Consider the following 65754-nt stretch of genomic DNA (forward strand, 5'->3'; position numbering starts at 1 on the left):
TCTAGCATATTAATCTATTGTGATAAAAATTCATAATATCTAATAAAATTTGTAGATTTAGCTAACAAGGTCCTTATATTTGTATAAAGTAACATTTGTTTATAGTGGAAAGTTGTCTTAACGTTAAATATGCTAAAATTAAAAATTGCTTGCTGGTCCTTCTCTGTGATTACCTTTAGATAAATCTGGTTTATTTCCCAATCAATCTATCATGAAGGGAAGATATATAATACAAAATTCAATCATAGTCTTTTTCAAAAATGATGAACGGTTCTTTATATTCAATTTGGTATGTAATCTTTTTAAACGTTTCAAATTTATGAAATTATATTCGTACATCAATGTTTTTGATACACCAATAACAAAAACTGAAATATATTGAATTGATACATTTTGTTACTATTCAAATTTATATCAGAAACCTAAACTTAATTATAAAATAATGAACATGTTAAAGGGAGACAATACTCGCATAACTTTTTCGAATTGGCACATAAGGGAACGGTCAAAATTTATCGTCACATAGGACCGGTGCAAAAAATAAAAACATTTAATAAAAGTTACAACCCTATCGCTTTCTGACTGAAAAAAAATGATGTCCTATGCCAACTTAGTAATAAAAAAGTTGGTGTCCTATCCTACTTTTCCAATGTATTGTAAATAAAAGTATACTTAATAGAGACATTTAACATATGTTGTCTTTATAATATGATCAAAAGCAACAGTTTCATGTTTTATTTTGTTGATTCACATACAATTACAGGCATGGCATTATCATAAATTATACTATGAATATAGCATTGAAAAAAAACAAAGACATTGCATAATGCAATCAAACCACAAATAGGTGTTTGTTAAACTGAAAAATTAATGAAGCTGCATGTATCTTATATAGAATTTTATCAATACCTTTAAACATTAATTATAAAAACAAGCTCCAGGAGAAACATGAAACTCAATAGCATTTGGTTGAATTCTCTATATATATTTTAACCTGAAGACCCATAGGTTGCCTTGGAATGTGTTTTTTTTTATTAGGAATGGTAATAATTGCTTTAACATTTTCCCACTTACAGAAAATGTACCTGATGTGACCCCCGAATTTTTGCTACTTTGTTGGATGATGTAATGTACATGATGTACATGATGTATGTTTGTTGCACTTCACCATATAAGTGAAATTAAATTTTACAGCAAAACAACAAAAAACTAAATGACATCATAAGCTTGATATATATCAAAGATAGCTGCATAGTTTGATGAAAATCCAAGTTGAATTTAAAAAGTTATAAAAAAAATTAAAGTGTACTTTCTCTAATTTTTGCGCTATTTTCACATTTCCTGACCGGTGTGAGAAAAATATTTCTCTAATTTTTGCGCTATTTTCACATTTCCTGACCGGTGTGAGAAAAATATTTCTCCTCACTAGTGAAAAATCCGTTCTCGGCAAATGATTAGTCGAAATTTGATTATGACGTCAAAATGTTTTGTTTTCTTCTCAATTTTCCTATTGTGACGTCATAAAAAAAAGGCGACCTTGCCTGATGACGTCGCATATAAAGAGCACAATTTTCTGAAAATCTTTGAAAAAGAACGATAAAAAGCATTAGAGAAACAGATTCCGACACTATAACTCGTGTATTACGATATTTCTCCACTCTCGACAGTTAAATTTTATTATTTAAAGGGCTCGGCAAGCCTCGCGCTTTAAATAATAAAATTTAACTGTCTCGAGTGGAGAAATATAGATTCTTACACTGCAACAAGTGTATTACGATATTTCTCCACTCGAGACATGTGTTCCGTTCCCAATGCAGATGAAGCTGTCATGGATTCCTGAGATAAACAACCGATAAAGTTTAAAGTGAGAAATGTTAACTTGAAAGTGAGCAATGACAACTTCTAACTGAAAAATATCCAGGTGAAAGTAAGAAATATCACAAAGGAAATTAGAAATGTAAAAAAAGATTGTTCTTACAAATATTTCGTATAAATTTAAAAACAAATCTTGTGCATACATGTGCATGTGTGTACTTCAAATCCAGAAAGAAACACATTTTCGCATTTTAGCCTTTTAAACAACAGTCAATGACTGATTGAAAGTTAATCTCGGAAAATGCAAGAATTAAGGATTTGAGAATTAAATTTATGATGCTGACCGTTACATTTTATACATACAAGTAAAAGTTTGGTGAAAGTTATAAGACAGCAACCAAACAATCAAACAAATTCAGACATCTAGAGGTCAACGTACGATCTTCATCACTGCTCCTGAAACTAACGAACATCTGCCGAAAATCAAATATGTTTATCACTTCTATTATAATGTTCATATAGTTTGCCATGATTTATTACATACATCCTGACATCCTCCCCAAGATCTAGTTTGTCCTTGGATAAGAAAAATATCGAAACCTTCCAAACCTAAATAACAAAGCTCTATCCAATGTTTACAAATTTTTTTTCCACATAGGGTTGACCTAAAATCCCAGATGATCGCTATTTCAATTACTTTTTTCGTGTGTCATCGGCCTTATATCCAAAATGTTTACTTTTCTCGAACATAATCTTTACATACTAGATGTACCAATACTTAAGACGTTTCTGCACTTTGAAACATAAATATTTTAACAAGTTCAATTTTGCAATGAATTTTCTTAAAATCCAAGATGGTTAACCACTGATCTGCAACCCATATGATGAAGACTTAATCTGTCGATCCGTTTTATTGACGTTTAGAGATGGCATGTCAGTAACTGCCATTAGTCTTTGTCGTGGGTTTGAACCCACCCCAGTGAAAAATGGTAATTTTCCGTCTATTTTCCGATTTCAAAACGACCTTGACAGGTGAACACTGACAAGACTGTGTTTTTTTTTGTCATTCAGGTACAACCCTATAGTTACAGTAGTCCATTCATGCTAGCTGGGAGTATATTGGACTTCAGTGTCTTGCTTGGGAATTATTATTGTCAAGTCAGGTCTGCCTAAATGTCCGTTTTTATGGATTTTTGACAAAACGGTGACCTAGATTTTACAGACTAGATTCCTATTGGCCATATTATACCTCGTTGTGTTCCTATACCACCTATGCATGCATATATGATAATAGTTTTTACCAACTGTCACTTCCAGTTACGTAGTGGCCATCAAAAGATGCCCACCCCCACCTGATTTTGGCTACTTTTCATGTTTTTCCGATTTTGAACTCTTAAACGGCTTTCAAAGTGCCAAATTTTCATGAACAGACATCTGAGAAGAGTTGATGGACCATGAACTGCTTGGTTGAAGTCCCTGCTATCATGACAGTTTAGTTGGGGCATACGGGCCATCAAGTAATGGTTGTCGCCATCACGCCTACAGGCGGGATTGGGGGTTAAAGGGTTAATAAAGGGTTAATACATGTTGATCATTGTAATTTTATAAAAAAAAGAAAAAAAAAGAAGATGTGGTGTGATTGCCAATGAGACAGCTGTCCACAAGAGACAAAAATGACACAGACATTAACAACTATAGGTCACCGTACGGCCTTCAACAATGAGCAAAGCCCATACCACATAGTCAACTATAAAAAGCCCCGATAAGACAATGTAAAACAATTCAAACAAGAAAACTAAGGGCCTTATTTATATAAAAAAAAAATGAACGAAAAACAAATATGTAACACATTAACAAACGACAACCACTGAATTACAGGCTGACTTGGGACAGGCACATACAAAAATAATGTGGCAGGGGTTAAACATGTAAGCGGGATCCCAACCCTCCCCTAACCTGGGACAGTGGTATAACAGTACAAAATAAGAACCAACTATAAAAATTTGTTGAAAAAGGTTTAACTCATCAGATGGACAAAAATACAAGTGGACGTGGCCGGGTACTTATACATCCCGACACAAAAAGACACAATGAACAGATCTGAGAGTACTCGCAGTTATCTGACCGCTACTTCAAAGCCACTAACAACTATTAAAAAATCATGCATCCAAGACTAAACAATCATTCCGTACACATCCAACATCCAATGGATTTAGTGTAAAGACGTCATAAACAGCCAGAGAAAAACATGACCTTGTGCAATGCCAAGTTACAGGTGTCGACAGATTGTAGATCCATGAATATGAATATGTATATAACATACTAGTAATATTTAGTTAGCTTTTAATTAAAGCTAGGTTCACACTGCCGATCAGATCAACTCGATCAAGCCCGATCAAGACAAATCACATGATCGGGAGACTGGTCTGACTCAATCGACAAGAATGTCCGGGATAGTCTACCTTGCTCGTCATTGATCTGACTTTCTACCTAAGAGTTTTTGACATGTCAAAAACATTCGAGTAAGGATCGAGAAGCAAGTCACTCGAGAGGAGTTCGAGAACTCGTCGAGTAGCGGTCTAATTGATCGGGAAAGGATCGTGTAGAGATAGAGCTTGGTCGGAACACAACATTTTTACAAATCAGTACTCGATCATTTCGACCTTTGCTCGACTAATGTCCGATCATTTCCAAATTAACTCGACCAATGCCCGAACGCTTCCAGATCAGTGCGACTTGTATATTTATATTATCCCAGACTAACTCGACCAATACCCGATACATTAGCGACCACATTCGACCACTCTTCGATCTCTACTCGGCCATACACGAGAACAAATGACTGCTACACGATTCTCTAAAAGTGTGTGCAGATCTGATTAACTCTCATAGATATGATTCCGCAAAAATATATTGGCAACATTATTTTTACTTTTGCAAGGAGAGGTAACATTTTAAAAGAGAGACAAAAGATACCAAAGGAACAATCAAACTCACAGGTCAAAAACAATCCGACACAGCCATAGCGAAAAGCGGTAACCGACGAGAAGACAAACAGAAGTCCAAATAACATAGAAAACTAAAAACTTAGCAACACCCAACAAAACCTGGGATGATCTCAGATGTTCCGGAATGGAGGAAAATCCTGCAATTTTGGCACCAGCGTATTTTTCAAATATTAAAGTAATTGTGCAATAATATTCGATTCGTTGTTAGACTGCTGATGACTAATTTATCTTTCAAAGTTGGTTTATAAGAACATCAATATTATATTTTATCTGTTTTATGGGTTATTTTTTGTTATGTCTGTCCGTATTTTCCGTTGTCCAGAAATGTTTGTAGCATAAAAAAAAAGATGTGGTACAATTGCCAATGAGACAGCTCTTAACAGAACACCGAATGACACAGAAATTATCAATAACTACTAAAGGTCACCTTACAGTCATTTTTTTTTCATTCGAACTTTTTGACGTAACTTCACACAAAAATGAGACGAAAGACAAATATTTTTTATTTGGTGCGAATTCTTTCTTACAGTAACGATACAAACTGTTTAGCGTTTGTTAGTTCAAACGATGCATTTTTTCTAACTTTAACATTAAATAAATTAACTAAACGTTTTCTTGCTTGTCATAACTCAAAACATTGTCTAAAGTTACTCAAAATTTCAATCCCCTCTAACCAAACGATGTATTAATTTCTAATCCTGTTACATTTAACAAACTATAACAAACGGCACACAATGTTTACCAAACTTTGGTTAGAAAGAAATGCACTCTTGATCTCTTGATAGATTTATGCAAAAGGTATTACTCCAGGGGATTGAAATTCTACTTTGAATCAAATTTTGGAGAAATTTGTGACATCTTTGCCCTCTTTTTGCAATATTTTTTTGGCAAATACTTACAGGTTGTTGCCATACAGCCAAAAAATATATCATTAACCATTCAACTGCTGGATAACAAATCTATGAAAATATTGCTTACATACTTATGCACATGTATTTGACAAACAGTACGCTTTTATTGGTAAAGTTTATGTATATTGCTGTCTAACATAAGTACTAATCATTTTGTGTTGTCATTTCCAAAAAAAAAAGAGCAATAAAACATATCAGTGTCCACTATGAGGAAGTTTTATAAACATTGGGTTCCTCTTTATTGAGTCAGTGCAAGTCTCTCTAACTGCCCACACAGTTGTCGTCGTGTCAGCCACTGCCTCACCTGGATTTCTCGGCACCCGTTGATGTCTACACCGACTTCTTCGTCTTCTATGCACTCTACAAGCTCCGTCACAGATATTAACCTGTCTCTCTGAACTCTTACCACCTTGCCCACAAATCCAACTGCTTTATTTCTTTGTAGATATTTTAAATGTATGAGTTTATTCGGACCTTCTACTGAATATAACCAAATAAACGGAGAATATGTCCATGGGACACCAATAATGCCCCAGCTAGTATACATAACATTATAAAGGGTCATGTTGGGACGAACGTGCGTACGGACGGACAAGGGTAACACTTAATGCCCACTACCAAGCGACAGGGAATAAAAAATCGGACGTTTTTATACTAAAAATGTGCATACCCGACAAATTCGCGACTATCACTACGACCCATATACGATCAGGTCGATCTGGTCTGGTCGAGATCAGGCTGAGATCATGAATATTTGATTTGGTCTAGCTTGTCGAGTACAGATCATGTACATTGATAGGAATTATCGAATAAGTATTCATTTTGTTGTCGGGACGGAGTCGTGGTGGAGTCATTAAGGAGTCGTGAATGGTCGAGTTAAGGTCGTGTACAGTCGGATGGCGGTCGGGTAGAAGTCGTAAACAGGCCCGATCAAGAATTTGGTTGAGCTTGGTCGTTGAAATTTGGACAATCGGGATCATCGAGTTGATCTGATCGGCAGTGTTAACCTCGCTTTACTGATAACAAAATCAATATTATTACCAATAAAAACAATATCCAATGATCTTATTACAGACGTGTAGAATATGTAAACTTTTAGAATAATTTAAGTTTATTTAAAGGAGCGACAAGTTTACATGGATCATTTCTATATTTCCGGGCACGGTTAACAACATTTCCGTAAAAATAAGGATGTGCTATCCCGTTTGAAATAAGTTTTCTACAGGTACAACCAAACTTCAAAACCAAATCTTTATATTTATGGTAAAATTTAGTAAAGGTTTTAAGTAACTTTTGGTTACGATATCCCTGGTTTAATAATTTACCAGTAATACATAGATTGCGTTCGTTAAAATCAAAAACGTCACAACAGACACGGGAAGAGCGAACGAGCTGTGAAAGAAAACAACGTAAGATGGTGCCAAAGGAACATCACCATCTAACAATGGAAAATTAACAATAGGGAACGAAAAATCGTCTCTTTTGTCGTAAATTTTAGTGTGGAGTTTCCCGTTTAAAACCGAAATATCTAAATACATGAAAGGACAGTTATTACCGAATAAATTTGATTTATTTAAAGTAAGTTCCTTGATTATTTAACGAAAAAATATCATCAAGATAACGGTAAGTGTTGTTGAATTTATCAATTAAATGCAATTTTGACGGGTCTGTACTGAGTTTAGTCATAAACTGCGATTCGTAACAGTACAAAAACAAGTCTGCTATTAAAGGGGCACAATTAGTGCCCATGGGAATACCTACAACCTGTTGATGAACTTTGTTGCCGAAACGTACATAAATAATATGAGGAAGGCGCTACCTTTAATGCCTGCTTTATACCAAGACAATGTCCTATATATATTGATTGGTTGTTAGTTGCTTAACGTCCGGTGGCAAATATTTCATGCATGTTTAGGACGAATGTCCTAGGCTACATTAACATATATTTTTTGTCTAAAATAAAATAAAAAGTTCAGATGGAAAATGTTTAGGGAAATGATTAATGTTTCAATGTTTCAATGAACTTCAAAAGGCAGTAGGGGGTATGGTATTTTTTTTAACAAAAAAAATATTCAATTTCCAAATTGATGAAAAAAATATCTGTTCAAGCAGAGGACAAACAAAACATGCAAAATATTTTGAATCCAGATCTTCACCAAAAACGATTTTATCTTTCAGATATGCAAAATGAATTTAACTTTTATATATCTAAAAACATTTAAAACTTCCCAAACTACACAGGTAAGTCTGTACACAGTATTGTTTTAGTTGAAAATTCGGTCGTATTTGCCAATTTGTCATGATAAACCTAAATACTAGTGTTAAATTTTGACTAAATGATTTATATCTATAGCGCTGTCAGAAGGGCTTTGGTGAAAAAAATCTAGTTTACTTTACAAGTTTTCATTACATATGACAGCAAAATAAAATTGAGCATGGAAATGGGAAATACAAGCATGTCAAAAATTTGTTTTTCGAGTAATGCTTTATAATATCATAGTTGTTTTCAACAGACAAATAATACAATCATATGTCTCTGTTTTCAAGAAGACACATTTGGTTTCCAGATACTTTAGTTTAAGTGGATGGATTTCTATGAAATTGTGCTAGAAGGTTCAGTACTCAAAAGGAAGATTAGAATTGATTTTTGGGTTATGGTACAACATTTTTTGGGGTGTTTTTTTACCAAAACTTTGGGTTTTTCTTCAAAAATTTACCAAATATTTACATTGATTGTTACTCATTTAGTATATATAGATGCAACTAATACTGGTTTTGCAGGAGATTCACACAAAATAGTGTGGTTTAATTATTTTATCTGTAATTTGCACATTTTTTCCTACGATGTGTAATCCTTGATAGTATCATGATAAAGAAAATATATTTGGTAAGTATCTTCACAATTGACATGCGCCAGTGTGCGTCAAAAGGATTTTTTTCACTTTAATTCCAAAAATTGCACTTGATTTTTTTTTCTCACAGAAACACATGAGTTATTTGGTAAATAAAACACTTGTCATTGTTTGAAACTTTCAGTAATCAAAATTTAGTTTAAAGCCTTTTTGAATGTTTCACTGATTGTGTGAAAAACACTTGATATAAAAATTGCATTATCTGCTGAATTATTGATGACTTTCCTTACTATTCACAAGGACATATATATCTAACATATTGTCCATGCTATTCTGATCTGAGTTTTTATTCATACATATACTGGCATGGCTAGTGCTGTTCCAAGTTGTCTTCTTTTTCTGCTTCTTGAGAAGTATTTGTTTAACCTGTTCAGTCACTATAAAGTGTTACAATTCTTATTTAGACGCAACACATAAATAGTGACCAAAAAGGTACTGCTTTCACATGAGAGAAGCTAGAAAGAAAAAAATCTACACATTTTAAATATTTTTTGTAGGACTATCATATAAAATTAATGAGATATGTAGTTAGAGACTGCTGCTGAATAGAAATGTTTGGGTTCACCTAATACCTGTTTTCAAATTAGTCCATATTGAAGTTTGAAGGGTCCAAAATTAAAATATGCTTGATTTCAACTGACATAAAAAAAAAATGGTGTTTTTTATATGCTAAATATACATCTGTACCGTGGTTGTATCAGGCTGTGCATGGCGAAGCATTTTATTGCCTTTAGGTTTGTTATTTTTTTTTTTTTGTTCCTAAAAATAAATTTGTTGTTGTGAAGTTGCTAACATGAGAGTACACAAATTGCACCTATATTGTCAGTTTTTTCACCAACTTTTTTTTATGAACCATTCTGTGCATATTTTGTAGACTATCCTTGTTTACAATATAGTTACACTAATTTAATTTTGAGTCCATGTATGTCATAGAGAAATGGGTTCGAACTGACCTCTAAACAATCCATGATTCTGTAATGAAGTCAGTACCAAAATTCCTTACATCATTACATGTTTAATTTCAAATCCTTAAAACTGGAATATAAACAGATGTTTTGTTTTATTTCTTCAAATATTTGAACAATTTGACATTATTCCATGCTTCAAATATTATTTTTTGAAGAAAAGGATGCTGGTAAATAAAGGCAACAGTAGTATACCGCTGTTCAAAACTCATAAATCCATGAACAAAAAACAAAATCGGGGTAACAAACTAAAACCGAGGGAAACGCATTAAATATAAGAGGAGAACAACGACATAACACAGAGTTAATTTTTGTTTTACATTGTCATATCAGGGTCTTTTATAGCTGACTACTTCTTTATCTCAGTCGGTTAGCGCGCTGCCTTGTAACAGCAGAGGTCCCGGGTTCGAGTCCCGGTGGAGACAAGCAATTTTGTAATGAAATTCGTGCTCTCCGGTTACATTGGCGCCCAACAATAATAACCCACGGTTAGAAGAATTACCTAGCCAGGTTAAAATATAAATATAAAAAAGATGAAGATATCATCATTATAGAGTATAATGACTCTTGAGGTGGGGGAAGTGTGACGGGATTGCTTCCCTTAGAAAACTTAGTAGATACTTAGTCAGCCGTAAGAGGTTGAGCTAGGGAAGTACTTTTTTAGCTCAGTCGGTTAGCGCGCTGCCTTGTAACACAGAGGTCCCGGGTTCTAGTCCCGGTGGAGACAAGCAATTTTATAATGAAATTCGTGCTCTCCGGTTACAAAACGTTAAATTCGGCCGCCATTAAAAAAAATAATCGTACGAGATTTCACGAGAGTGACGAAACTTTTCAGATGGGTCGTGTAGAGAGAGTTATCGTTCTTTATTCCAAAACGATGCCTCTACCATAAGTGCCAGCTAAAGCTGGCATATTATCAAGGAGAAAATTAACAGCTTCAATCATCTCATCACATCTCCAGTAGGTATATCTAGCATATTTACCTTTTTCGTTAGAGAAGAAGGCTTTAAATGAGTTGCAGCAAATATATGTGCATTCAGCTTTACCAAACGACCATTCAATTAAATAGGAAAACTTTTGTTTAACAAGATAGTGTGGAAGTGTAGTGTAAAGAGTAGAAAAATCAAAACTGTCAACAGAATCAAAAGGACCATTAAAAGCTTAGTTTCTTCAGTTACCTTTTTTAACATCGGACTCGAACTTCTTTAGAAATGAGTTTGCTGTGCATTTGTTATTTCCACATTGGATAGAAGTATAGAGAATGGTTAAGATCTCACAAACATGTTTAAAACCGCCACATATTTTCGCCTGTCCTAAGTCAGGAACCTGTAGACTTTGTTAGTCCCAAGTCAGGAACCTGTAGACTTTGTCAGTCCCAAGTCAGGAACCTGCAGACTTTGTCAGTCCCAAGTCAGGAACCTGTAGACTTTGTCAGTCCCAAGTCAGGAACCTGTAGACTTTGTTTAGTCCCAAGTCAGGAACCTGTAGACTTTGTTAGTCCCAAGTCAGGAACCTGTAGACTTTGTAAGTCCCAAGTCAGGAACCTGTAGACTTTGTCAGTCCCAAGTCAGGAACCTGTAGACTTTGTTAGTCCCAAGTCAGGAACCTGTAGACTTTGTCAGTCCCAAGTCAGGAACCTGTAGACTTTGTCAGTCCCAAGTCAGGAACCTGTAGACTTTGTCAGTCCCAAGTCAGGAACCTGTAGACTTTGTAAGTCTTGTGTGTTTTTATTTTGGTTTATTTGTATGTTTCGAAATTTAGTATAAATTAAGGAATGTATCTCCCTCATGCAAAGCTCTGATTCCTTTCACGGATTTGGCTATACTTTTTGGTCCTTTTGGATTATAGCTCTTCATCTTTCATATATGCTTTGGATTTCAAATATTTTGGCCACGAGCATCACCGAAGAGACATGTATTGTCGAAATGCGCATCTGGTGCAAGAAAATTGGTACCGTTAATTTTATTAGTGTGCATAGTGTCCATTTTGCTGAACTAGTATACATTATTATTTAGGGGCCAACTGAAGCCCGCCTCTGGGTGCAAGATTTTCTCGCTGTGTTAAAGAACCATTGTTTGCCTTGGGCTATTTTTGCTCTTTGGTCTGGTTGTTGTCTTTTTTTACATATTCCCCGTTTCAATTCTCAATTCTACACCTAGCTCACACATGATAATCTAGAGATCAAAATACGGACTTAAAACAGTAGACACAACTACATAGAAATTAAATCAATCTAGAGATCAAAATACGGACTTAAAACAGTAGAAACAACTACATAGAAATTAAAATCAATCTAGAGATCAAAATACGGACTTAAAACAGTAGACACAACTACATAGAAATTAAATCAATCTAGAGATCAAAATACGGACTTATAACAGTAGACACAACTACATAGAAATTAAATCAATCTAGAGATCAAAATACGGACTTAAAACAGTAGAAACAACTACATAGAAATTAAAATCAATCTAGAGATCAAAATACGGACTTAAAACAGTAGACACAACTATATAGAAATTAAACCAATCTAGAGATCAAAATACGGACTTAAAACATTAGACCTAACTACACAGAAATGAAATCAATCTAGAGATCAAAATACGGACTTAAAACATTAGACACAACTATATAGAAATTAAACCAATCTAGAGATCAAAATACGGACATAAAACATTAGCCACAACTTCACATAACACTACTGGACGAAAAAACGTCTGTCCATACCAGTAACAGTCGTTCTAAGACTGATAAGGCCTGTTAAAGTTGTAACAGTTGTTAAATTTCACTGCTTCAGTTATTTTGGAACTGTCCCAACTTTAAAAGTGTTTGTCTACAACATAAATCGACTGCAACAACGCCAGAAATAACTGCCACAGACATTAAAGGACTGATACAACTATTTCAAAGTTGTAACAGTTGATTTACAACTGTCCCAACTCGAAAAACGTTGCAACAGTCATAAATAAACTGATTAAACGCCTAAAGAGTTGTCACAGTCGTAATAAAACTGATGCAACTATTTGAAAGTTGTAACAGTTATTTTATTACTGTCCCAACACGGAAAACGTTGAAACAGTCATAAATAAACTGTTTAAACGCAGAAAAAGTTGTAACAGTTAAAATATAATAGCTTCAACCATTGTATAGCCTAGCTAATTTATAAGCGTAGCAACTTCAAAACATTGATATTCGTGTACACTTAAAAGTCACGGATACAAATTGTCTGACAGCCAGGCCCGGGATAAAGGTTAAATTATTTGTAAAACAATTTTACCGTGTAAAATATAAGGTTGTGACAAAGAGAAACAACTTTCATTCCCATTTAAAACATTAATTTTAGATGTATATTGTTTTAAAAAAATAGTTTTTTTGAAATATTTGCCGCTGAACACATTTTTGTATTCCTCGGTTATTTAGTGAATGTGCTGAATTTATATATTTTTTTAACACTTCCTCGCCATTATCTCTTCGAACAAATAAAATCGGAACCAGCCATAGATACCTGCAATTTCACTAGATAAAATATAACTGCCAACAGAAAAAGCGAAAAACGTTACCCAATGTATTTGTAAACCAAACGTATCTTTATAACTGAATTTTAAACAGTTGACAATTTTTAATATTATTTTTTTTTTATTATTAAATTAGTTAGGTGTGAAATCATTCATGCATACACAATTGTTTTCAATACCCGTAGTTTTACTAATCACATTACTTCATAATAACGCTAATATACATGATATACTCTAAACCTAACCGGGAACTCCTTATACACACACTTGTCAAACTTATCCCCATATAAAACTGCTTTATATTTTTTTTAGGGCTTATTTCAGACACTTATTCTGAGCTTTTATTCGGGGCTACATTTTTTTCTTTTAAAATTATAAATATCGCCGTATTAACCATATTGATTTCTATACATGTAAAACATATCTATATATAATCAAAGCTATTACGGACATTTAACACATCTTTAGCGGCTATGGAAAACAAATTTTAAATCTATCCAAATTTAATTTATTTTATTTTATCGTTTTTTATTTTAGAATAGTTCAATATTAACTCGACTTTGTACTGTATATTCTTCATATTGTACGGAATGGTCAATGAGTTCAATTGTAATTGATACACATGATACATAATAAATAGCACGTCAGCATTCACGATTGAGGTGAACAAATATTATCACTCGCGAGAAAAAAATCATATTTTCACCGGATTTTTCGCAAACAATTTACCATACATATTTGTAAATACTAGTAGATGGACATACTGTTCATACAAGACCCGACAAAATAACTAGCGCAAGTGAAAGTTCAAATGTTCAAAACAAGAAAACTCGCATTGTTTCAGACAGGAAAATCAAATCTTCTTTTATATTTTTTCACATCATGGTTTAGAACTTGATGTATTTGGTCAATTCTAAAGACTGACATCGGATTCTCTTACGTGGTTTCAGTTGATCAGATGTCGTACTTATTACGTTTATCCAAAATATTTTCCCATTTCAATTGTTCAACTTCAAATTATTTAATCTTGTAAATGCTTGTACAATAATGACATACTATTTAATTAGTAAAGAAAACTAACAATGTTACTAGATGTAGACAATATTCTGGGTCCCTTAATATGTTTTTTGTTCGGTGTGAGCCGAGGCTCCGTGTTGAAGGCCTTACATTGACTATATTGGTTTACTATTATAAACACCCCGTATAACCCCGATACAAATGAATCCGGACGTTGACGCGTTCGAAGCGATAAGCAGGACAACATTTGGGATGACAATAACTTTGAATGCCTCTCTAGAACTTATTTGAGTATATATAGATATGTCAATGAGCATGTTAGTATCTTTATTCAATTATACAGTTGTTGTAAGTTTTAGATATTGTATAAAACGTTTGATTAAACTGCTAGATGCAAAACGCACAGACATGGTGCAATTTCATACGGTTTACGATGTAAACAATGCTGAATATCTTTTCGTGCATACACCTTTGAGTATTAATACCTTAAACAATACTAAATAACTATACATTGAATTACTACGTGCCTTCAAATGTGCCCTAGAACTTGGAATAAACGCAATATCATACAAAATAAATTTTCTCTGACTGTATTGTTCGTTCCACCAAATGTGTCGCGTTCGTTGTGCGTTTTGAAATAATCACTGTACAGTTCGTTGACAAAAACCGTGACAAACAATTTCTTGTCAAGGTTGTCGAGATGGTGTCGGCGACCCTTTTTCTGTATTTTATTGTAAATGTTTATCTGTTAACTTAGTCAAAGTAGTTGAACTTAAAAAATCTGTCATACAAAGCCAAAATTGAAATATGTAACTCGCGTACATCTGCATGGAATGTTTCTATTGAAAATTGAGACTTTCAATGTTTTTCCAGATGAAATGAACAGTTAATAAATATATTCCAGAGGAAATAAAGTTTCAAAAAGTATAGTACAGTCATTAAAACTTTAATGACTTTCTTTTCACAATTTGAGGCTCTTCCAAATGCCGATGTTGGTCCAAATTCGCCTAGACGAAAGCAGACATACATGAAGGAGCTCGTTGAACTTAATTTGCCGAATGCCATAGATGGCATTCCAACTGCTTTAATTTTTTTATTACTTTTATTTACATGCGGAGCTTTGTAGATGTGGTGTGATGGCCAGTGAGACAACTGTCCATCAAAGTTTAAATGAAGTTGGCGTATAAACTATTATAGTCCAATGTACAACATTTAACAATGAGGAAAATCTATACCATACAGTCGCCTAAAAAAGGCCCCGATATGAAAAAAAAAATATGAAAAAAACGATTAAACTAACGGTTAATAATTTATAATTTATGAAATGACAGATCTATATAACCAATGCACTGCAAGATTCTGACGTTGGACCGACAAAACAAAGTGCGGCAGGTTTAAGCATGTGAGCCCCCAACCCTCTCCTTAACATGGAACACTGGTGTAACAGCACAACATGATAAAAAAGTTCAGTTGCAATTGGCTAAACTCAAAATGTCGGTACAAGGCACAAAAACCATATACATAAAATATCGACAAAGGAGTAATTGTAGTAACTGATAGTTATTTCAAAGCGAATTACAACTAAGAAGTAAATCGTGTGTCCAAATTGTTTTAATCAGTATATCCTACGCTTTTAGGTAAAGACGTAATAAAACGCACGAACTTGTGCAATGCCAAATATGAGCAGTATCGAAAGGATGTACGGTATATAAGTTCTCATAAGTGTGCGTAAATTATGATAATGTTAAGTGATGTTTTGATTTAACAGGTAGAGCAAAACTTTCTATATTGTGGCCAATTGTTTTTTTTATTTATGAAAGAATTTGGTGAAGGGTGACTGGGAGATATACTATAAATTATGATCACTTTGGTCTTTTTCCGATCGGCAGTAAAAACTGACTGAAGTTGGCCACCCATTTAGTTGTGTGGGATGTAACAGTACACAGTCACGTCCTGTCCGAATGGGAATATAAAATCCAAAGTCTCGTGTAAAGAGAGTACCTCGCTAACTACACAGTACTAACCCCTGCAAAAACTTCAAGAGAGGTCTATAAATAGCCTGTTGAAAGGCACCATTTGTGTCTTTATGAAATATACATCATTTTATCCAGTGGCAATCCAAAAGTCCCTGACGTAATTCCGGAGGGTCTCCTCACAGGACTTACATGTATGTGTTGCTTCTTTGTGCTTATCCTGAACATGCATGGCATATTTGCAAGTGATCGTTAAGCAACCAACAATCAGCCATTACGTACGCGTGTCATAAACAAATAAAAGGGTCTATTGTTAAGTACCAACAGTAAAGAAGAAACACATCAAATGTCTAAGGTTAGGTTGGTGATTGATGCTTTGCTAACCCATAATTTACCAATGACGCCAAGGGTAACTGGGGATTATAAATATGGTCCCTGTGGTCTTCTGTGAAATTAATCAAAATTTGAATGAAATGCATATGGGTGAGTATAGACTTTAAAGGTGTTTATAATAACCAGAATGACCTGACCAATCATTTAGATTTTTGCACCACAGTAGAAAGACTGTAATGTTCGAGGAATTTAAGCATTATCTTTATACCATAAAAATTAAACAAACACAAAAACATAATTAAAGAAAGCAAACCAGTTAATATTGAGTGTTGTCTCTTAATCTTTATATCTTCACATTGAAGTAACTGTATTACTATTGATGGCTATCAGTTACATGTTCCTTGCATACACCTATTCTTGAGCCTTAATGTAACTCTATGGTAATCTATGACCACCTTGGACCCGCCTCTGAGATTCAGGCCAAAAAGGCTTAACCTATAATCCATTGAATATATTTGATTACTTTCTATATCAAATAGAAGATGCGGTATTGAAACAGCTCTTCGCAAGAGACCAAACGAAACAAAAATGAACAACTATAGGTCACCGTACGCCTTTTAAGGTTCATGTGGACCCTATGGCTAAAATGGCCGTATTTTTATCTCAAAATTTTCTCTGAGTACAGGCACCCCTGTGTATCTGGAAAAGTTTTAAGGCATAGCATGCCCTAGATAAATAGAATTCAAATGCATTGTATGATTTAGAAAATTCATAACTTAAATGGATTTTGCCGTACACTTTTTTTCGTATCTGCAGAAGATGATAAAATTAACAAACAGTTGAGTTTACCTTGATATTGTCCACTCAGGTACACAGTTTAAATAACCAATTATTGTCAGGTATCTATTGTCCATCTAATGTCCATGTCAATTAAAAATGTTCACTTTAATTTTTACCTATGGGGAAGTTCTCAAACCTGTTTCCCAACTTAGTTTATTTTGGCACCTTCTGGAGGAATGAAAAAAAGTGCACGGCAAAATCCTGGTAAGTTTTTATTTTTCTAAAACATACTTAGAGTTCATTTATCTAGGGCATGCTATGCCTGAATTTTTTTACAGATGTGCAGGTTTGTCTGTACTCAGAGAAAATTTTGAGGTGAAAACACGACCATTTTAGCCATAGGGTCCACATGAACCTTAACAATGAAAGAGCCCACACCACTATTAAGCACACCGAAATAACAAATGTAGTCAGTGCATACGAGAAAACTAATGGCTCAATTTTTGCACAAAAGTCACACCGGTGAACAAAAAAATATATACAACCACTGAATTACAGGCTCCTGGCTTTGGACAGGCACATACAGAATATGGCAGGATTAAACATGTTAGCGGGCACCCAACCCACCACCTAACCGTTCATTGACTGTTGTATGGTTAACACTTTCAAATATGCTATGAAATTAGAAATCGGACGTGTATATCTGTATGCTTTGTCATAGTTGCATCTGTCGAGTTATTGTATTTTCCTACCAATTCAAACTTTTGTATACATGAGGATTTTTTTAAATGTAAAAATTTCCTCCAAGTGTTTTTCGACAATACAACTGACATTATGGGTTGCTGTCTGCATGTTATGATGGTAAATTATTATTTTCAAACATGCATATTGGTTATAATCATATCAAAGCATAATCTAATACATGCAAAATTCATTGACAAACGCAATATTTTGTCAACGAAGCGTACAGTATAAAAAGGTGTAATGACAACGAAGCGTACACAACATGAAAATAGAGACATTTTAAAACGTGTATTTTTTTGTTTCTAGATACAACATAAACAAACGATCTTTATAAGTTTGTTAATTTATACTATGAAGTTTTCAAAAATGTAAGTTTTAAAAACTATGAGGTACGAGAAACATTAAGTTTTGAATGTTTAAAAATACCAAGCACGTTTTATCATTGATATCGTCGTGCGTTTTTTTATTTTTGTATAAAAAAATGTCACATTTTTGAAAAACCTTTTAGTAACTCATAAGTATTATTGCAAATAATATATTGGCGCAAAATATACGAAGAATAGATATTGGATTGTCTTTAAAAGTATGAATTCCTTACTGTCTGAACTCAGTGCTATACGGTGTGCTCAACTCGAACGCGTCAACGTCCGGTTTCATCTGTATCGGGGTTATACAGGGTGATAAATTGTTATTTGAATGGAGAGTTGTCTCATTGGCACACACACCCAATCTTCCTTTATCTATGACAGTACAGTAATGGAAATTTTAAAAATGGTCACATTTATAAATTACGAAAATGGGTCCCATATTCTGAATTCATATATACACCTTAGAAAAAACAAGTGAAACTGCGAGCTACAGTTACTGCTCACTGATGATACCCCGCCGCAAGTGGATAATATAAATAGTGTAAAAATATGCAAGTGTTCGGTAAACAGGAAATTGTCGAGTGATGAATCTGAAAACGCATCGCACGGTATAGCTGACTTAAATAAATCCTGAAACCAAATTTCAGAAATCCTTATATTGTAGTTCTTGAGAAAAGTGTGACGAAAATTTTCAACCTGGCTTTCATGTGTAAAATCATACAAGTGTTCAGTTAACAGAAAGTTGTCAAGTGATCAATCTGAAAACGCATCACAAGATATACCCGACTTAGATAAACCCTGAAACCAAACTTCAGAAATCCTTGTATTGTAGTTCCTGAGAAAAATGCAACAAAAATATTCATGGAAGGGACTGACTGACGGACGGACTGATGGACAGACAGAGGTAAAACTGTCAACCCCCCTTTTTTTAAAGTGGGGGTATACAAATACACAGATTCAGTGACTTGTGACTCGTTTCATCCCGGATGGCAACTATTAAAGAACCTACCAAGTGTATTCATTGTAAATTGTTTTTGTCCTGAACATGCATGTAATATTTGCTACTGGACAATAGCAAATTAAAACCCCAAAAATATGCTTCCAAACATAAATATTATAATTAAATTACAACAAACAGCTCACTATTAGAGCATTAGGACGGTACGCACAGTATTGGTGAACCCTACTAGTTCCGCGTTTTTTCTTCCTATTTTTAGCATGCCTTATTAGAATAAATGAAAACTGGTATGATATGTTATGTCTAAACATAGACTATAGTTTTATAGTAATATCTTTAAAATAATAAAATTATAACATAAAATTAAATCAAATAACACTCAAGGGAACAAAACGTCAAAAAATATGAGCGTAACTTGTAACATGGAAATCGAGTTTTTTTAGTAATTTGAATCAGAAAATCTTATTTTTGCACGCAAATTAGCAAGAAATGCTATGCGAAATTTTAGCACAATTCGCTTCGACGTCGCATCCGACGTTTTGGGCATTTTTTCAAATATTCGAGTTAGAAGATGCATTGGAATGTTCAAAAGATGATGTAACAAGTCATATGAAATAGGGGGAAAATTACAATTGATTCTACGGTAAGAAATTTTATGGAATGCAATAATATGTAAACGAAAAAAACAACATATATTCTTAATGTGCTTTTAATACCGTTTACAAATAGTACAAAAATATGGTTTGGAAGTGGAATTTTCTAATCGAATTTTAACTTTATGCTTGTCTAGTCCATTTTGTTACCGTGTGCTAAATGCACAAATAATGTACGTTTTTGTAAAGATGTTGTACATTCGAACGTAAATATAAATCAATTGTGTATCTTATTATTGAGTTTATGTATTGTTTTTGTAATGTGTTTTTAAAAGTCTTTCTCATATAAAAGGAATTTTGAATAAATAATGAAAGACAAAAAAATAATAAGAAAATCGAAATGTCTAGTCTGATTTGTTACCGTGCAATCTTGTAACGTTTTTCCGTGATTTTCAACGTAACGTTTATTTTACGGTGTTTATTTTGTCATTTTAATTTTTTATGCATAAACTACGTTCTTGTAGGCCAAAACAAATTTAACCACCACTGAAAGAATAAGATTAAATAAAGAAAGAAAGGAAAAAAGAAGAAGAGAACAAAAAGCGGGATGCTAAGATTTAGATGCAAACGTCAACACAGGCTTCAATAACGTTTTCTCAACGTTCCGTCGATGAAGTTTTCTGACGTTACAAACGTATCACCAATACTGTGCGTAACGTCTATACATGTATGACTTTGTAATGCTTATTGTGTTTATGGAAAACAATGGGAAAATGTTGCTTAACATCTTGGGTCATATATTTAGAAGGCATTTATTCAAAAGCAGATAGAATGGATTTGTAGAAAAAAACATGAATAAGGGCAGAAAATCACCTATTTAAAGTACAAGTCTTTGGTTAAACACAATATATTTGTCATCATTGGTGTATCAATGTTGCTTTTGTGTACATGGTATAAAAATCAAACTTGGGTTTCTCATCTAAACTTGTTTACATTGTGTTACATCATCCAATATGGCTAGGCCTGTTATAGGTATTTCATTATCACACTTATGCGTAACTGATTTTGCTCATTGTTGAAGGATGTACAGTTACTAACAATTACATCACTTGGCTTACGATTGATGGTCGTCTTATTGAAATTCATACCACATCTCCTTATTCTGGTTATCATACAGTATTCATGTTATACAATACCTAGTATTATCAAATGAATTATAACAATTGTTAATAATGTAGTTGTCAGACTTTTGTTATCAAAAAGCAGCTACATGTGTATAATCTTGCTTTTCCTACATGTATGAAGGTTTTAGTACATTGTACATGTACAGGTATCACACAAACTTTCCATTATAAATAACCTTTGAAAAAGAATTTAAGTCACAGTAAAATTAACCATGCCAGACAGATGATGTACACCCTACAAACTGACATTCCATACACAAAATTTAGTGATTTATACTGTCTGTGGAATAGACTTAACATTCTTAACATCCAAACCATGAAAATTAAACATTGCCCAATGAAACATGAAATGAGGTCATGGTCAGATGTAAAGCCTGCCAATCAAACTTGTACACCTTATGAATATATATCCAATAATATGCCAAAAATAGTGATCCTATACATGTCATGCATGTACATGTAGTTTATACTGTAGCATCTGAGAAACATTTGGAAATAGATCAAACAACAAAAACTAAGCATTGTTCAATGAACCATGATATTTTCATTGAGGTCAAAGTCCGATGTAAGTCTTGCAATTAAGACATTTTTTCACCGCACTCATTTCATACACCAAATATATATAATTGACCTACTTTTCCTACTGCTTGTAGTATTTAACATGTGTGAGAAACAAACTTGACAAATTACATGTAACTGAAGTAACCTTAATCACTGATCCATGAAATGAAGTCAGGATCAGGCCAACCTTGCCTGACAGACAATGAGACATACAATGTAAACCTTTCAAGATACCTACATGTATATATATATAAATGGGTTTACCTAAAATTAATCCATGTTATACATGTAAGACTTAGAGTGTATTCCACTGTCATGACTGTGACTGTTCAAACAGTAATATTTTTTTCCAAACAGTTACATGTTCATGTAGCATGATGTACATGTAGTATACCATGCAAACTAGGTTACGTGCAAGGGACAAGTCACTAACAGAAATGTCATAACATAAGGAAGTACCCAGGCCTTTCAGCTTCTAAAATGTATCTGCTGAAGCTCAAATACAAAACGGTACGTTGTAGTCAGATTGTAATACCAATTTCTTGCATGCATGTACTTCAACTTTTGTTGCAGGTGGAATAATAAAATTATACTTTAAAGTACATGCATGGTTTATTTGTTTCAAATACTTGGCCACTAACAATGACTAATCATGCTAATTAAGATCTTTATTTAATTCTAATTCAGACTTTAATAATTTAAGTACAGCAAGCAGTCATTTGACACTAAACAATTGACACAGACTGCACGAGACCCTCATAGTTGGTTAAGATCTTTTTACACACCCTGGACACGCTGGTGGTAGTTAACAATTGCAATGCCAACATAAACTTCAGATGTGATATACATGTACTGTTTTGTAAATTTCACTGAAGCTAGAAATTGACATTATCCATATTCATGATATTGTTATTATAATAAATCCACTAATTAAAAGTATTCATGAATTCAGATATGATGCACTATTATTAGTAGTATTCACTGAAACTATGAATTTTCATTATTCCAAATTGCTATTTCAAATGAATAATTATCCTGGGTATTCATGGAACTCAGAAACAATGTACATGTATGATTGCAGTATTAATATGCACTACAACTATGGAATTTTGTTATTCCAAATTCACAATTGATCATGATTGATGATAATCCCAGGTATTTAGTCCTCCAGTAATGTGGTCCTCCTTTTTATACAATATATTAAGTTTCCTATTTGTACAAGGCACAATTTTCTTCTTGTTCAATTTAATCAGAACATCACATCATCATCATCGAATAATGCTTTTATTTCAAAAACAATAGATAACTAGTATAAAATAATGAATTAATCCATTGTTTCACAATTTGCAGCTATGAGAGCGACTCAGTGACGTCTACATTTCCTATGCATCAAAGTGCACATGTTTCCTATGCATCAAAGTGCACATGTACTAGCAGGCATCATATTCTAAGTGGGAATCATGGTCAAACCAATACATTTTCAGTATGATTCTACAAAATAAAATATACACTAAGACTCAAGTACAGTAAATGTTTAACTAATAATAAATATATATAATACTACATGTACATGTATATACATTGTGCAATAATAAGAAAGTTAATTACAACTAGTATCTCAATTGTTTGTAAAACAATTGAAAGGTCTTTCCTGTAAAAGTAATGTTTTCGTTATGTTCTTTGTACGACCTTTCGTTTGATATACGACAAGCATACCTTCTGAAACTTTTCGCTTTTTACACTTAATGACCTCATCCGCTTGATTTTTGAGATCGGAAGTATGATATATGTAACAAATGGTAGATGAGCTTTCATTTGATATGCGACAACGCCATGTTCTAAAAAGTTTAAATTTTGCACTTAATAACCCCCATCCAACCATTTTTTGGAGGTTGGGAATTTGATATTTCAAATGTACACATCATGACCTTTCATTTGATATACAACAACCCTATTGTAAAAGAAATTATTTTTTTTGGACTCAATGACCCCATCCAACCAATTTTTGGGGGACGTCAATTTGAAATTTGAAATGTACGCTTTATGTTCTTTCATTTGATATGCGACAACCTTACCATCTGAGAAATTTGAATTTTTGCACTAAATGACCCCACCCTTCCACCTGGGATGAAAAAGAGGTTTAAAATTTTCATTTTTAAGTAGAGTTTATTGAGACCTTCAATTTGATATATCAGATGACCCCATTTGACAAAGTGCAAAAAATGATGCAATATCAACTATATAAATAGAAGTTATGAAACTCACAAAGTCAATGCAAAACATGAAAATTTCAAATTTATTTTTGGGTGTTTTTTTTCCATGGAATGTTTTTGGTATTTGGTTAAACATATAACTATATCAATCTCTTCAATTTCTTTAACATTTTAAGTGGTTAGCTGTTGTTGTTTCAGAAATACTTGCCGCCGCTCGAAAAATTTCAAACTGCATTATCTCTAAAACGACAATAGATATCTCAAATCTGTTAAATGGTAAATGATCTGCAGTTAAAGGACACCATTGTAGAAAAAGAATTGGGATGATTTCAAAGTTCACCAAGGTCACAATTAATCATCAAATATATGATGCAATACCAAACTTAAGAACCGGAAGCCATGGAGACATGGGACTACCACCATTCAACTCAGGACCACTTGACCTTTCAAATATCACAAGGTCAAGGTCATAGTATACTGTGAAGGTCAAGGTGAAATTTCATCATGACCTGACATTGACCTCAAATTGAAGGTCTTGAATTACTGATCATTTTTGCTGTTTATAGTAGGTTGATATATGTTACCTTCAAAAAGATATACACAAAATACTATACTTTTAAGAATCATCCCGTTGTAACTTTTGAACAGACAGTCAGACATTTTTGGACTGATCATATAAAATGTAGAGCTTGTCGAGAGGAACAATTTATACGCTGTATGTATGCAGCAAAGTCTTATCGTTTTCCTAATATGTAAGCTTGAAATTGCAGCGTAATTTTTTTTTGCACTCGGTGACCTTTGACCTTGATTGTATATTAAAGGTCACATGAATTAAAGATTATTGGTGAAGGTCCCCAGTCTCTACGACTTCTGGTTCTCGAATACAATTTTTCTAAAATTATGTACAATTTTTCAAGGGGAATAACTCCTTATAAGGATTAATAACAAAATGATTGTACATGTTCATTAACATTGCCATCTGTTCTTGTACATGTTGCTGTTTTCAAATCGATTCTAGCTTGAATACTTTTTGAGAAAAATGTAAAAGAAAGAAATTGATTCAAGGGGACATAACTCTCATAAGGGATGATGAAATCCTTAGCAGCCTCATATGGTAACACATCATGATAAGATCTAGCTATTGTCCAAATAAGGTCATGATATCTTTTAAAACATTTAAGGGGGGCCATGTTGAAAAAAATCAATAAAAGGGAGATAACTTCTAAAGGGGATGATGAAATCCTACAAAAGTTCATCTTGTAAAAGTTCATGATGAGGTCTATCGATGGTCCATATTTGGTCTTGATAACTTCAACAGAAAGGGGAGGAGGCCTTGTCAAACAAATGTTGGAAGAAAAAAAAGAAAAAGAAAAAAAAACGTTAGAAAAACAATAAGGTCTTTCCTCACGTAGGGGAAAGACGAAAAAAAAACGTTAGAAAAACAATAAGGTCTTTCCTCACGTAGGGGAAAGACCTTAATAACTGTATTTACCTAAAACTAAGGCACTTATTGACTGAAAAATTCTAGCACTAATACAATTCTTAATTTTCAAGTCACTATTAACAAGAAAAATAAATCTGTTAAGGGGGTCTACATTCTTTATAACTAGTGTTGTCTTTTTTTCCTGCATTAATGAATTTTTAAGTGTGATTGTGTACTTTCATTGAAGGGTTACTGTCTTATTGAGGCTCACACCATACTTTAATTCATCAATTCTTTAAAACACAACAGGTTATTTCTTTTGTTCATTTTAATTATGTTTATAATTTAATATGAAATATATTGATACTACAAACATGAAAAAGAAAAGTTTCAGGAATGAAAAAATAAAATAAATAAACAACTTTGCACTGTTACTATATACATGCACTAGATAATATTGACTTTACCTTTGTCCAGTGCATATAATGAATAAACCTTTGTGATGTAAATATATTGTTCCAAGACTTAACCATCCCAGTTAATGTTTTAAATCCTTGAGTTTAATATTTTTTACATCTTTTGTGTTACCCTGAATACTTTTTACTTATTCATTTCTTATTACAGCTTGCATTAAATAATGCTTTGCAGCTCAGACAACACTTTTTGTTTATTTAATTTAGTGATTTACCCAATTTTATTTTAATAAATCAATATTGAAATTACTTTTAAATTTGAATTTTTATATCCAAAATAATAGTATATCCTGCTGTTTCATATTATTTAAAATTATAATTTGTTTTGAAAAAGTTATCAAAATTTTAATCATGATAATTTGTGAAGATTATCATAAAATTATATCATTATACCAATGACAGATTAAATATCATCCCCAGTATGGAAAGCCAACGGGGTCAAAATTCTTAATTCGTGACTTGTCAATTCGTAACTTGTAGTTATGTAATTTCTAAATTGTTAATTCGTAAATTGTTAATTTGTAACTTGTTACTGTGAAATTCATAATGCTTAATTCGTAAATTGTCAATTTGTAACTTGCACCTTTGTAGTTTCAACATTCTTAATCAGTAAATTGTCAGTTTGTTACTTGTAACTGTGCAATTTCATAATGCTTCATTCGTAAATTGTCAATTTGTAACTTGTATCTTTGTAAATTCAACATTCTTCATTCGTTAATTGTCAATTTGTAACTTGAAGATTTCAAAATTCTTTATCGGTAAATTGTCTTTTTGTATATTGATGTTTTGTAACTTGTAACATGTCGATTCGTGAATTGTCGATGTGTGAAATGTCGAAGTGTTAAATGTCATCGTTATGCTAACGATCATTATGACGACAGGTGGCGCTCGGTTTTCTTGTTTCTACAGACTCATATCTTTGTTTCTACAGACGACTGCAGGTGGCGCTGTGTTCTAGAACGGAAACGGTTGCTTGAAAGAAAAGTCTGCAGGTGAACAAAACTACTGTTAAACGTCTAGTGCCTGTGATTAAGACCTCCCGTTCCAAAAATATAAGCATTTGTAACGTATTTGTTACTAATAGGTCCGAGACCACAAATATTTTGTAGTGCATTTCTTTTATATATATAGACAATAAATCCAAAAAAAATCCCACCTGCGCTTTCTCAAAATATCAAATTTTATAAATGTAATACAGTAAACAGTGTGTTGTACTTCTATTAGGACAAATTAAATCAAAATTATAGAAAACTTCATCGGCTCTTACTCAATATATGGACAATTTTATGTTAAGGGGGTCTAGATTTCAAGACCCCCTTAACCTAAAATTGTAAATTATAAACCTTTTTCAACTGGACCAAATCATTATATATATATAGCTACTTTACAATTCATTATCCAAATTTTTTGACAGTTTCATTTCATCCCTTGACTTACTATTAGAAGCGTAAAACATAGAGAAATACATACGGAAGGGGTATAAAAAAAATTGGCAAGTAACACACTGTCCACACTAGGGACGGGGCAGCCCCGAAGTTCCGACACCCCGTTAGTCCGACACCCCATTGGTCCGACACCTCACTAGTCCGACACCCCTCTAGTCCGACACCCAATTGGTCCGACACCTCACTAGTCCGACACCCCTCTAGTCCGACACCCCATTGGTCCGACACCCCATTGGTCCGACACCCCATTAGTCCGACGCCCCATTGGTCCGACACACCAACAGTCCGACAATACAATTAATTCCTACCAATAGTAGTAAGCTGATACTCAGAAACTTACTAATTTGTGAACCTAGTGTTAGACCAGTTTTTAGAGAGCAACCAGGGACACATCGATAGTACTATTATGTAAAGAGTTTATCTTTACGAGGAACAACATAATCTAACTTGCATACCGAAACTGTGAACACACACTTTCCACATCAATTAACATGTCAATTAACCCGCTATCCGAACGGAATTGCTTACCCCTCCATTGCGGGAGATGCAAACAACAATCTTCATCTTCAACTCATTTATTGGTAAATGAATTGTTTTAATATTGTTGATTAAAAATATACATTCATTGGTTAGTTCAACCGAAACCAAAAACTGTGAGTTCTTTCTTTCTGTATTTATTTGATTGTTTATAATTGTTTGTCCAATTATATAGATCTATTTTATTGTATTTGAAATAAAAAAGAACACAAATTCAGGAATTTTGCGACTTAGATCAAGCAAGGTATACCCCTAGAGTGTCCATGGTGTCTGTATCAAAGGCAACAAAAAAAATCGACCTGTAAGTATACAAGAAAAAAGGACAATACAAATGTTCAAGTAAAACAATCCCTATACATTTAGGGGCCAGCTGAAACACGCCTCCAGGTGCGGGGGTTTCTCGCTGCATTGAAGACCCATAAGTGTCCCTTGGCTGTTGTCTGTTCTTTGGTCGGATTGTTGTCTTTTTGACACATTCTCCATTTTCATGTTCAATTTGACTATTAACAGTCAGGGGACTTACTTAAATAAGTGATTTTCTAAATCACTGATTCAAGTAACATTATTTCCATAAAGGTTGGAAGTTACAGTTGTCTTTCTTTAATAATCACCTATTTAAGTAGTACAAATTAATCACTAGAAGAAGTGATTTAATCTTATTGTAGCTTTAAATATAGAATACTAATGATCCAGGGACTAATTATGTTTCTAAACTTATCAGAACCAACATCTGTGTTGTCTAGGATGACCAGGTCATTTCAGGTGATGACCTTGTACTGAATCTAGGATAATGACATAAAAATCACTTGTTTAAGTATCAGACCTCAATTTCCTTCTCAAAAATCACTTCTTTAAGTATCATTCTTTTAATAACCCCCACTAATTTCAACACCCCCGAACAGTGGAATTTTTATCGCGAACAGTAGAATTTTATTACATAATCTGAAAGATGAAACCTTGAACTTCACAGGAAAAATACTCCCACTGCTGGGAAAAATCTTTTAAGAAAGTATCAGTTCATTATGTAAAGCCATTATTATAGCATTTTTTCAACTAAAATAGAATTTTCAGTTAAATGATAGCATCAAAGGCATAAACCTTGCTACTTAAAAGAAGCAAAAAGTTCATTTTTTTTTAAATTTTACTAATTAAAAAATATTATTTAAACCTATGTGTTTAAAATTTTGAAAAAACTACAGAATCCCAATTTGTGACAAAACCTCGAATTTGCTACTCAAATAAGTGATTTAAAAATCACTTATTTCAGTAAGTCCCCTGACTGATTAAAAAAAATAAAAGTTGTTTCCATTTTGTGTGTCGCTTCCCTTCCTTCCACGATAAATTAATCATCATGCCTCTGTGTTCTATAGGTAACATGCATAGTCGCATTTGTCATCCATTCTTATGATTATTCAGATTGAGTTATTTTAGGAGAAAAACGACAAAAAAATAGTCCGGATATTGATTCCGTCATCAGACTGACTTTTAAATATATATAACACTTCCGGTTAGAAACATACAAAAATACAACTAATCGTATGATAGATAACAAATATGAAAAATAAATAAGCCAATCAGAGCGTTTTCGTATCATGGTGTTTAGATCGCAAGAACCACAATTGATCACAATTATTATACTTCCTTAGAGAGGACAGTTATTTTTCGCGTTTATCTACATATAAACTACGATTATACTACTTTGATATATAGAGACTCTCTGTATTCTGTCTACTATTTTCTTTGACATGTTTACTATTTAAGGGGTCATACCAGTTGCATATATAAATACATTAAAATCCGTAAAACATTGGGAAACAAGAATGTGTCCATCATGTCCATAGTACATGGATGCCACATCAACACTATATTTACGAAAGGAGGGACGAAAGATACCAAAGGGACAGTCAAACTCATTAAATCTAAAATAAACTGACAACGCAATGGCTAAAAATGAAAAAGACAAACAGACAAACAATTATAGTACACATGACACAACATAGAAAACTAAAGAATAAACAATACAAACCCCACCAAAAACTAAGGGTGATCTCAGGTGCTCCGGAAGGATAAGCAGATCCTGCTCCACATGTGGCACCCGTCGTGTTGCTTATGTGATAACAAATCCGGTAAATAGTCAAATTCGGTAGGTCACATTCATGAAAGGGAAGGGGATTGTAGTTACGTAAGGAACATATATACTAAGTTTCGAGTTGATTGGACTTCAACTTCATCAAACACTACCTCGAACAAAAACTTTAACCTGAAGCCAGACGGACGGACGGACGGACGAACGAGCGAAAGCACGGATGCACAGACTAGAAAACATAATGCCCATAAATGGGACATACTTTATTGTTGAAAGTGAAAGTAGTAATTGTCAAAAATGAAAGTAGGGTAGAGATTAGAGGGAGGCAGGACCTTTTTCGGGATGTCGTGATCGGGTGTTTTTAAGCTCGGGATTTGGGGATTGATCCTTACAGGATCCGGGAATATAGTTTCAATTTCGGCTTACGAATTTCTGTAAATTCTGCATCTCGGGATTTCATATTTTTATGCCTGGGATTTCGGGATCAGGACCCCTCCGACCACACCTAAAAAAAAGCCTGAGTTGGTCTTTGTCATTTATACAAAATTCATATCCTACCATTGGCATGTCAATAAGGCTCTCAAAAGAAAAGGCACTGATGGATTGTCCTAGAAGCATATTTTATTAGACTAATAATGGTCTATATATAAGCAGTTGCATTTATTTCATGTTTGAAGCGGTGCAAATTTTTGATTTTAATTTGACTTTTACCAAAAGATGCATTGCAGCAAAGGAGAAGAATAATTGTGGTCTAAGGCCAGAAACACGAAAATAATTGAAACAGAAAGGAAACAAATATCGGACTTTGGAAAAAGGGAGAGGGCTTTTGATACCTTTTATGATATTCTCCATACATAATATCTTTTACAAAAAATATCCTACAACAATTCACAAGCTGTATATATGCCCGCAATTTCGCGGGTGTGTTCTAGTAGATATATATATATATATATATATAAAGTTGTAGTATGATTGCCAATGAAACAACTCTGCACAAGAGACCAAAATGACACAGATATTTACAACTACATTGTATAGGTCACTGTACGGCCTCCATCAATGAGCAAAGCCCATACCGCATAGTCAGCTATAAAAGGCCCTGAAATGACAATGTAAAACAATTCAAACTAGAAAACTAACAGCCTTATCTATAAAAAAAATGATCAAAAAACAAATATGTAACACATAAACAAACAACACCCACTGAATTACAGGCTCCTGACTTGGGACAGGCACATCCATACATAATGTGGCGTGATTAAACATGTTAGTGGGATCCTAACCCCCTTACCTGGGACAGTGGTATAACAGTTCAACATAAGAACGAACTATACAAATCAGTTGAAAACGGCTTAACTCATCAGATGGAAAAAAATACAAGTGGACGTGACCGGCTACTTGTACATCCCAACAACAAATAGACACTAGGAACAGATCTGTAAGCACGTTTTTGAGTGTTTGAATTTTATATATCTTTTAATGTACGAATACAGTTTTCAATTATTTTTTCGTCCGTTCAGTATTTCAAGCATTTGCATAGTTACATATAATGTCATAATCTATGTGAAAAGTGTCGGACTAACGAGGTGTCCGACTAACAGGGTGTCGGACTAGTGGGGTGTCGGACTAGTGGGGTGTCGGACTAGTGGGGTGTCGGACTATTGGGGTGTCGGACCAATGGGGTGTCGGACTAACGGGGTGTCGGACTAACGGGGTGTCGGAATAGCGGGGCGACCCCACTAGGGACTAAATTCATGGACAACGAAAATCAAGGGACCACAATGGTGGCACTATATTGTGTTTAATATGAGGCAGGCATTACCTGTGAATGGGGACGAAGTTTGTTTAAATTATTTTTTTTGTATTTTAGATATTTGTTAAAAAAAAAAGATACGGAAATACCGTAACGTTTCCGATTTTGGTTCTGTTGTTAGGGATTTTACTTGTGACGTTATTTAAGTTATGACGTCATGTTCAATGTAAACAAAGAAACGCAATGCATCAGGGAGGCCTAACGTTTATTCATACCAAAGACAAAGAATGATTAAAAATGAAGTATTGATATTGTGTTCCTTGAGTTCCTATATTTTACTAGACTAATCAAAGTCTCACGACAACAAGACCGGAAGAAGGAAGTAGAGTTATGTGTTCTGCGCAGATCCGGAAATTAAAAAACACGACAAAAAAAAAAATTGAACGATTTTGAGTTCATTAGTACAATGAAAAACAGGGCTAATATATGATACCTATTTTAAAACTTTGAATAAGTCTTAAATCTATCATTCAAACCTATGGATGTGTTGAATAAGAACCACAGTTTTATATCTTTCTTTTATAGTAAGAGTAGTGACATTTAAAAATTTAAACAACACATATGATAACTCAAATAATTTTACTTCAATTTAAGCACTTTCGTACATGTAAAATATTTTATAATCAACACATATACATGGTCGGACAGGAAATGAGGGACAAAACAATTTTTTTGATAAAGGGGTCTAAATACAACATTTTTAAAACAAAGACTTACTGATAAATTCTGTTTTGTACAGACTACATTCATACAACAAAAAAGAAGATGTGGTATGATTGCCAATGAAACAACTCTCCACAAGAGACCATAATGCCAATGACACATAAATTAACAACTATGGGTCACCATATGGCCTTTAACAATGAGCAAAGCCCATACAGCATAGTCATTTAAAGGCCTTGAAATGGCAAAGTAAAACAATTCAAACGAGAAAACAAAAGGCCTTAGTACATGTAAATGTATAAAGTTTATATAAAAATTTATATGAACATGATGAACGAAAAACAAATATGTAACACATCAACAAACGACAACCACTGAAACACAGGCTCCTGACATTATATGTATATTATTTTGGCTATATACATGTACATGATATTTATATATTATATATACTGGTATATATCATGTATATATATATATATAGCACTCAGAGCTCAGACATAAATAAGTCTGAATCTGTTTTTGACTCATTGAGGTCTAAATTTGTAAGTTTTAGGATTTGTCTCCCTGTAATGCAAGACAAAATACGAATTTAATAAGTCAAATATTAGCCACCAAGTGAAATTAAGTTTTTTCATCAACATGAATAGACCTAAACAAGTCTGTCATTTTCTGACTTAGATAAGTCTAAAATTGAAAACACATTTTTATGATAAATACATGTTTTGACTTCTTTAAGTCAAAAACAAAAATCGACTTGTTTATGTCTGAGCTCTGACTAAAGCCAAATTAAACATAATACATAGTTACAAAAAGCATGTAAAGATCATATTTTAGTTTATCTTGTTTTTTTAATCAACAGATGGGGGATAAAACTACACAGGAAATTATCAAGTGTCTTGACACTGCTGCCAAGCTTTTGAGAGGTATGTTTTTTTTATATCCTTAGTGCTAATTCACATCTCTGATATGTCAAAAATGAGTCATTTGAAACCCAATGGTAAACATTTCAACCTCATACATTGAACTGAGGGTGAGATTACTAGTTTTCAACAAGGTTGGCCCTGTTGGAATACACAAATAAATCTTAGGTCAAATAAGTGATAATTTTATGCTTGTTTCCTGCTACCCTACCTGCCCATTAAATTTATTCTACCTAAACCATACAGTTTTATCATTGTTTATGAGCATAATAATTTTTTTTTACAACACTTAACATGCTTAAGAAAAAATGCTGTATAAGAAATTGATTTCAGATACAAATATGTATAAATGCATCTGAAACCCAATACATACATGACATAATTAAAGATCATATTAAAAACTCGAAACATATTATAGAAGTGTGTCAAAAACATAATCTTCAACATGTTTAAGTTAAACATGTTAAAGAATTAAACATTATAAAAAAATAATTTCCTGCACATCTCCCCTTTTATTTTGGCTGGTGACATGGAATAAAGGTATTATTTCTTGTGACCCTATGCAAGAGTTTTCTTTGTAATGTTTATCCAACTCTTGAACCAATGCATGTAAGAGACACAAGGAGGACAACTGAGTTGACGTACGTGGGTTCGATTCCCACCCTAGGCTTTCCAACGGTGTACGTACGGCTGGTGCAAAGCGGGCAGATAAGCTTAGTGGCCCCGCGTCAACTCTGTTGTCTGTCCCAAGTGTTGAACGACGACAAGAAGCGAGAGAGAGCCGTGGCTACCTAACCGGAGAGCGAGCGAACCCCTGCCTTCTCTCTCCTCGCTTGCCCTTGCTCAAATTTTCCATTGAGGAGTAGCCCATAAGACGCAGGCAAGCTCCACCTGGTCTCTCGACGATCGAGGGCAGCAAATCTTACCCTTGGTAAATAATTTTTACGTGGGAGAATTTTTCATCGAGGCGTCACAGGTTAGACATGGTCGGGCTACTGCAGGTCTCTCAGTCATCAAAGCAGGCAAAATATACACTTGTTAAAAAAAATTTACGTGGGTGATTTTTCATCTATGAGTCGAACGTTAGACGCGGGCGAGCCACCACGGGTCTCTCGACCATTGAGGCTGGCAAACTATACCCTTGGTAAAAAAATTTATGTAAAAAATCATATAATTTTTTTTCTCTCTGTCTGTTATGAAGTGAAAATAAAGCAGCTCATTAATTGCCGTGATTTGAAGCCATGGTTTATCAATTGTCACCTTATAGTAAACAATCAACAAAGAAGTGTGGATATCAAGCACGTGTATAACATGTACAATTAGATAATAGTTTATTCTAATGACAGATCCATGCATGCGTATTGCGATTACCGGATTTTTACAAGAAGGGTCTAGCGAAGGTCACTTTGCATACAAAAAATATGTCGGCAAATTGCTTCCTTGAAGCAAGCAATTAAAATAAAGTAAATTCTTCTAAATGTGGACAAACTCTTCAGAAAAAAGTATATCATGTATATGTGCATAAGTTTTATAATGATAACTATTCATTTAGTAATAAAAACATATGCATCATTTCTTTTTAATTTTAGGTTTCATACATTCATGTATGACTTTAAATATGCCAATTTATAAATATTTGTACATACATCATGTACATGTATATAAATATACTTGAAAAATATGGGATTATGAATGATGATAGTTTTATTATTGTAGGTGAGGCTGTGTCCCCAAATGATAATGTTGGCAGTAGTAGTCATGGTAGTAGAACTTCAGAAAATACTACTCACTCTGCAGAATTGGCTATACCCATAACAACTGTACATGTACCATCACCATCACCATCATTTCAATACTCTAGAGTTACCAGTAACTTGAGGAATCTCTTCAAGCCTTATGGAACAAGTAAAGGAAGGGGAAGAGGTGTAAACCTGCCACAGCCATCTGCTTCGCTGAGCACGTGGACCCACAAATTTATATGCCTTTCAAGCAAGGACTCTGTACGTTCAAGTTTATATACAGTCCATTGTATCAGTTAGAAGATGTCTCTGGCAGAAAAATTATACCCCATACATTATGTACAACCAATTTACATAGAGAAATATGGTTCTGAATGGTTCCGTCTTTTTGCAATTGAGTCTGTCACACATGTTGGTTCCCTTGTGTAGGAATTTCATTTGATAAAGTAAAATATTGGTTTCCTCAGGATAACTTAAGTTTTCATTGACCAAATGTTTTCAAATTTGAACATACATGTAGCATCAATTACCACCTAACACATTTATCAAATATTTTGCATTAGTGAAAATAATATACTTTACATTACTTTTAGGAAATCATTCCCAGCAAAGATGAGAAACGGACCTTATTTGAGGCTGGACTGGGAGAGAGGAAGTTAACGTTAGTTAAAACGTCCGATTCTCCTGATTTCCTCCAACAGTTAGAGGAAAAATTTCCCAAACTAAAGGGATGTGGGGGAATAGAACTTCTTCGGACATCATCCACCTCAAGATCTACACTCCAGCTGATAAATCCTGGACAGCATGGGTACACTGTGGAGTACCTCTCCAATTGTTATTTGGGACAAGCCACCTGCTTCATAAGACCCATACAGAAGGATCTGGACGCAACACCAATTGATGAAGGGGAAAAAGTAATTTATCTTATTGCATTTATTTTTATGCTCCTTTAACTTTTTGAGCAAGTTGATTTATACTTATCAGTCCTTCCACCAGTCTGTCTTATCGTCCAACTCTTGGTTAAGTTTTTGTGTTAAGATCCATTTCTCAGATATTAGACTTTATATAGCCTTGCTAAGTCACATATATTAAGTATTACAACAGAGTTCACTATTAATACGTTCACTTTGATCTTAACATTCTACTTGAGCAACTCTCTTGAGATTTTTCATTAAGGTAAATTTGTCATTACTAGACCTGGTATAGCATTGTTATTTCATTTGTGAATTGGTCTTGGGTTGTACAGCAAGGTTCACTATTAATTATGTTTTCCATTGAAGGCACTCAATCAAAATTTTTGAGAAATCTATTTTTCTTTGGAAAGTCTACATCAACAATCTACGTATCCTGGTTAACAGGAAGGGGAAATCCTACAACACTGTACAGTCCACCCTTTTCCTAAATTTCAACAAAAGCAGGTTTACGATTTGGTTCACTGTGTCCATTCTTTTGTTTGCATTGCCCAATTGATCACTTCTTGTTTTATAATCACTTGGTTTTTTTATTAACAGACAATGCAGACAGAGAAGTGCATGACATGTGGTAGGGACATTTTATTGACACAGTTGCGATCACATGTGAGAGAGGTTTGTACTCAACTATATTGGTTACATTATTGAGTGTTATTAACAAAAGTTCAAGAGCTTTCTTAATAGAAAAACAAGATAGTGTAGATTTGTTCCTTGGTAGGCTAAAATAGATGTTCATGTATCCATATGAAACATGGACATGTTTATACTAAAAAAGTTAAGGACACAATTTGTTCGAAATTGTGCTTTTCTATTTCCAGCAGCTACTTTGGATGATTTTTTTTTTTTTAATTTGAATACCTATTATTTGAATAATCTGAACCATTTTCAATAAAAAAAACAAAAAAAAATTAAAAGATTGCAACCAAAACAAATAATTCTTCATATTAGAACTTTTAATAAACTCTTTACGTCTGACTCTGAGTACACATGAATTCAACAAACAATGTGAAAAAAGGCGAAAGTACATATGTATCAAACATTTCACCTAGGTAACAATTTTTCATGAATAGCTTATTGTATACATTTCGAAGCTTCAAATACCCTTTTTATTTATGTGAGGGTTCATAAGAGCCTTTCTTTTAAAGAATAAACTCAAGCTTGTAATTCAGTGGTTGTTGTTTGTTTATGTGTTACATATTTGTTGTTCGATCATTTTTTGTCCTGCAACTTTTGTTTCAGAAAGCTCAACATAGGGATATTGATCCCGGCGGCAGCGTTAGCTTACTTCTTAAAAGCTTTATATTTATGAAGGCGGAAGACCTGGATGCTTCATATTTTGTTTATGGATGCCTCATGTTTCTGTCAGTCACATGTCCAATTTCCTTGACCTCATTTTCATGGTTCATAGACTACTTGAAAAAAAGTTAAGATCTCTCTTATTATAAGTAACAAGATAAATATATTTGGTATGTGCATACCTTGCAAGATCCTTATGCCCGTCAGACAGTTTTCACTTGACCTCTATCTCATTTCATGGATCAGTGAACAAGGTTAAGTTTTGGTGGTCAAGTCCAGATACTATAAGAAATAGGTCTAGTATATTCGGTGTACGGAAGGACTGTAAGGTGTACATGTCTAGCTGACAGGTGTCATCTGACCTTGATCTTATATTTATGGTTCAGTGGTTAAAGTTAAGTTTTTGAGTGTTGGTCTTTTTTTTTCTAATACTAATTGCAATAGGTCAACTATATTGGTGTATGGAAATATTTTATGATCTGTTTGTCAATCACTCAGGTTATATTTGACCTTGACCTCATTTTCATGGTTCATTGCACAGTGTTAAGTTTTGTGTTTTAGTCTGGTTTTCTTAAAACTATAAGCAATAGGTCATATATATTTGTGGCATGGTTCATCTGACCTTGACCTCATTTTCATGGTTTATTGGTAAATGTTTAGTTTTCTTGGTTAAGTAGTTTATGTGACAGTTGCAATACAGCTTTATGTTTAGGACTATCAACATAATATCAATTATTAGTAAAGAAGGCGAAACATTTCAGCGTGTGCACTCTTGTTTATATAAATAAGGGTGTGAGTTTTCTTGTTTGAATTGTTTTACATGGTCATTTTGGGGCCTTCTATAGCTGACTATGTGGTATGGACTTTGTTCATTGTTGAAGGCCGTACGGTTACCTATAATTGTAAATTTCTGTGTCATTTTCGTTTCGTTTGAATTAGATCTGGCTAGAAATTGCTTGAAAACTTGCAAAGTGAATCTATTTAACAAAAAATATTTTAATTAACTTTTAGTGTGGAAATGCAGATTCTGATAATGAATTACCAATACAACACATTAGTAACCCAGAAGAAACAGCTGAACAGGTAAACCATTTAGATTTTTACAACTTGCTTCGGGTGTTGCCATGGGCCCCAAAAAGATGTGGCATTTTTATATTTCCCAAATAGTACTCCAAGCTACACCAAGGTTTCATTTAGTTTTACAACATACACTTCATTTAAAAAGAACACAACGATTCCAAGCAACAGCAAAGCAGCAGGTTGCATTCTGTATATCTAGTTTTAAGACTCTAAATTTTTATCACACAAGGATCAATGTGCAATTGTACCATTATTATGCTGTGCTCTGTCATTGATTAAAAGATATTCATTTCAGAATTTTTAAAATAGAAAATAACATGGATATATAATTTAATTTTGGATGAACGCGTCTTCTCATTGGCTTACATTATTTTGTTATGAGCCCATAGACATAATTTAGTCATGTGAACGTGATGTCATCAATGTTTTTTCATGGTTTTCTACGGTTCTAACAATGGAATTTAGAATTAAATTATAAGAAATGACTGTAATATTTTTTCTGTCTATTCGAAATAACATAAAAAATGTGGTGCACACTGTTAAATAACCCGCTACGCACGTTATTCAGTGTGCACCAAATTTTTTATGTTATTTCTTCATAGACAGAAAAAATATTACAGTCATTCCTTAAATGGTATCCATCCATGGCACAAAATAAGTGCATTCATAGCAAAAAAAAACAAAAAGCACTTTTGCTGTTCTTCATCTCAAAGTCACAGTGAAGCCTTTAACATGAAAAAAAGAAATCTCACATCATTGCAAGTTTTACTTCATGTTTGTTCCAATTATTGTACATAAAGAACTCTTTTGCTTTACGATCATTCTGCATGTTGCTTATAGATTTACATAGTTTTGTTTAAATGAAGACTTATATTCCTCCCATGTTTTAACATATTCAAGAATAACATATACAAAATACATTTGAATAAATTTACCAAGTTGGAACAATGATTTTTGTTAATTATGCTATTTCCAGCCATGGCTTGATTTGAAATTGATATTCAAAGCTTGAAATGTTTCTTTTGTCAAAAACCATCTTTCTGGAATACTTTTTTAATTAAATGTTTTATAATAATTCTCTTTAACAGGAACTAGAAAATGCTTCAGTAATATTTATATAAGTTTTTATTTGTATAATAAATGTATACAATTATCATGTTATTGAAGACTATAATTATTTTTCAGTGCCTTGCACATGTTGTTGATCCTGTCAGTCCAACATACCTGTCTGAAGACCAGCCAAAAAAGTCGAGGAAAATATCCCAGGTTTCTCAGCTACCAGTATGCAAATTTACCTGTGTATGTCAACATCATTAATTTATTATTTTCTAAAGGTTTTCCCTCCATCTTTATAAATGAATTTTGTAATACCAGATAACAATTGGTGTAACATGACGGACCCAAACTGCACCTTTTTGAATAATTTCAAATCATATAAATATCAAGTGTTTAGTCTCGAAGAAAAATTGTTAGATTTCCACAGCTATTTTTATTGAAGAGGTGCAATTGGGTACTGTGACATTAGATTTTCATTGAAATGTGCAAACATGGGTAACTGCTCCTAAATTAGTAATTTTAAGAAAATATTGCAGTTTTTGGCTATTATCTTGAATATTGATATAGGTAGAAATAAGTTGTAAGCAGTAATAATACCATGTAAGATCTACCAGCAAGTAAAACATGAACAAAATTGTCAATTTATGCCCTATAAGGAGTTATTGCCCTTTACAGTCATATTTTATCAATTTTTCGTATAAAATTATTGTCATTTTTCATAAAAGTCTTCTCCTCTGAAACTGCAGAGACAAACTTAATCAAACCCATGAGTTTCATTGGGGTATCTTGTTTAAAACATGTGTCCCATGACCAGCCTTGTAACTAACAAAGCGACTTGACTGAAAATAGAACATAGCAGTCATATGCAAGTTTTGACTATTATTCTTTGAACAGTTATAAATAGAAAAAATCTGAAAGGAGCCAAAATGTTCAGAATAATAACATCTACCAATTTATCTCCATGTATGTCAAAACTGTTAGACAAATTTTTAATTGAGTTATTGCCCCTAATTATCCAATTTTACCGTTTTATCATTATTGACAATAGTCATGACTATAACATTTAAGAGAGAAACATTTTTTTTTCAGTTATGTCTTTTATGAATTTAGTTATAACAAATCTAGATAAATAAAGTTTTTTTATCATATAAATGACCAGCAAAGCATCTATTTAAAAGTAAAATTTTACTGATATAGTCATGAAAGTTAGTAAAGTGTCAATCTTCATATGAGTACTTGCCTTTAAATGCTCTTAAATTTATTTGTTAATTAAGATTTACATTCAAGACATTTATCTTAGTTTGATTTTTTAATGACAGGTTATTTTTTTGCAATGTTTTTTTTCATATATTCTGTAATACTTTTAAACAGCATCAACAAGACAATAACCATGATGAAGTGCAAATATATAAGTACGCATTAAATTGTGTTGTGTTAGGTTAAATAATGTTGCTGATGTGAGCCATAGGTATAGCCATCACTTGTCTTTCAAAGTCTTTCATTTGCAGAATTCTTAAAAAAAAAAAAGAGGCATTTAGGATCATTTTAGTACGTATATATATTTATATACTGTATTAGACTGGGTTTTTTTGGCAGGTGTACTATTTGGGGGCAACAAAATATTCGAAAAATTTAGGTGGTTTTTCTTTGGGAGGATTCTTAAAACAGAATATTTTAAAATTTATTCCTGATTTTCAAATATCCCCTACAATGAAGTGAAAATATCACCCTGCTAAAATAACCTGCTTTATGGTACCTCATTATACTTAAAAAGGACAAGTGAGGCACACCTGTGTTCACATTATTTATTTTAGTTTTTCAACTTTTTATCTTGTTATTTCATATTTAAGACAGGCCAAGAGTACATCTGTTTCAATCCTTTTACATAGTTCATGGGTATTAGGAAAGGCATGGTAACTACACACCCCCTTAAAAAATTACTAATGTTTTTTTACCTGCTAAGAGTCTAAGCTCCTGTCTGGTCTTAGATCAATGTTATGCGAAGAAAATATGTAACACAATATTAAATTTCAAGGCATAATTTTTTGAATGTTTGTGGTATTTTAGCTTATTTATTTTACATTTTATTACATATTTTTTCAATTTGGAAAGGGGGATTTTACAGACAGAAATGCAAGAGTGAATTATTTATTTCTAATACCTATTGAAAATTTAATACCAAAAAGAACTTTTCTTTCTATTTCTGATATTTGGAATATTTGATTGAACGAAACATAAGTATTTTGATTTGCCTGGCTTTGATTATAAATCAGAAAATTGATGGCATGCAATTTTTTTCTACAATTGATTGTATTATCAAATAGAATTGGTCTGTCTTTAAACAGGGAACTGTAAAATTGTATTTTAACCTTCAACAGCATCAATTGGTGATTGAATGCTAGCAAAGAAAGTTCACTGTGGATGCATTAGCATTAAACTGACATAAAAAATATATACATATACATATAGAACCTGTCATATGTTGTCTGATGAAAATAGAGGGAAGCAATCAAGTTTCTTTTGGTAATAGAATAGATATTACAGAAATAAAATAACATAATATTTATTGAAATAAAATTAAGTGGAAATGGGGAATGTTTCAAAGAGACATCAACCTGACCATAGAGCAGACAACAGCAGAAGGTCACCAATGTATGGTCAGAAGATATGTCAGACAAGCTATAACATTGGGTAAATGACAACATCCATGATGCTTTGATTAATGGAGTTATGGCACTTGGAGATAAATTAATCACATGTGTATTTATCAAATTTTCACCCTTTTTTACATGCTTTAATATATTGATTTGATAATGTTTGACCATGACAAGTTACAGGTCTGTGAGTTCCTTTTATTGCGATTTCAACCCTTTAAATATTTTGCATGAATAGATCATCTAATAATTTTATAATTTACATTATATAACAAGTTAAAATGTTAATTGAAAAATCATTAATAAATATATTTACAGGGGCTATAGTTATTGTCCAATATGCTTGCAAATGTTCCCTGATGCATACATTGAGACACATGCTAGTGTTTGTGGTGAAAGTACAGATAAGAAAGCTGCTAAGTCTGATGTAGCAGATGTTGATTTGATAACCAGGTACCGGTATATAAAAAAATATGTCCAAATTAGAGCTTGCTGTTTTGTGTGAGTTAAGGCTCCTTGTTGAAGGATGTATTTTGATGTATAATTGTTGACTTTGGAAAAATGTGACTTGCATAGAGAGTTGTCTTATTGATACTCATATCACATCTTCTTATTGAAATATATTAAATGATGTATTAACACGGATAAATCAGCATGTGCAATACTGAAAATGTTCCACTGTCGATATAAATCAATATTTAATATTGCTCTTCCAACAGGTCCAATACGAAAAAAACAGGGCCAATATAGAAAAAAGCAGTATTGGCCCATGGGATAATACAGGACATTCACTACCAGTTTTCATTTCATAAGTAGAAGACCCTGGGCATTTGATATGTACAGTTAATCATAAGGACAAATACTTTTATTTTTGTCCATCTGATGAATTTTTAAGCCTTTTTCAACTGATTTTCCATAGTTTGTTCTTATGTTGTACTGTTATACCACTGTCCCAGGTTAGGGGGAGAGTAGAGATCCCACTAAAATGGTTAACCCAACCACATTATATATGTATGTGCCTGTCCCAAGTTAGGAGCTCGTAATTAAGTAAATAAGTTTGTTTATGTGTTACATATTTGTATTTAGTTCATTTTTTATATAAATAAGCCTGTTAGCTTTCTCGATTGAATTGTTTTACATTGTCATTTTGGGGTTTTTATATCTGAAAATGGTATGGGCTACACTCATTGTTGAAGGCTGTACAGTTACCTACTTATGGAGAGTTGTCTCATTAGCAATCATACTACATCTTTTTAACTCAACTGACCTTTTCTAATCACTTTACAAAAATCTTCTCCTCTGAAACTACTGGACCAAATTTACCCAAAGGAGTTTAAAAAGTGTGTCAGATGACCCAGCCAAACAACCAAGATGGCTACCATGGCTAAAAATAGTACATAGGGGTAAAATATAGATTTTGGCTTATATCTTTGAAACCATAACATTTACAGCAAATCTGACGGGGTTAAATTGTTTATCAGGTCAAGGTCTATCTGCTCTGAAATTTTCAGACAGATCGAACAACCTGTTGTTGGGTTGCTGCCCCTGAATTAGTAATTTTAAGGAAATTTTGCAGATATTGGTTATTATCTTGAATATTATTATAGATAGAGACAAACTGTAATCATCAATAATGTTCAGCAAAGTAAAATCTACAAATAAGTCAACATGACCAAAATTATCAGTTGACCCCTTAAGGAGTTATTGCTCTTTATAGTAAATTTTTAACAATTTTCATAATTTTTTGTAAATTTTCATAAATTTTCCCAAAATATTTTCCACTGTAATTACTGGGCCAAGTTCATTATACATAGATGTATAGAGATAATTGTAGCAACAAGAATGGTTCAGTGAAGTGAGATCTTCAAACACATCACCATCACCAAATTTGTCATGAATTTATCTAGATTTGTTTTATATGCACATAGACCAAGGTGATCGACACAGGCTCTTAAGAGCCTCTAGTTTATATTTAAAATATATATTTAAGAAAACAATCAACTTTATCAAATAACACTTTACCCTTTTCCACCTAAATATTATATAAAGATTAATGTAGATTTATAAGGTGTAATAACTGTAAATTGTAACATCCTTTAAAGCATACATCTATGACTCTTCCTTCCATTTAAGAAAATTTAAAAAGGTACAAAATTCAGGGTTAGGAAACATCAATAAAATACAAAAATTACAAAAATTACACCTTTATTTCAATCATTTAGATCATTTCAAGATGAAGTCATGAGAATCAGGAAGGATGCTGTAGATGTGTGGGAAATTCCAGTGATAAGAAGACTTTTCATAAAGACAGCCATGGCAGAAATGGAATCTGCAAATAAAGATGAGTGGCTAAGGCAACTAAAGATAGATTTCATTGGTGAAGAAGGAGTTGATGCTGGAGGACCATGTCGTGAATTTTTTTCTCTTCTTTTTAGAAACACTCCAGTTTTTGAAAATGGAGGATTCTCACTTAATTCAGAACTGTTGGAAAAAAAACATTACATGTATGTAGGCAGAATGTCTTCCTTAGCTATTATAAATGGACATCCAGGTCCAAAATGCATTAACAATTACCTGGTTAACTACATATTAGAAGGCATACAGCCTGAATGCACACTAACTCAACTTGAGATGATTAGTAGAGATGATGTTATTGAAGCTATCAAAGAGGTAAGACAAAAAAATCAGTTTCTGATATGACTTTTTACATTTACTGAATGCAAAAGATCTTTATAGATTATCATGTACCAGTTGGAATTCAAATCAAAGGTTAAATTGAGAACATCAAAATGACTTGACCTTGACTTTAATTTGAATACTGTTACATATAAGAAGGACCCTGGGCTTATCAATTTTGATTATAGTTGAATGGCAGACAAGGAAAAAACAACCTGAGCTTCTGCGAAAGGCAAAAGCAGGATTCGTAACATCTGGCCTCTGATGGTCATTCCTTCCATCCTGTCCAATCAAAAGATTTCCCTATTTATCAAGGATTTCTTAGCTTTTAGGAAAAGGATTTTATATTTAGTCTAGAGCTTGATCATGTTGAGTTGTAAAGTGTAGACTATTTTTATACCCTTATCATAGTGAAGGGGCCATTAAGTTTTACCATTTTCCATCTGCAAGTTTTCCCCTTCATATGTCTGTCCTCAAGTCACAAAGTCGGTTTCTGTTCTCTTAACTTTATTTTGCCTTAATCAAATGGTATGACACTTATACACAATGCTTGGAACCACATTATTCAGATCAAGTTTGAATTTTGGTGGCATCACTTTAACTGTTCTAGGGTTATGCCCCTTTAAAAATGGAAAATTTTCTGTTTCCATTCTCTTACTCAAATTGCTTCAACAAAATGTTATTAGGCTTATATAGACAATTATTATTACCACAAACTCAGATCTAGTACAAATATGAATAGCTTCACCATTATTGCTCTTCATTTATAAGTGGGGTATCATCTCTGTCTCATGGACACATTCTCCATTAATAAATTTAGATCTTCATTGCAGTCACCCCCGTTTGCCAATAGTTTGAAATTTATCTACTTCATTTACATGAAAAAAAAATTACAGTTTTTATTTTGTCTACTAGGAAAGAGAGTTATTTGATATTTGATTCAGAGCTCAGTCAGAAAAAGCAAATTTGTATATGCCTGTTTACTTGACTTCCTATCCTGAATTTTACCAAACCTGGACAGAAGTGTCTTACGATCAAAAGATAGTATCGACAATTATTTTTTTTATTGTTTTTCCCTCATTTTTGCTGAGCTTGCAATTAGCAGCAAAAGTAGGCGAGACACTGAGTTCCGGGAAAACCGTTATTTTTTTTATTACTTACAGATTTAACGTTTCTGAGTATTTTATTAACAAAAAAGGGAGGATTTCTTATTTTTCAGACAAGTGTTTTGAGCAGTTTCATTAAACTTTGGTGAATGATTGAATAACTTCCCTGTTTATTTTTTAAATTTAATGTATTACTTAATTATGCACATTTTGTACATTATAGATTGATACTGTAAATGCTGACAATAAATATGACATCACAGAAAAATATGCTGAGCTGTTAGATTGTTCCGGTTTCAGGAAGGCATTGAACCAAGACACAAAAGAAGAGGCTGTAAGAGCCATGCAGAACCATTTTATTTTTTTCAAATGGTTGCCATCACTTCTACAGTTTATAGAGGGTAAATACTAATTTCTGATATCAATATTTGACTAAACTTTCGCAGATGCTTTATTAGACAATAACTTGTGTGTAAGTGTAACGGATCTTTCTGAAATATACCACAATTTTCCATATTATATAGGGAAGGCTGGGCCTACGTTTTGGAGTAAATGCCCTAAATGTTCAATAAAATTGAGAATGGAAATGGGGAATGTGTCAAAGAGACAACAACCCGAAGCTTTAAAATTTATTTATTTTCAACATCTGCAGTCATATAAAGTTGTGCCCTGCGAAGCATCTGGTTTCAGATTCAAATTGTGTTGAAGTGTACAGAATACTGATCTCTCTGAAATTGTAATGCAAGGTACCATATCACAAAGGGAAGGCTGGGATTATTAACCAAAACATTCAAGAACAAGGGAACAAAAACAATCAGATTTCTGGTTTCCAAACAATAAATTGTGTATGAGTATCACTGTATGTGCATTTCTCTGAACTTGTACTGTACTATAAGGTAACATACCACAAAGGGTGAGATAGAGTTTGAGGGTGGAAAAACAATAGGGGGAGGTGGGGAGTTCATCATTTTTTGATTGAGTATTGTTTCCAAGCTTACCCCAACTGTTCAGGGTTCAAACTCATTATAGGCTATGTTCTGTGGAGCATTTTATGTTTAATATTTAAAACAACATTGTACTTCTATGAAATAAAAGGTGGTGAAAGTTTTAATGTCTTATTTGTATAACATGAATTTATTTAAAATGTTATTTTTAACTATTATAAGCAGTGACCAGATGGCAGTAATGCAGGTCCATTCATGTATTTTGATCTATCAACACCTGGTCTGTTATAAATGTGCACACTTATTCACTTTATGATAAGCACAAGGAATTGGGTAGCACTAACTGATTGTTTCTCAGTTATTTTTACTTTTTTCAGGTTTTAAACTCCTAGGAGTTCTGGAGTTGTGTAGAAAGCACCCAACGGATAGTAGAAAGTGTTTGGAACCCTCTGATATCTCGTACAGTGAAGTAATGGACTTTTTCAAGCCATCCTATTCTTCAGAAAAAGAAAAGAAAGAAAAAGAAGAAGTAATTGTGTATAACTTTGGACAGTTTTTGAAAAAGGTGGAACGTAAGTTTAAGTCTTATTGATGGCATTTATACAAGCTTCTGTATTCAAAGTTTTAATCCATCGACAAAAAACAAGGCCACCATGGCTAAAAATGAAACATAGGGGTCAGATGCACCTTTTTACTTATATTTCAAAAACTATTTTGCTTTTAGAGCAAATCGGTTGATATTGCCAATGGTTTAATTTGGTCAAAATGTATCAACCCTGAAATTTTCAGACAAATAGAACAACACATTTTTGGAAAGCTGTCACCAAATTGGTTGTTTTAACGAAATTAAGCAGTTTTTTTATTATCTTGAATATTATTATAGATAGATATAAACTGTAAGCAGCACTAATGTATAGCAGAGAAAGATCAACAAAAAAGTTTAATATGGCCTCTTGTGTAAAAATGGCAGCTAAAATTTTATGCTCTGTCTATCTAATTCACAAGTATCTTTTGTCATTTGAAATTGTCCTTCCGTAAAAATGAATTGATAATTTACTTCACAATGCCAAAAGGAAATAACAATACGAAATGGGGGGGGGGGGGGGTCTCTTCTTATATGAAGGAATATATACATGTGTTCCGCTGGAATGGGTCCCTTTTGTGATACGTCAAATATATCATTGGGTTGTAACTTTAACTAGGAAATATATTAGAAGTAATTGACTACAGCTAATATCCTAATGTTTGTCAAGTAAAACTTTGGTTGGTTTGCTTGCTCTGTTTGTATAAATGTTAGTTTAAGCTTTGTAATTAACATTGACATCTTTAAACAATATATATAGGCATAATTAAACCTGAAAATATTATGTTTTTTTGATTGCACGTTATACCAATTACAATTTTACAATATACAAAGCAAGCAATCTAAACAAAGTTTTGCTCCACATGCATTAGGAAATTATCTGTAATTGTTTATATCAATGGGTTGCAATTAGTTTGAGGTAAAACCTTAGATTAACTAAACTATGTAGTAAAAAAAAGGTGCTTTTATTGTCATTGTATGTCTTGCTTTATTTTAAATTTTCTAAAAGAAACTGATCACCAAATACATGTAGCAAATGTTTGTTTTTTTGTATAACACTTCAAAACAATGTTAAATTAACATGGAATATATAACAGTATAATTAAACAGTGTTTTAATATATTAAAAAATGTTGCTGCATATAGGTACTATTTGAGTTGATAAATGTATGAATGCATGGGTTTTGATTTTGCTGTGAAAAATATGTTTAAGTAGGGATTTCACAATTCTTTCTGAAACCAATGAGAAACAAGATTAGAATGTTCCTTTAAAACCACATGGTCAATGTTTTGAGTTATCCAAGTTACAAGAAAAAATACTGTATAACTGGTTAATTTGTAAGCTGTAATTATTTTCACTTATTGTATTCAGTACATCGATTAAAAAAAAATACCCCAAAAGATAATGGACCTTCCAATGCACTTCTATTAAATGGTAAATATATATTTTTAATACTGATATGATTAAATATAACATTATACAATTAGAAAATAAATTGAGGGAACTTTTTACATTTAACAGGTCAGAGGATCACAAGTAACTGGATAAATTTAGATATAGATGAAGAAAAGAAGGACACCAATGTCAGCATGAAGAATGTTCTTCAGGCATTTGTTGGAAGTGAGGGTCTACCAACAGACATAGACTTTGGTATAATAGAGTTTGATCACCAGAGTGAAAATCTGTCATCAGTTAACACATGTGCTCCATCAATCACAATAAGACAGATCTCTCAAAATCAAAATTACCAAACATTGGAGAATCATCTACTGAACATCATAGTGGGGACTGATGGATTTGACATGAAATGATAATTTTAATTTAAATTTATACTAACTATATTTATGGCAAGCCGTTTTACTATTTATACGAATTTCAAGATATCTCCTATTATATATAAGATATCTTATATAATATATAAGATATCTCCTTTAATATATAAGATATCTTATATAATTTCATTTTTATAAGATATCTAGATATCTCCTAAAGTTTATAAGATATCTCCTAAAGTTTATAAGATATCTCCTAAAGTTTATAAGATATCTTATATACTTTATAAGATATCTTATATAGTTTATAAGATATCTTATATACTTTATAAGATATCTCCTAAAGTTTATAAGATATCTTATAAAGTATATGAGATATCTTATAAACAACTTTTATATAAGATATCTTATATAGTTTATAACATATCTTATATAGTTTATAAGATATCTTATATAGTGTATGAGATATCTTATAAAGACAATTATATAAGATATCTGATAAACTATATAAGATATCTTATAAACTATATAAGATATCTTATAAACTGTATAAGATATCTTATAAACTTTATGAGATATCTTATAAACTTTAGGAGATATCTTACAAACTTTATGAGATATCTTATAAACTATATAAGATATTTTGTATAATATATAAGATATCTTATATAATTTCATTTTTATGAGATATCTTATATATTTTATAAGATATCTTATAAAGTATATGAGATATTTTATAAAGAATTTGTATATAAGATGTCTTATATAGTTTATAAGATATCTTATATAGTTTATAAGATATCTTATATAGTTTATAAGTTTATGAAATATTTTATAAAGACAATTATATAAGATATCTGATAAATTATATGAGATATCTTATAAATTATATGAGATATCTTATAAACTATATAAGATATCTTATAAACTATATAAGAGATCTTATAAACTATATAAGATATCTTATAAAGTTTATGAGATATCTTGAAGTAAGAATAAATAGCAAAACGGCTTGCCATATATATTTGCTGTTTCTCAGAAAGATTTTGGATTACATTAGGGCAAAGTTAATAATAATGGTCCACATCTAAAATTTTGCAGCTTAATACACCCACAGTGGTTGAACTGTAATAAACATGATAAATGTGGCAAGCATATACACTGCATTCAAGCTTGATACCGCTCTGATTTTGAATTGGGATTATATATTTGACACAACACTGACGAACTGAATGTTGCCAAGGGATTGTTTTATCCAGGCATATAAGAGTTTTGTGAATGAAAAAAAATAAAAAATGGTTAAATCATATAACTTAAACTAGCACTAAGAAAAACAAGCATTTTGGAGATTCCTTTTATCAAGCTAAACAATTAATGTCAAGTTTCATTGAAATACAATGGCTTAGAAGCTAAACTTGAGGAATTTACATTAATTTCAATGGTTCAAGTCCTGAATCTCTGAATCAGCATATTTAAAAAAATATTTGAAAAGATTAAAAAATAAAAACTTTATTTCATTCATTCAAACAATCCTAGTTATAATGTGTTTTTGGGCATTGTCTCTTCTGAACAATGTTAAAAGAACAGTTGTGAATTGTTTGATTTTTTTCCTTATGAACCATAATCTTTTTCAATTTTGATATGATAAATAAAGGTGAGGTTGATATTGACAATTTTTTCTTTCAACTTTCAGAAGATTGTAGTTGAAAAATTTAAAAAATAGCATCCTTCTTTCTGTTGCAATTTATTTTAACAAGTACATTTCAAACTGATTTTTTTAATTTTATGTGTTGCTACTGATGCTTGAATTGAGGTCAATTAGACAGTTTTCACTTTATTGAAGATAATTTTTAAACAAGAGGCTGTCACAACGACAGAAAACCGGATTTATTAACATTTATTTGTGTCCTGGCAATATCACAAGAACCATTACTGATGAATGGTGAAAGTGAAAATTGTCAATATCAATTTTGACCTCCATTTTGTAGTCAGTATCAACATAATAAAATTTGAAAAGCTTAGATTGAATGGTTCATGAGTAAATGCAACAACGTGAATGGAAACGCCATTTTATGATCTTTCAAGAACCATAACTCCGTTATAATGGTAAAAGTCAAAATCGTCATTATTAAACTTGACCTCTATTTTGTCATCAGTAACAACATATAAAAATTTCAAAAGCTTTGGTTGAATGGTTCATGAGAAAATGCACGGACATGACTGGAAACTCCATTTTTCAATCTTTCAAGAACCATAACTCCTGAACCATAAAAGTCAAAATCGTCATTATTGAACTTGACCTTTGTTTAGTTGTCAGTATCAACATATTAAAATTTTTAAAGCTTGGTTAAACGGTTCATGAGTTAATGCACGGACAACATTTGATTGCCGCCCGCCCGCCGTACATCCCCATATCAATAACCGACATTTTTGTCACAAAAATACGGTTTAAAAGGGTTAAAATGGCATCCAAATAGCCCTGTTTTTGACAAGCCTGCTAAAAAAGAAAGCCTGACATAGAGATAGTGATCTGTAAACTATGCAATTTATAATCTTTAATCACAATCCAAATTCAGAGTTGTATCAAGTGAGTATTGATGTGTTAATTATTAAATAGAGGATTAAGGAGGGACTTGTATCATTATGGGTAACTTATAGTTAAATGCAGTATTCTAATACAGCTAAATACTGTTCACACTTCTTTGTGTTCCCCCTTTTTCACTTTTCCTGAAAGTTTGAACAGACACTAACAACAACTGACAATTAAGATTACAATTAAAGTTGAATCAGATCTAGAGTTGCTGCCATTTAAAAAAGTGTTATTTCTGAGAAAATATAATAGAATTGAAATATTTTTATTTCACCAGACAATATTTTTCCTCAAATACTTGTATCTGCATATGTCATATATAGTAATTAGGACATATATTTGCAGCCCCCTATGTAATGGAGTATAGACATGGCTTGGTGCCCTTGTAGGTAATAGTTAAAGTTTTTTGTCAAGGAACTATTTAAAGAAGTTGAAGTCCAATCAACTCAAATCTTTGTAAACATGTTTCCTAGGATATGATCTTTCTACTTTGAATTAGATTTTTTACCACAATTTTACGGTTGACTAAACAGAAAATAATATATTGATTGGGACATCCGTGTACTTTGGACACATTCTTGTTAAAGTTGTGTTTTTACAGGGTCAAATATGTATATATATATAACATGTATATACATGTATTATATATTTATAAATATATTATAGATCATTATTTCAGAAATTTAAAGCTGGATACATTTTAAAAATTTTGATTTTTATCAATTTAAACTATATTTTTATTAAAGAAAAGATCAATCATAATTATTCACAGCATTGAATAATCTCTTTTTTCAATCTTTCATGAAATAGTTTAGTTATTACATTATCACAACTTTAATGATCCACATACAAAGGGTATGAAATATATTCTGCTTATCGATTAATTCATTTGAGGAGAAATATGTAAAATAGAAGTAAAGCTAGTGATGTCCTTGAGAGTTGGTAAGAATAAGGTATTACTTTTTTTCGGATGCTAATCATTGTTTGTGTAAGTTTAGTTGTTTGAATATATATAGCCAAGACATGTTTTATTGTGTGTCAGGTTATAGAGAATTGATAATCATATATTTGATGTTTAGTTGTTAAAGTACAGAATTTTTTTTTGTTATGTATAGTTTAATGTACAGTAGTGCAAAGTTTGAAATGAAATATTATTGGCTTTAAGCAATATTGGAATAAATCTGTTTAAAAAAAAGAAACCTCCTTTTTCAAAGAGGATGTCTAGTAATATTGCCTTATGAATGACAGGTCACGGTTCTTATGTATTCTCTATCATTTAACAATGTTATGGTTACTGCATCTAATTTTGATATACCATAAACTGATGTTTTGTACCTCACTTATGAAAATTAGGTACATGATTGTTAGTGCACCATGATTGTTCGAGCACCTGATTTTGATACTAAGCAATTTTCTCTGTTGTTGTCTACAGTGTTAGAACAATATAAACTGTTCTTATAGAGATATGTTTAAACTTTTTGTTTCAGCTTTATATCTATATATGTAATAAAAGTATACATGTATAAATTTATAATTTTTATTTCAAGCAGATAATCCCATTAGTTGAAAATATTATAATGATATGTACACAATATAGAATGGTTTACAGATATCAATAAAAAAGCATATTAATAATATATTATTCATTGCACTTATAAAAATTATTTATTATTTTAATTTTAAAAATACAAGTGTATTATTCATCTGTACTTCATTTGGTATTTAAACTGTTTTATATTTTAGAAAAAAGAATATTTTAGTGTTTTCTGTAAAAAAAAAATGAGGAGGGAGATTTTATAGGTTTTCATCTGCTGAATGTACATTATAATTTTGATAATCAGTAAAATGATTGTTTTCTTGTAAAAAGTTATGAACCGTATCCTTTTATGATTGCAATACAAGTAAAGGGTTTCAATATTAAATTAATATTTACCATTTTTAACCAGTTTAAACTTTTAAACAATAAACTGAAGGATGTCATTATATTAGCTTCTTTTAGAACCCAAGCAGATTTCTTTAATAATTTAAGGTGGTACCTAACACTACAGGAAGGTAACTCTGTAAAATCAGATAAACGTTTTAATTATGTTGCATTGTTAAGGAAATAGTAGCTTCTTTATAATCAAAATGAGTGTTTGTCAAATTGATTTCAGTGAAAGTGGGGGTACCACCTTAATAGTGTTTGTATTCAATTTTTCATAACAACTTCCCCATATGTTGCAAGTGTAATCAAGCAATGGTTGAATATTAGCATTAAAATAAATTATATGTACATGCATAGGTAAATCCTTCCTTATCTTTTCTAATAAGTTCATTCCATTTGATATTGTACACAACATTTTTATCAATTTCCATATATTCCAATTTAGTTTTTTGTTGATATATTCACCAAGAAGTTTTCCATTATCTATGGTCTTTATATTCTTATCTGAAACATCTAAGATTCATATGCATATAAAACTTTTAATGATTTTTTCTATGTACAGTGGTAAATCATTTATGTAAAATAAATTACAGAGGGCCAAGGATAGAGCTTGTGGTACACCAGTTTATTTTACCACATTTGATGCATTGATGTTATAAATACATTTATTTCCTAATAAAGAGTATTTTACTGTTTTATAATATTTCTATATTATTTGCTATTTTTCTGCCATTTTTTGTTCCATGGTCTATTGCACTGGAAGTTATTGTTCTATTGCACCTGTGTGCAGTCTATTGCACTGACCTGTTATGACCTCTTATTCTGAAATCTGATTAGTTGAAAGGTATTCATGTTGTCCAATCAAATTGGGTTTGTTAAAGGTCTTGGACTTGTTGATTTGTCAAAAATCTCTTAATGAGCATCTTGCATCTTTTTTTTATATAGGTATTCTATATCAAGATCTCCAATACCTTTTGATTACAAGGTCAAAAGTCAATGTCACAGTGAGAATTACTGAATAGAATTTTAACTAAGTTTGGAACAATAGTTACTATGAGATCCCACACAAGTTTTGTTACTTTGTTCCATTTTGACATAAAACATGGCCACCAGGGGACTTTGCAGATTCAGTTTGGTCAATTTTCCAGATGTTTCTTCTCAAGGAGCAAAACCAATGAAGTTAAAGTAAGAAAATACATATGTTTCATGATGCTGAACAAAATTTATTATTTTTGAGCTGTTAAACAATTTCAATTTTTGCACTGAAACTTAAAAGGTAAACCACATTTTCATCTTCGTTTGATCAAATTGATCAAACTTTGTAAATGTGATCAAAATAATATCATACACAAGCATTTACAATAATGTTGCTGATTGGTAAATAAAAGTTGCCACTTTGAAGATAATGATTGATCAATTTTCAAGAATTAACATCCCTGAACTCCTCATTGACAAAGGGATTCACTCGAAATTTAATGTTAAACAGTTAGTGTTGTTTTTAGCAAAACAAAAATTTACAATGGTTGCCAACTTTTGCACTGAGAAACAAAATGTATAATGTCACAATGGATACTTTTACAGTTCTATTGCAACTAAACTTCCTGTTTACTGAGGACCTAAATGTAGCATGTAAGATATCACTGGTGAGAGTTGGCTCACATATTTCTTCTTAATTTTTAACACAGCACTTCAAGTTGAAATTTTATGACTTAGTTGTCCTTTTACAGATTTATCAAAAGATTTATCACATTTACAAACAAATTTATGCAACTGTTCGGGTCTTTATCTGTATTTTCCTCAATCAAACGCATGCACTCTTCAGGTAATGGGATGTTGTTTAAAGGTATGTCCACTGAATCAAACTCATGTCCAACTGGGCCATCATAATCAATCCCGTAAGTTTCTAATTCCAAATTTGCCTACAAAAAATAAAATATAAACATTGAGTTTTCCAAAATGATGAGGATGTGGGTCTATGTAAAGTTTTTTAACTGACACTTGCACCAAAAAGGGATTATGGTGCCTTTGTCAGTCTTATATATATATATATATTCATTGTGATTTTGTTTTCTTTTGCAGTCCTGCACATGTTGAATAAAATAAAGGCCATTTTCCTGAACCCATACATCTGTTGGTTTTCTAACTGTTAATGAATTACCCATCATAATCCTTAAGCTGTTTATATACTCCCTCGATTTTTTTTTTTTTACACATCACTGATCATAAAATTCTTAAAAACAAGGTGATGCCAATTTGTGTTAAACAAAAAAGGAACACCATTGATTTGTATTATGTTGCTGTGGATGCAATTAAGAAATTATATATATTTAACATAAACATTTCGCCTTACTTTCAATGTGTTATTGGTACCCTTTACTCCTGTGATGTTCTGTTCGAGGGAGACATTGTTTATGGAATTGCCCTAAGATAATTTATAACCAAAAGGTTAACAATTTTAATACCTCATTTTGTGATTCCCAATATGGATCTAATGTTTGACCTTTAATCCACAGCTGCATTGGTGTCTGAGAGCCTTCTGACCTAAGGGGTCTTCTCATTAAAGCTTGTGCAAAGCTGTCCAAATGATCTTGAATCCTTGGTTTGAATATGATGTGTAGTACTTTCAAGTGATCTTCATTTGTGACATCTAAAATTGCATGCTCCTCCATATGGTAAAACAGCTGATAATAAAATGACACACAACCACTCCAAATTTCTCTCCATAGACGCTCTATCCTGAAAAACAAACAAAACTAGGACTTATTGTCAACCACAGTGTAAATCATGTCTCCCAAAACCCTTCATAACCACTGAGACTCAACAAATGATCTTTGATTAAACAAAGATTTCTATTTTTTTTTATCTTAAAGTTTTTTCAACTTTTAATTTCAAATACATTGTAGTCGCTATATTAGATTATCAAATATGGTGCTACACTATTTTGGATAATACTAAATTGACTGTTAACTAATTACATGCAAATTTCAAGTCTTCTTGACCTCATTTTCATGGTTCAGTGGCTACTTGAAAAAAAAAAAAAAATTTTGACCCTTTTAAGTTATATTATGAGTAATGGGATCGCTATATACATTTTGGTGTGTGGGTTACTTGTATGGTTCTTATGCCTGTCAGACATTTTTCACCTGACCTCGACCTACTTTCATGGATCAGTGAAGAAGAATAAGTTTTGGTGGTCAAGTTCATGTCCCAGATACTATATGCAATAAGTCAACTACATTTGTTGTATGTAAATACTTTATGATGTTCATGTCAGTCTTGTAGGTTTTAATTGACCCCCCTCCTTTTTATGGTTCATATAAAGTTTTTGTGTGTTGGTCTTTATTTCTTATATTAAGCAAAAGATCAACTATATTTGTTGTATAGAAGGATTGTAAGCTGTATCTGACTGACTGGCAGGTATCATCTGACATTGACCTCATTTTCATGGTTCATTGGTCAATGTTAAGTTTTTATGGTAAAGTTTGTTTCTTAGATACTATTACATGTATTAGCAATAAAGGTCCACTGTATTAAATGTATAGATTATGTGTAAGGTGTATGACATGGTTCATCTTAACTGGCTGTCATTTTCATGGATGGCTCATTGGTCAATCTTGAAAATTTAGATTTCTTTGTTGAGTATGTTTCTTAGAAACTATACACAATATACCAACTGTATTCAGTGTATAGAATTATAGTAAGGTGTACATGTATTTCTCATTTGGGTTTATCTAACCTTGACCTCATTATATTGGATCATGTTAAGTTTATGTGATAGTTGTAGTAAAGCTTTATATTAAAGACTATCAACATAATATCAATAGATAGTAAAGAAATTGAGGCATTTCAGTGTATGACCTTTATCAGCAAGAAAACAAAGCAAGAAGTCACATGCATTTCATTGATAAATGGACATGGATTGATACCTGATATCATTGTCTAATATTTTCAAGTATCATGTCCTACCAATGATCTTAAAAATATGTGGCAGTAAGATCAAAGGGAATTGTACAAATTGCTGATAACTCTTTATCGCAGACATGAGTGAGACCAGAAATTCAAATGCTTGGACGTCATGAATTAAACAAGAATAGGGTCCATTAACATTTTTTCCTCAGAATGGAATGTGGCAAAATTAACAGTCTGAACTAAAAACTATTTCACCTACTAGTCTAAAGACCAATATTCTGACATTATTCTTATTGGGCCAAACAAATTTTTGTAAAAAACTTACTAGTCTGAACGAAATTTTACTAGTCTGGGGCATAGGACTAGTGGCTTACTATGCAGACTGAACTAATCCGGTGACAGTATTCCCTTTATAAAATATCAATGTCCAACTATAAATAAATTTTGAGAAACTTCACTTTTAAAAAATCATTAAAAAAAGAATGCACCCATGCCGTCTTGTCCTGAAAAACATTAAAAGTTGAATTGGAGAGTTGAGATAAAACTTGATCCCCCATTTTGTTGTGAGGATAAAATGACTAGAAATACTGTGATGGAATGCATGCCAATTGATACAAAAAGTTTACCTCTTGTCTTTCCTATTAATATTGATTTAGAACGAAATTCAGAGCTAGCATTGTGTTTTTCATTTTTATGTGGCCATTGACTTTACTAAGTGGAAATCAATTAAACTGTTAAATTATGCAATCATTAGATTATATCTCATTATTTACTATAATACCTTTGATTGTGTACACTCCTGCCAGCAATAAAACTACTATTTCCTCTAACCATCAGCATATATTCTGCTACTTTCACATTTTCACCACCTTTATCAGACCGCACTCTTTCTGGTAATCCCCATGTTTCCACTGCCTTTTCAAATGCTTTAAAGACTGTCACAGCTTTATTATCAGTGTTGACAGCAAGAAACACTGGTATTCTGGAATATCCATCTATCCCACCATGAATTACAAATCTCCATCTATAATTTTAAAATGAAGTGAAATATACAGGCAACTGACAACTTATTGTAAAACCGATGCAATGAAAAGAATAATATACTTTAAAGTCTTTTTGATAAGAAAGGAAAACAAGATGCTCTCAGGACCAAGAATCACTGGTGATCTTGAGACATATCCTACTTACAGGTTTTTTTTTTTGTATTTAAGGTAATTTGATACAATTATTTATTTTCTTCTTGAAAATTTTAGATTGGAACTAAGGACACATGTACATGTCGGTACTGTAAATTCAGAAATTATTGCGTGCATTAATTATTGCGATTTTGTCATTTAAGACTAAAATACGATTTTAATTTTTACGATTTTGAGAAAAATCATGTTTAATTCATATAAAATATTTCAAAATGCGAGTTTACAACTCTGTCTCATTTTTCGCAAAATTAAAACCTCACATTAATTTCTGAATTTCAGTACTTCTCAGCATAACCATATGCTTTGAAAGTAATATATCTATGACTTTGTTTTTGAAATATTTAAGTGTGCTGACATTTATAACTTTTTAACCTCATACATATAATTCAAAATTATATTTATTCTTATTTTAGTATTGAGTTCCTTTTCTGTTTAGCATAATAAAAAAAATAGGTAAGCAGCAGTTACATAGTTTGTCTCTTTCTTATGGTATGTATGTATCATTTGACATTCATTACCTACAGCTGTACAATTGTAGATGGGAATGCAACTGGACATGCTGGAGTATAATTTACAATAACCAAAAATTACATCATAGCTTTCTTTTCACAATTATACCCTGATTGTCATGATTGTGTTGTACAAGGTCTTCAAAAAGAAAAAAAGAAAGATAGGAAGAGCTGGTGGTGGCCACATGAATTTTTTGACAGAGGAACAACAGAGTTAGTGTGGGGCCACTAAGCTAAACTGCCCGCTTTGCACCAGCTGATATAAATAAATGCCTAGGGTGGGAATTGAACCCACGTACACACACTCTGTTGTTATATATTTTAAAACAAACAAAAATTTGCTCCTAAATAAACAAGCAATTAAACTTTAGAAAATATATAAATTTGTTGGGATTATATTTCATATTTATATCAAATACTACTTATATATATATATCATAAAATTGAGAATGGAAATGGGGAATGTGCCAAAGAGACAATAACCCGACCATAGAGCAGACAACAGCAGAAGGTCACCAACAGGTCTTCAAATGCAACAGGAAATTCAAGCGCCCGGAGGCGTCCTTCAGCTGGCCCCTAAACAAATATATACTACATGAAGTTCAGTGATAATGAACGCCATACTAAACTCCAAATTGTACACAAGAAACTAAAAGTTAAAATAATACAATACTAACAAAGGCCAGAGGCTCCTGACTTGGTTTCATGTATATTTATTGCAAATGAGTGTAGCAGGAATAATATTTATATGATTTTACCGAATAAGTTTGTGGTTTCCATCAATATGCCAGAGTGATCTTGGTGCTCTAACATTGTATGTCCTTCTTTGGATCCTATGGACACTCAAAAAAAGCCTTCTAAATGCAACACCATCTGGATCTACTGCTTTCACAGCATTGCGTACTCTTTGCCTCTGTATTTTATGTCCCTTACTTGATAATATGGACCTAATGGTTTGGTATCCTGCTTCAGGAAATTCAGTTTGAATGTTTTTTACAAGTTCATGTAGTTCGTCATCGGGGATCGCGCTGTAACGCTCTGATAATTTGATATTGTAGTCCCTCAACCTGCGTTTCACTGTAGACACACTGACACACAACATGTTTGCAATATCAGCAATCTTAAAATCTTCCTCTACGAAATATTCTAAAATGTCTTCTGATATGTCGAATGAGGGTCTCCCCTTCAGTTCATTGAATGTACAATTTGCTGCTAAATTAGATAGACACTGATTATTTGATGATATACTTTCACTTTTTTGTATTAAGTCTACTGCACATGAAACTTCAGCCAGCACATCATCAATGTTGATTAGTGTGGATAATGTACTTATCATTCCCAATGCAACTTCCACATCTCTTTTAAGACTGTATGTCCTTTTGCTTTCAATGCAATTCTTTAAAGTTATGATTTTGCTAGCCATCAGAAGTTTCATTTCTTGAATTATCCCTTCTTCGTGTTCTTCATTCATGGTTGAACAAAAAAAATAACTACAAACATGAAAAATAAAGGTGTCTAATGTTAATGTTGTGAAGGTACATGCTCAAAATAGATTAATGATGTACAAAATGTAGTGTGCTAATACCATGTAATACATGTAATATTCAGTTTAAACGTAATACTATGGATTCATTCATTTTCGTGGGTACCAATTTTCATGGATTAGGGAAAATTTCCATGTTCATGGATATTTAATTTTGTGGTTTTGCCGAAGTCTGCATATAAGCCTATAGAAAAATTTGTTATTAGTTGAACATTTAATTTCATGGTTCACATTCACCCACTAAAGCCACGAAAATTGGTATCCAACGAATAATAACGAATCCACAGTATCCTGGTTTCTATTTAATCTTTCACATATCTGTTGTCAGACTATGAACAAGTAAAATAGTATACCTGGACAGTTGTAATCAGGATTATGCTTGTACCCTAATTTTACTTTAGAGCTCATTTCATATACATGTACATGTAGCAGTCAGGGGTGGTACTTAAACAAGTGAATTCAAAATCTCTTCTTCATTGTTCTTTGTGATTTTAGCTGAGAAATATTTAAAATGTTTGCACAGACTTTTCAAAATCACTGAAACAAGTAATTTGAGAAGTTAAAATTTAATCACTTCAATAAGTGTTTATAACATTTTTGGAATATATTTCCCACAAGCTTGATTTTTTTATTGGTAAAAAGCCCAGAATTCTATTGAAAAAACAACTATGTACATGGATGTACATGCATAAATTGTCATTTGCTTGATAAGCCTTCCAGTTTTTACAGTCTGTTTGAATATATATGCAAAAACTGGAATCATTTGTAGATCAGGACATAACCTTAAAATAAATTGTTCTAATTCTAAAGAAAACTTATCAGGTCACCTAATATTGTTGACCTTAATATAATCTGATCTAGTAAGAGTAGTTAATGAATATTTGATTACAGAACAATTCCCAAGGGTATTTTTAAAAGCCTTAGCGCACTAACTTACTGTCCAAGAAAATATGGAAAATCAATGAAATTAGCATTTGAAGATCAAAGAAAACACCAAAATCACTTAAATAGGTGATAATGAAATCACTTGTATAAGTAGCACCCCTGACTGTATAGTAAAAAATTATCAGCAATCTGTAAGATATTATTTTGTTGCAAATTTAGGTAAACCGTGGGAACAGGAGAGGGCCTGTAAAAGCTCATTTTGGTGACAATGTGAGGAGTCTGAGTGGGTGGGATAGTGAAGGATCCCAGGAGTACATGTAGGTGCCCTGAAAGACTGAAACTGTGGTTAAGGGGAGTCAAGGTCCGGAGAATAATTGCCCAACAGTTTTTTTGGCCAGACACAGCTGGTGCTGACAGTGCTGTGGTTCAATGGACTAACATCAGAGCAATATGGGGCTTTTTTAGTGGGTCAGACCAAGTTCAACTCTGTCAATGACAATTGCTATACTACAAATGTATATAAAGGAGTAGGTCCGGTAAGGCCCCTTTTCGGCCCAAAAATATAACCGTTTTACAAAAATGTTAAAATGTAAACTTTTAGTTATTTATTGGACAGTTGAATGCTTCTGCTACATAAATATGGGCTGTTTTTGACAATACAATGCACATATATCGGGTTGTAGCACCATTAAGTCATGCTAAATTACTGAAATCTTCAAAATTCTATCATTTTAGTTAAATTTTAGACGGTTTCCGTGTAAAACGAAAGTGGCCGCATTCGTGTTCATCCTTAATATTGCAATGTAAGTTGTATTTTCTGATAATACATAACATATATAAAGGTTGTGGATGAACACGGATGCGGACACTTTCATTTTTGACAAAAACAATCTGAAAAGTGACGTTTTTTGGCATATTTGAGAGATTTTTCTTATTTGAGCTTCAATCGGATCGTTTTTAATGACTTAATCAGTTAAAATCTTTCACATAAACTAATTGAATCAAGTGAAATAGACACTTAAGTATTTAAAACGTGGTCAAAATCTTTCGTCAGATGAAACTGAAATTTGAGGCCAAAATGAGTCCTTACCGGATCTACTCCTTAGTGTTTTACATTGACAGTAAAACCTTGTCTTACCCACTACAGTGGCAGATCCAGAGCTTTTCATAATGAGGGGCTTCATGACCACCCTCACAACTCCCACCTATGCACTAAACCTCCGAAGGGTGGAGGAATATACTGTTTCAGTCCCCTGTGTGACTTTTTTCTGCAACACATTTTTTATCATAGGATGAAATTTCAAGCATGTGGCTGCATATGACATCTTGTTGAGTAAACAGCTGGTAAAGTTAAAAAATTTGTTACCACATAAGCTACAAGACTGGTGCCACAATTAGAGCAGGATCTACTTACCCTTCCGGAGCACCTGAGATCACCCCTAGTTTTTGGTGGGGTTCGTGTTGTTTATTCTTTAGTTTTCTATGTTGTGTCATGTGTACTATTGTTTGTCTGTTTGTCTTTTTTTCATTTTTAGCCATGGCGTTGTTAGTTTATTTTATATTTATGAGTTTGACTGTCCTTTTGGTATAATCTTTCGTCCCTCTTTTAAATAAAAGTAGGCTTCTGCATTTGAGGGTTAACAAAAGAAGGCCTCAATACTACAGAATACATGTTTATAAATATAGAACTGTTATAATTTCCTTTGTCCTCAGTCACCATACCCGTAGCAAGGGGACCTGGAAAACAAATAAGCCACTGTTAAAGTCAACGTTCTGTTCGAATTGTCACTGTTAAAGTCGAGTTTGAGAGTCAAAATAACCCCCTCATGGCTACGGGACTGGTCACCACCAAATAATCCGCATTTCAGGATTAGTAGAAACAGTAATTACCTTGGTTGTTTAGAAGTGTCAGTCAGAATTGAACCAGAATTGATGTGGTTTCCGTTCTAGAACACAGCGCCACCTGCAGTCGTCTGTAGCAACAAAGATAATATGAGTCTGTAGAAACAAGAAAACCGAGCGCCACCTGTCGTCATAATGATCGTTAGCATAACGATGACATTTAACACTTCGACATTTCACACATCGACAATTCACGAATCGACATGTTACAAGTTACAAAACATCAATATACAAAAAGACAATTTACCGATAAAGAATTTTGAAATCTTCAAGTTACAAATTGACAATTAACGAATGAAGAATGTTGAATTTACAAAGATACAAGTTACAAATTGACAATTTACGAATGAAGCATTATGAAATTGCACAGTTACAAGTAACAAACTGACAATTTACTGATTAAGAATGTTGAAACTACAAAGGTGCAAGTTACAAATTGACAATTTACGAATTAACAATTTAGAAATTACATAACTACAAGTTACGAATTGACAAGTCACGAATTAAGAATTTTGACCCCGTTGGCTTTCCATACCCCAGGGCAATAAACTATTGTGTCTTAATTTGTATATTAGCTACATCATGTATATAATAATTTCTTATTAATACCTATCAGATATCCAGTGTTAACATCCTGATTATTACCTATTTTAATGTCACATTTGCATGGTCATATTCAGTAAATACAAATATTTTATTTGTTTATGTTTTTTTAAATATTTTGAGCTTCATAAAATACTTTAAAAAGGTTTATCATTTATGCCATGTTACCATAAAAAAAAATGCATACAGACATGACAGATAGATTGTTTTGTTATGTTTTCCTGACATATTGAATTTTAACATAAAATAATTATCATGATTATGTAGAAAATGCAAAAAATCAGCAATCGTTTGTGAATGCACATAATCAAAGGAGGTGTGGGATATATCAATGATGCATCAACCCAACAGTTAGGCAACTATAAAGTAACCAAAACACAATTGAATGCGTGTCAAAAAATATGACTCATGATTAGAAGGTCCTTAATAATTGTGGGAATAATAAAAAGACCATTGAATGTTACTACTTGTAAGTTACATAGATATAGGAAGATGTGGTGTGAGTGCCAATGAGACAACTCTCCATCCAAATAACAATTTAAAAATTAAACCATTATAGGTTAAAGTACGGCCTTCAACACGGAGCCTTGGCTCACACCGAACAACAAGCATGTATTGCACAAATGAATTTTTAAAAACAATGCTAACAGGGCACAGTTTATATAAAAATATCACATGAAAATATATAGTTTAGGTTCAAAGTATTAACAAATTATAGTGATTCAATATAAATTCTATGTTAAATCTAAAAAGAATAAAATTATGATGCTAGCTTTGCTCTTTTAATATTTGCTTTTTAAACAATGCAGTACATGATAAAACAATTACTAATTGAATTAGCACAATTTGTTAAATCAACAGTGTTTAAATGGCAACTGTTTATGACTCTGTGCCTTAAGCTTGTTTCAGGAACATTAATTTAATAATATTGTTTTATTTTGATGATTAATGCTATTTTAAACCATTTCTGAAATACCTATTCACTGTCAATGCCTGCTATCATGTATTATCAAAAATATATATTAATGTTTTGTTGTCCATGATTAGAGAATTATTTAAAATCTAAATGAAAGTGGACACTTGCTAAATAAGTCACTATTTAATCTTAAAGTTAATAGTTTTCATAACATTTTATGATCAAATCATATGTTTTTGTACTATGCATGTTTTTTTTATGGAAATTGTGACATCACAATGCATTCCTAATTGAACAAAAACTATCAGCTGATAAAGCAAAATCAGGGAAATACTAGTAATCCTGCATAAGCATGATAAGAAACACATTTATATGGATACGTACATGTAAAGATCGGTTGGTTGTTGGTTATAAAATGTCCAGTGACAAGTATTTCATGCAAATTTATGACCCGAGTTAGCAATACTTTAACATTCAATATGTACGATACATGATGTATAGGTCAGTGGCACATCCAGAACTTTTCATAAGGGACAGGGTTGCTGACTGCCCTTAGGGGCACAGATCCAGTCATGCTTGAGTGATTCCCTATATAATCAACCAAATTTTTCCCACAAAAAAGGGGAAGATATAGAGTAACCTTTTTCTGTATTCCACTCAGGGTGATGTATGCAAAATAATTAAGGT

The 65754-nt window shown here is 32.4% G+C and overlaps 2 protein-coding genes across 2 annotated transcripts; one reads left to right on the top strand and one right to left on the bottom strand.

Annotated features, from left to right (window-relative positions):
- Positions 1-35804: 35804 nt before the first annotated feature.
- On the top strand, positions 35805-49193 carry LOC143053438 (uncharacterized). Its single transcript, XM_076226225.1, has 9 exons — positions 35805-35866; positions 36464-36538; positions 38231-38302; positions 39485-39598; positions 42328-42462; positions 44232-44679; positions 46015-46192; positions 47113-47307; positions 48840-49193. The coding sequence occupies exons 3-9, from the start codon at positions 38238-38240 to the stop codon at positions 49127-49129; spliced, it is 1425 nt and encodes a 474-aa protein (XP_076082340.1). The 5' UTR covers positions 35805-35866; positions 36464-36538; positions 38231-38237; the 3' UTR covers positions 49130-49193.
- Positions 49194-54806: 5613 nt separating this feature from the next.
- Positions 54807-60701, bottom strand: LOC143054556 (uncharacterized). Its single transcript, XM_076227576.1, has 4 exons — positions 59977-60701; positions 58295-58537; positions 56067-56340; positions 54807-55523 (listed from the first exon to the last, which is right to left on the bottom strand). The coding sequence occupies exons 1-4, from the start codon at positions 60687-60689 to the stop codon at positions 55326-55328; spliced, it is 1428 nt and encodes a 475-aa protein (XP_076083691.1). The 5' UTR covers positions 60690-60701; the 3' UTR covers positions 54807-55325.
- Between the last annotated feature and the right edge of the window lie 5053 nt (positions 60702-65754).

This window comes from Mytilus galloprovincialis, chromosome 12 (assembly GCF_965363235.1).
Source record: "Mytilus galloprovincialis chromosome 12, xbMytGall1.hap1.1, whole genome shotgun sequence".
Classification (NCBI taxonomy): Eukaryota; Metazoa; Mollusca; class Bivalvia; order Mytilida; family Mytilidae; genus Mytilus; species Mytilus galloprovincialis.

Bases quoted from the DNA above. Each gene is read 5' to 3' on its own strand.
- LOC143053438 (XM_076226225.1), top strand. From the start codon at position 38,238: ATGCAGATTCTGATAATGAATTACCAATACAACACATTAGTAACCCAG. The intron at 38,303-39,484 runs GTAAACCATTTA...ATTATTTTTCAG, and splicing joins CAGAAGAAACAGCTGAACAG to TGCCTTGCACATGTTGTTGA. The intron at 39,599-42,327 runs GTATGTCAACAT...ATATATTTACAG, and splicing joins CAGTATGCAAATTTACCTGT to GGGCTATAGTTATTGTCCAA.
- LOC143054556 (XM_076227576.1), bottom strand. From the start codon at position 60,689: ATGAATGAAGAACACGAAGAAGGGATAATTCAAGAAATGAAACTTCTG. The intron at 58,538-59,976 runs GTAAAATCATAT...TTAAAATTATAG, and splicing joins GGAAACCACAAACTTATTCG to ATGGAGATTTGTAATTCATG. The intron at 56,341-58,294 runs GTATTATAGTAA...TTTGTTTTTCAG, and splicing joins AGGAGTGTACACAATCAAAG to GATAGAGCGTCTATGGAGAG.